At 32.8% G+C, this 72,089-nt stretch overlaps 3 protein-coding genes across 3 annotated transcripts; 2 read left to right on the top strand and 1 right to left on the bottom strand.

Moving 5' to 3' along the window:
• Window positions 1-5,221: 5,221 nt before the first annotated feature.
• Window positions 5,222-7,734, top strand: LOC132747980 (exosome complex component RRP40-like). Its single transcript, XM_060737516.1, has 3 exons — window positions 5,222-5,497; window positions 6,161-6,315; window positions 7,157-7,734. Exons 1-3 carry the CDS (start codon window positions 5,237-5,239, stop codon window positions 7,371-7,373), a joined length of 633 nt encoding a protein of 210 aa, XP_060593499.1. The 5' UTR covers window positions 5,222-5,236; the 3' UTR covers window positions 7,374-7,734.
• Window positions 7,735-32,290: 24,556 nt separating this feature from the next.
• LOC132747981 (ATP-dependent RNA helicase DDX24-like) lies at window positions 32,291-61,499 on the bottom strand. The gene is made up of 18 exons (XM_060737517.1): window positions 61,314-61,499; window positions 57,772-58,117; window positions 57,213-57,329; window positions 56,782-56,930; window positions 56,406-56,493; window positions 52,684-53,018; window positions 51,200-51,379; window positions 50,631-50,741; window positions 48,262-48,380; window positions 47,908-48,029; window positions 47,197-47,315; window positions 41,571-41,748; window positions 40,691-40,794; window positions 39,984-40,101; window positions 39,316-39,412; window positions 38,853-38,930; window positions 35,367-35,530; window positions 32,291-32,552 (listed from the first exon to the last, which is right to left on the bottom strand). The coding sequence occupies exons 1-18, from the start codon at window positions 61,464-61,466 to the stop codon at window positions 32,392-32,394; spliced, it is 2,739 nt and encodes a 912-aa protein (XP_060593500.1). The 5' UTR covers window positions 61,467-61,499; the 3' UTR covers window positions 32,291-32,391.
• Window positions 61,500-66,443: 4,944 nt separating this feature from the next.
• LOC132747982 (RB1-inducible coiled-coil protein 1-like) lies at window positions 66,444-71,432 on the top strand (the record flags this gene model as incomplete). Its single annotated transcript, XM_060737518.1, has 5 exons — window positions 66,444-66,680; window positions 69,263-69,409; window positions 69,904-70,030; window positions 70,831-70,912; window positions 71,347-71,432. Coding segments are annotated over exons 2-5 (363 nt in total), but the record flags the coding sequence as incomplete, so codon positions are not given.
• Window positions 71,433-72,089: the final 657 nt, after the last annotated feature.

Raw genomic sequence — 72,089 nt, 5'->3', positions numbered from 1 at the left:
TACTTTGCCTTTTGTTGGGTGTAGTTATATACGCCTTTTGATTCGGGTAATAAGGCCTTTATTCGCATTGCTACGCCTTTTTGCGTCATGCCTTTTGTTTTGCATGATTACGCCTTTTGATTCGGGTTAAAATGCGCCTTTATTTGTGCAATTGCGCCTTTTGTTTTGCGTAATTATGCCTTTTATATATACTCTTTATTTCCGCTTTTCAGCGATCACAACATATACAACATGAAATATATATACAAACATATGATACATGATTATGACAAATGTACATTTATATATTATTAAAGAGACATAATTAAGTTCAAGTTAAACGGTTTCATAAACATGTATAAGCTTCTATATGATTATATTTCTATATACATGTATAATTATATTAACATTATATCAGAGGTTATCTTAGAGCAATAAGTATTTAAGCGTTACAACAAAAAACACATTTATACCATTGTTTATTATAATTTATTCCCTTTACAGTGCCTTTTGGTTTGGGTTACTACACCTTTATTCGCAATACTACGCCTTTTGATTCACATAATTACAACTTTCGATTTGCATTATAACGCCTTTATAATAGTCATGTTACTTTGCCTTTATTCCCGTTGCTACACCTTTTAGGCATTATTATGCCTTTTGTTTCACGTAATTACGCCTTTTGATTCACGTAATAATGCTTTTATTCACGTTAAAATGCCTTTTAATTAATTTTTTTTTTTTGGTACTTTAAGGTTTTTGTATTCATTGCAATTTTAATGTTTATAAATTAAATACATTAGAAGATGATCATATTTAAAGATATTGTGGTATGAGCTTTTTTCGAAAAAATACCTCTATTATATAAGGTCTACATTTATAATAGGATATAATAAAAACAAGAAGGCCATGATGGCCCTGAAATCGCTCACCTGTATATAGGCCCCTGGGCCAAGGCCAATTTTAAACCAAGGGCTTTTATTTGAACAAACTTGGTAGACACTCACTAGAAGATATTTCATGCTTAGTATTTTAACTCAAGCTCTTTGAGTTTTTTTACTATACACATATAAGGAAAATCAATGACCCTGGGGCAGGGCCAATTTTAACCCAAGGGCCCTTATTTCAACAAACTTGGTAGACACCCATTAGAAGATGTTTCATGCTAAATATCTTAGCTCTAGCTCTTTGGGGATTTTAAAAGAAGACTTTTTAAGTTTTTACTATATACATACAGGGGGAAAAAAATGACCCACTTGGGCGGGGCCAATTTTGACCTCAGGGCTTTTATTTGACACCCACTAGAAGATGTTTCATGCTTTATATCTAAGCTCTAGCTATTTTGGTTTTTTAAAAGTTTTTACTATATACAAATATAGAAAATCAATGACCCCCTGGGGCGGGGCCAATTTTTACCCCAGGGCTTTTATTTGAACAAACTTAGTAGACACCCACTAGAAGAGGAACACACCCACAAGAAGATGTGTTTCATGCTAAATATCTAAGCTCTAGCTATTTGGGTTTTTTAAAACAAGATTTTTTAAGTTTTCACTGTATACAAATAAGGAAAGTCAATGACCCCCGGGGCGGGGCCAATTTTGACCCCAGGGCTTTTATTTGAACAAACTTGGTGACACCTATTAGAAGATGTTTCATGCTAAATATCTTAGCTCTAGCTCTTTGAGGTTTTTAAAAGAAGATTTTTTTAAAGTTTTTTACTATATACATAAAGGAAAAACAATGACATCCCTGGGGCGGGGCCAATTTTTACTCTAGGGCTTTTATTTGAACAAATTTGGTAGACACCCACTAGAAGATGTTTCATGCTTAATATCTAAGCTATAGCTGTTTGAGTTTTTTTAAAAGAAGATTTTTTAGGTTTTTACTATATACAAATAAGGAAAATCAATGACCCCCTGGGGCGGGCCAATTTTGACCCCAGGGCATTTATTTGAACAAACTTGGTAGACACTGACTGGATGATGTTTCATGCCAAATATTTATGCGGTTTTCTAAAAGAAGATATTTGAACAATTTTTAAAGTTGACTACCAAAGGAACATGAAATTGGCTAAGCGGTTTATGAGGAGATGCCGTTGAAAGTAAATGTTTACGGACGGAAGAGGACCAGACGCCGGACGAAAGGTGATAACAAAAGCTCACCATGTCACTTTGTGACAGGTGAGCTAAAAATATGTTAAAAATAGTGAATTTCAGACCAATTACTTAAATGATTTGACCTACAGTCATAAGATTTGATGATGAGTTATGTCATGACTTAAGTAGATGACCCCTATTAATTTTGGGTTTCATATGTCAATGTGCAATTTAAACACAATGAACTTGACAAAAGAAATCTTGCTTCTTATAGATTTGTTTAATTATAGAATTAAGAAGGCTTTTGCTTATATGTAAAATTAACTTAATTATTCTCATTATAAACCATTTATCAAGTTCACAGTGACAATGTTAGAAATAAGAAGTTTATGTGATGAGATGGGATATAATTATGTTTCACAATACAAATTACATAGTTTACATTCAACTTGAAATGTCCTTGGATATTGATGAATGGTTTTATGCACAAAAACTTTATTCATTAATTACCTACACAAACCTCAATAGCTTGATTAAATATTAAAGTTATATGTTGCAATCTAAGCAGTCAGACTAGGGCATATGGTTTACCTTGCTAAATTTTGTATCAATTAAACTGCAGTCTGAATGTCACGGGGGAGGAAGTGTTACACGAGGGATGGAGTTCTTATGATAACTTGTCAAAGAGTTCTTGTGATAACTGTCTCAGAGTTCGTCGGAAAACTTTTGTATATACTGCAAAACACACGTCAAAATGATAATTTTCATCGTTAAAAAGCAACAACCTTACTGAATAATAAAAAACGCTAAAACGTGCTGTGATTTAGCAGAAGAAACACATTGGCAGTAACAAAAGTTATCATAAGAACTCCAGGACATATTTTGAGTTATCACAAGAACTCCGGGACATTTGAAAAATCGGATATAAATTTGTTAGCCGGAGCTTTATGTTTGCAATTTTGCATTATAATTAGGTAATTATGTATGGCAAGGATGAAGACTTGAAATAAACAGGTCAATACTTGCGAATTGGCAAATAATTTGGAAATTTTACTCAAAACTACCAGATTTTAAGCAAGTGGCGATGAAAAATGGACTATGAATAAGTTTTTGACACATAACGCAATATGTAAGGCATGCTTAATCATTAAAGATTAATTTAGCACCTAAAACTCATTTTTGTGTCGCCTTGAAAGAGGCGACATATAGGGATTACTTTTGCCGGCGTTGTCGGTGTCCCCTTAAGCTTGTCCGGAGCATAAGTCAGTCATTATTAGTCGGATTGACTTCAAACTTGGTATGCATGCTTCTTACAATGACCCGAAGTGCAGTGCACAAGAACCGGTACTCTGCACTTCTTATTTTTTGAGTGATTGCCCTTTGTTAATTTTCATACTTTATTTTTGTCCGGGCCATTTCTCCTAAAGTATAAAATCTATGGACTTGAAACTTCATAGGATGATAGATTTCATTAAGAAGAGTGCAGTGCGCAAGAACTGGTACTCTGCGCTTGTTATTTTTTGAGTTATTGCCCTTTGTTAATTTTCATACTTAATTTTTGTCCGGGCCATTTCTCCTAAAGTATAAAAGCTATGGACATGAAACTTCATAGGATGATAGATCTCATTATAAAGAAGTGCAGTGCGCAAGAACTGGTACTCTGCGCTGCTTATTTTTTGAGTTATTGCCCTTTGTTAATTTTCATACTTTATTTTTGTCCAGGCCATTTTTCCTAAAGTATAAAAGCTATGGACATGAAACTTCATAGGATGATAGATCTCATTAAGAAGAAGTGCAGTGCGCAAGAACTGGTACTCTGCATTTCTTATTTTTTGAGTTATTGCCCTTGTTAATTTTCAAACTTTATTTTTGTCCAGGCCATTTCTCATAAATTATAAAAGCTTTAGACTTGAAACTTAATAGGATGATAGATCTTATTGATAAGAAGTGCAGTGTACAGAAACTGCTGCTCTGCATTTCTTATTTTTTGATTTATTGCCCTTTGTTGATTTTCAAATTTCATTTTTGTCCTGGCCATTTCTCCTAAACTATATTGTTCACAAGGCGCGACCGACTCGCGGAGTTCTAGTTTTAAGATGAAAATTATCATTTTTGACGAGTGTTTATGCAGTATATACAATATTTTTCCGACGAACTCCATGACAGTTATCACAAGAACTCCTTGACAAGTTATCATATTTAGAACTCCATCCCTCGTGTAACACTTCCTCCCCCGTGAATGTGAACCCTGCAATATTTGCAGACACTTAAGGTGTAGGTTAAGTTCTAGACCTCCACTTAACTGATAACATGTATTTAAAACTAAGTACCTAACATATTTGTAAATTACAATGGTTTCAACCCAAAACTATTTTAACTAGTTATTAATAACCTTATTTAATGTTGGTACAGGTATGTGGTGGTCAGTGCTGCTCTTTCAATTAAAATGTCTTTGATTCCCAGCAAGGATCATGATCAGAATGTTTTGCATGAAGAAGCTGTAAAAATTAAGCTTTAACCCATTACGCGATATACACGCCTTTAAATGCCTTTTTCACCCCCCCCCCTTTTTTTGTTGTCTCAAATGGTGAAAAAATGCCATATTTAGGCCCCAACACTTGTTTTTGTTTGAGAAATGTTGTTAAAAGGCTATAAATGACCCCAGATTGATGATCATAAGGTAATGTGTAACCAAGGCTGAAAAGCATTTGACTCTTTCTCAATCCATTGAGAAGTTGCAGCACTTTGAAATCAATTTTGATGGAAAAAATCAACGCAAAATAGTGATTTTTGGCAATTTTGAGATGTCCCTTCGTTGCTATGGTAACAGAAAATTTAAGCCTGAGCATGTTTTTGCAAGGGCAATGGTCCAGTCAACATTTGTGCCAAGTTTGATTAGTGTTGAAGCAGTTTTTATGGTATTATAGCAATTTGAACTTGAAATGGGAGACTTTTCAATGAAAACAGCCATTTTTCACAAAATGCTCATGAAGTAATGGGTTAAAATGATCAGTGGTTCTGTTTGGATATCAGCTTGTGACTCAATTATAACAGATTGAATCTGAGGTTTTTCCTTCATCAGCAAAACCTGGAAAGACACAATGTTGGTGTGACTCACACGAATAAATAAAAGAAACAACTGCGATAAAGTGTTGATATGTATGGAGATTGAAGAGTTTATTTTTCAAAACAAAATCATAGGAAAGTATTTCTTTTTCTTATTAAGTGTCTTGGGATTACATTATTTTCATTTGAATGACTTTTATTTACAGTATGTGCCTGTCCGAGGTGAGTCAGTGATTGGTATTGTAACAAACAAAGGTGGTGATGTGTTTCGTGTTGATATAGGTGGAAGTGAAATGGGATCCTTGTCGTATCTATCATTTGAAGGGGCAACAAAAAGAAATAGACCAGATGTTAAAGTAAGTAATTGTGATAATAGTATACAGTATTTACCAGATTATTTTATGTAGAACTTACTAATGTTGCAAAATAGTGAAAAAAGAAATTCCTGAATTATGTTCACAATGGCAAAATTGCAACGTTGCATATTGAGCCTGTTTTATGGAAGATACTGGAAAAAGCAAGCTAACATTTAATATAAAATGGTAAACTTTTTAATTTAGATGTGCTCATATGTTGGTTTTCACTGAACCTTGAATGTGACACGCTAGTGCCATTCCATGAAAAGCAGTGCATATTCCCCAAGAAAATGAATCTGTATACCCTGAACTAGAAAACAATGGTAAAACAAGATAAAATGGGACTTTGAAAGGGATCAGATGTTATGAAACATGCATATTACAGACAAGCTGACAGAAGACAAATTTAAAAAGCAGGCAACATATCCTATGGTTGATTATACAGTATTTTAAAGCCTGTTCAGTTTCATCTGATTCTTGAGAGTATTTCTGATTAACTTTACTGGTACTAACAAACATCTATAAGTTGAATTCGGAAAGCAAAAAAAACATGCGTGCATTAGCTTTATATTTTGCAACTTTACTTATGCTTATTGACATTCACAAATAATTTGGGATAGAATACAGCAAGTGGTAGTGTAATTCGGATGCTATTTTTTTTAGGTTGGAGACATTGTGTATTGTAAGATGCTAATGGCAATGAAAGATATGGAGCCCGAGTTGGTGTGTATAGATAGTACAGGTCGTAGTGCAGGGATGGGAGTCATTGGTCGTGATGGAGGGTTCTTACACTGTTGCTCCCTTAATCTCATCAGAAAGTAGGTTTTTCTGTTATCTATTGTTTGCCAATAAAGAGTATTGTTTATTCAAATAACTGTTTTTCAGTACCAACGGCATCAGTGACAAAGTGGTTAATACCTTTGACTTTGAATCCTCAATCCGTCATTGTAGTGGCTAAGAATTTCAGATATGAGGTACATGTTTCTATGCAGGTTGTTTATGAAAGGTTGATGGTTCTATCAAGGTACCTGCACATGTCTTTAATTATACATGGCCAATTAAGTTCACTAATTAGTAACACTGGGAATACTTGCTGAAAATACCTGACCAATGAAGGGTGTCCATGGCAGAGTGGTCTTTGACTTGACCCTTACCAATGTGGTTTAATTGAGTCCTGCAAGGGTCTTTAGATTGGTTCATGTGAGGAATCTTTCCAAAGCTTTCCAGCTTACGGGTGGATGGTGGTTCTACTTGGATGCCTGATTTTGCCTGAAATAATGCCCAAGTGGCACCTTAGTTCTTCCTTCACCAGTAAAGCTGGAAAGTCACCATATGACCTTTACAAACCCAGCCAAAAAATTCTGATCAGAAAATTTATGCTGATATCTGTATTTAATATTCTGTTGATTTATAATGTATAACAATTTCTGTGCATGATATCAGCTCTCATAATTAACTTTACAATTTATCAAACAGTACAAAGAGTATACTTACTTTTAACTGAAGTAGAACAGAGATTTTATCAGTTATTGAAATACCAGTTCCTGTACTGACACGAAACATATATAATATATGCTATGGAATCTTTGAGAACTTGCATCCTTGTACATCTCATATTAATATAAATGACTTTTTTTTATTAAATGTACTTATTTGCAGAATTTTATCATCTGATTGTCCCCTTTTAAAACTTCTTGGAAAGACCCTGCCTTTCGAGATCACAGTGGGTATGAATGGAAGGATCTGGGTACGAGCACGAACAAGTACACAAACAATAACTGTAATCAATGCAATATCTACAGCGGAATACATGGACAACACACAAATTTCTGCAATGTGCAAAAAACTTTCAGAAGCATTTATTGAGGTTGACTGATGTTGATTAAAATGTGGAAATTTTGTTGAATTCTTAAGGAGCTGTTTAAAGATTTAGAAAAGTACCAGTTACTGAAGCATTATTCATCATAACAAATGGTGCATTAAGGATGTACTTTGTCATTATTTTAAGTATTTGTTTTTCCAGTTTTGATGAAAAATGAATTTCTACATGGTAAAAATTTACTTGTTATATAGACATCTCAAGTAACTCCTAGATATAATTTAAACCTACATCCAGTCTTCCATCTTACATGTGACAAACTCAATTATTCGAAAATGGAAAAAGTAGTATGCACAAAGAACTTTACTATTTTCTTCTGTGTCAGGAATGAAACTGAACATCATTTTGAATTTCTGTTCAAATGAAGTTTTGGGTTTAAAGACAAAATATAAACTTATTTTTAATTGCAAAAAAAATTAGATGATATCATATTTAATGTTTGTTATTACGATGCTTTACAGTGGTTTATAGGGAAATATATCATGGGGAAAAAAAAGATATATTTCATGTTTGAAACAATGAAAATTATTCAATTTGATAATTTTTCACTGTTTTGAAATTTTAAGCCCGTTTATGTTGTTTCAGTGAAATACCTGCCTTCACAGTTCTGGAACCAAATTTATGATTTGACATCATCAAGTTGATTATTATTGGGGCGCTTTGACCCCAGGGCTGTAATTTGAAATTTTTTAGAGTTTCATGAGATGGTGACCCCAGGGCTGTAATTTGAAATTTTTTAGAGTTTCATGAGATGGTGCTACACACAAAATATCTTAAGCTCTTGGCCCCGCACTTAAGAGGATTAGATTTTTATGCTACCCGAAGGGTGAGCATATAGTCACTGCTTTGTCTGCCGTCCGCACTATAAAGTAGGGATAGGGGGCCAACTAAACTGTAAACAGAACAAAACGAGGACAATTGAGTTCGATTCTTTAACATTAGTGTCCAGCTTTTATTGTCATCCAATGCAAACGCTGTATTTCTTTATAAATTATGTGTGTTAATTTTCATAGAAGAAAAAAAAAAAAGTCGATACTATATATTGAAATCCGTTCATAGTCGCCTTCTTATTTACATACAATAAGATGCTTATAGTACCGCGTAGTGACGTAATCAAGGGCCAAATAAAGCTTGACACTAAATATGTTAGTGTTCATCCTTAGCTGTTCTACAGAAATTAGAAACATCTCTGTCGCTATCGCTCCCATCGAAGTTTCTAATTTCTGTAGAACAGCACGGATGAACACTAACATATACATAGAGTAAGGGGTCATTGCTCCTCTGTTAAACAAAAGAAAACAAGAGCTGTCACCCAAGTGACGAATGCCCCCGAAAAGGTTTTTAAGCATGCAGGTATTATGAAAAGAAAAGAGAATGAAAGTAACTAATTGCTGAATATTGTTCTTTGTATTTAGGGGTGTGGATCGTCGGATAAGTGACGATCCGATCCGAACCACGATTCAGCACTTACGATTCACAAATCGAACCACAAATCTTTTGTTATCAAGATACCAATAAAAACATGTACATAATTATTAGTTATAAAAAACATGTTTATTGAAAAACAAAACAACGATACTAAACATTAAACTTATAAAATATAAAGTAGGTTTTATGTTTTTATTCTCTGGAAGAGTATTTTTGTTTTGTTTTATGAAATCAATTACTTCCTAGCTCAGGATTATGGTACGGCACCTTGTATTTAGGTAAACTTCCCATAATTTATACTCAAATCGTATTTTTCGCGATTTTAAGAGTGTAAGAAACAGTGAATGTATATAAAAAAATTAGATCGCGATACACGATCTTTGGGCTTACGAATATTCAAACTCGATTTTTCGCTTTGATTCGTGATTATTCGAGTACTCGGATACTCGCCCCAGCCCTATTTGTATTATTATTCGAGTACTCGGATACTCGCCCCAGCCCTATTTGTATTATTGTACCTGTAATCTCTAATTGTGATAGCATGAACCTTCAAAATATAAGTGTGACCTTGACCTTTGAAGAAGGGACGTGGTTCCTGGACGCAACAAAATGTTATGAGATAGACATTTTGTTGCCAAAAATTATTTCAAAAAATCCTCAATGTATGACAAAGTTATCGTGTCTGGACAGGATTGTTGTGTAAGTGGGACACACTTGAATGAGCCTTAGCCCCTACACATTGTCTTGATGTTTGGTAGACATTTTCTGCCAAGTTTTTTAAAATCCTTCCATGCATGACAAAGTTACGTCCATACAATGAACGTGCATCTTTCAAAACTCTTCTTGAGAGAATGAGTACCTTCAAACTATAAGTGTGACCTTGACCTTGCTAATATTGTACACCACTTATTACTATATGTACTTACCTGCCAAACTTTTGTTCATCTGTCCCATTCTGAGATCATACCTTTTGTGAGTGGGTATAACCAGTAACTAACACAAGTCTTTTTTTCAACACTTATCTTTATTAAGTGATTAGCAGAATAAAATATGTCAGTTTTTTACATAAATATATCAACAATATTCAAAGTTATATTAGCTTCATCTTTTAAAATAGTTGTTTGTGAGACCTCCAATTCTCTTAAAAAATGTTTGCAATTTTTTTAAAATCGAATCTGTACACAAGATGTGCAGTCCCTAAATATTCTTACGACAGAATGATAAGGAATGGTTTAATATTTATTCTATCAAATAATCCTTTTTCTATATTTTGAGGAAATAATCCACTGGTCATTATATTTCAAAATTGATTTGAAGTGTTTCACAAAACTATACTCTGCTAGTTTTAATAAACTTCATGTTTGTGTGCTGTGCAAGGGTAAGGTTTTCAAATCCAACATGATTTTCAAAAAGTTTTTTTTCTGTTTGTTTCAAAATATAAAAGCTAAAAGATGCTAGCACTAAATCCTGGTGCAGAGGTAAGTTCATATTCAAGTCTAATATATAGATGACGAACATTGTCATTTGATCTGCATCATTCAACTGTCCGTAGCTTTATACATGATCATCATCTATTGTTGAAATCATCATGCTGCCCTTCACTCTGCTCACAAAACTCAATGCATCCCTGAAATTTATTATATAACAATGTTTTACAGGTAATCTGATATTTAATAACATACCTGAACTGAATACAAAATTTAATTAAAATTTTCCATTTTCAGACTTATTGTATACGTATAACAAGCAGCTGTCGGTAGGACACACGCTCGACTTATTCCTAAGTGCTATAGTAAAAGAGCCTTGATATTGTTTAAATTTTTCTTAAGGTTCACAAGACCAGGCTGAATTTTTCTTTTTATAAATTCATGTTATAGGCCTTAGAGAGAGTCAATTACTGTTACAGCGTATTGGGTGGACTATTTCGGAAGGTAATGTCCACAAGGGTGTGTTTTATTGGAGCTATAAATAATACTAAATTACTCTATGAATACATAAATTTTGACATGAAACAGCGTACACAAGGGCTTGTTACTAAGATAACATGTTATATTAAGATGTATTTTAAGTCAAGTAAATCACTGCTTTATTATTATTAATGCATAAAATATGTCCCAAAAAACCACAAACCATTAACAAGATACTAAGTAGAAAAGGGATGATGAATCCAGCCTTAATGCAAGGTAGAGTTATGGAACTTTAGTCAGTGACACTACAATTATGACCCTCCAATTATGACCCCTAAGTGCATGTGTAAAAGTTTCAAGTAAATTTCTTTGAATGACCTTTACCTTTAACCACAAAATTTCAAAGGGGCCAAATAATTCATGCAAATATTGGCAGGCAGAGTTATGCTAATTTTTGCATACTGTATGTTCACATTCGTTACTTATTAAAAAAGATATTTTAAATTTCCAAGTTGCAACGTATTCTCAAGCCAATAATTGAGATATTTGACTTTACAAAAAAAACTTTTACCAAAATTTCTAAGTTCCAATAGGGGCATAATCTCTGTCCAATATCTGTGACGCAGGAGCTTCAATCTCCAACTTGTCAAGTCCTGATGTATACCTTGTTACTTTATAAATAAGTATTGTAAATTTCAATGAACGCTGATCTCAAGCAATATATTGAGATATACTGAACTTTACAAAAAAACTTTTACCCAAAAATTTATCTAAAGTTCCAATAGGGCGACCATTTTAATTCTGTCGAAATTATTGTAGGCAGATTTATCCAAAACTTGTCAATCTGCACGCGTAAACCTTGTTACTATAAATAAGTAATTGTAAGTTGTTTCAATTTGAATATCTCAAGCACATAAATTGAGATATCTTGACCTTACAAAAAAACTTTAAACCAAAATTTCTAAGTTAAAAAGGGGCATTAATTCTGTCAATATTGTAGGCAGAGTTATCCAACTTGTCAATCTGATGTACCTTTGTTACTATAAATCAAGTTGTAAGTTTCAATTGAATATCTCCAAGCATTAAATTGAGATATTTGACTTTACAAAAAAACTTTAACCAAAATGTTCTAAGTTCCAAAGGCGGCACTAATTCTGTCAATATTGTAGGCAGAGTTAATCCAAACTTGTCAAATCTGATGTTACCTTGTTACTATAAATAAGTATTGTAAGTTTCCAATTGAATTTCTCAAGTAATAATTGAGATATTTGACTTTACAAAAAACTTTAACCAACGCAGACGCGGGACGCTGACGCCGGACGCGGACGCGACTACACATAGCTCTCATATTCTTCGAATAGTCGAGCTAAAAATTACGTCTTTTTTACCCTAAGAAAAATTGTACACTTTAATCCATGTACATTTTGCAAAGCCTATAAATAATTATTCACATATCTTTTTAATATGAATTTTTTTCTTTTGAGAACATATTTCATTCATGGACATACATGTATTTCGATTACTTAGCAAGATTGTTTGTTCAGGCAATCTATGTAATAATTACTGTGAAACCCTCAAACATTCTTACTTACACACATATCATGATATAGAAATTGCATCTTTTTATATGTCCCCTGCTAGAGATAATTATAATTCTACCAACAATACTGTTTTGAGCCTTTTCTGTATTACCTTGGCATAAATATTAAATCAATTAAAATGAAGAAAATATCTCACATCTTTCATAACAGATGTTCAGCCAGAACACTCCTACTAGCATGATTGTAAGTATTTATACATATAATTTTGAAACCTTAAGCCTTGATGGCTTTTTCTGGACTCCTCGTACTTTGCTTACAAACAGATTCCACGACTTGCCACCTTCAGCCAGACAAGTTGTTCGCGATGCACATACTGTACCTATATTATATATAACGTTTTAAATTTGTCATTGATTAGCCTTATCTAATTTTATTAGAAAATTACAGGTATATGTCACTGTCTGATTTACTGATTATACTGAGAATATGTTGACAGAATATAAGTTTCTTTCTTTACCTAAAATCCATTTCCTTCTTTGGCAAAACTGTTTCAGGTATCTTTCAGTGTAGATTATTTCTGTTTTTAAATTTCTTTAAGAATTTGAAACTTCTGCACTATTTTAAAAATGGTATCGTATAACTCTCTGTCAAGTAGCTATTTTACACTGACCTGAGTTTTGTATAGAACTTAGTCACCACTGACCATACCATCTCCTGCATTCCCCCATATCCTTGTGTTAGTCGATTGCGCCCCGCTGACCTACTGTTATCCATTCACTTTCCCCCCTAACAAATAAAAATCTTATGTTCGTACATATTAGTCTAAACAGTCACAGCACACTTTTACAGCCTCACAGAGCTGCTACGAAATTAACCAGAAATAGCATTTTTAGTAACAAGAGGTGTAGGAGCAAAGCGCAAACTCAATTTTTCTACAGATGCGTGCGACAGCTCAAAACTACATATGCACAATTTTAAATGAAGAGATAATTTTCGAAGTAAAACATCAAACAGACCATGATTTTTTATTCAAAAGCTTGAGATGTGGGCAGGCAGAACTCATTTCAAGATGCATCCACATATTTACAACAGCTTAATTGGCATTGAGGGTAATGACCATACAACACAAAACTTTATCAAAAAGGTCAAGTTAACCAACACCCAAAACAACGAAGGTAGGTCATGACAACTTTCTTTGAAAAAAATGAAGCTAAAAAATAATTTCAAATTGCAGTTAACATGTTGGTTAAATATACTTACATTAGTCTGGTAATGATGCCAGGGAAAGCAGCATGGCTGGTGTATTACCTTTCTCAATATATGGTACGTCAACTCATTCATTGTCAGTTACTGGAGAAATCTTGAAGCTACAATACTTTTCTTCCCCCCGCAAATGATCGTACTGTACCTCGTACAACGGACATATGTGTTCTTATCTCGCATAGTCCTGTACCCTCTCTTCATCTGGAACCGATTCCTTATTTGTTTTTTAATAAATATATTATGAAAGTAATATCAACAAATTTTTTTGGGGCGTAAATATTCTTTTTGAAATGGCAATGACCCTCCAGATGAGCTAAAATATTTTTAAAGATGGTAAATGAAAAACTTGAGAAAAAATGTACCAAAGGTTCTAAAGAAAAAGTCAAAGAGAGATTCAAGTTACATTATTTACATGTTCTGTGTGACAAACATGACTGATTCAAGCAGTATATTATATCACCAATACTCTCTACTGTCGTGGACCTAATTGCCAGTCAAGCGTCTATTTTGGCCTATCTTTTCTGACCTACCCTTTTTTGGTAAAGTTACATGAAATTGTAAGTGCCGTTTACAATATTTGTATCCCCTCTAAGAACCATATATCTTATCTCTTTAAATAACTATTCTGGTAAAACTTCTTGATCATGAATATGGAGGCATGATGCTTTAATAAAATGCACAAGAGCGAATATTTTCTACACTGTCAAATCTGGTTTTCACGCTTAACAATCCTCCAACCAGACTTATTTCCTTCCAATATATGCGCCCGGTCCCCACCTTTATCATTCGTAATATATCCCGTATCTAACACCAAATAAATATATTCTATTGAAGTACAGCATCGCATCACAATGGTTACTTTAGATACAGACGTATGTATACCCAAAATAAGAATAATAATATAATCTTATGTCGATAAGTCAACTAAGATGAAAATAATATATTAATGTATATATACAATTATTAATGAAGCACTCTACATAATTGTCTACACAACTTGTTTCTAACACCTTCTAGAAGGTATGGACCGCTATCCAGTGGCACTCATCACTCTATCTCATCAGTCTAGACCGGGTGTTGGTCGATTTCCTCTATAACTCAATATCTCGTGTACTAGTACCGACTCAACATGTGCACGCTCTAAGATTGAAAGTAAGCAGCAATCATTACAGATTAACACGATATAATTACATTGTTCATCAGATGAACAAGAGCTGACTGTCAACGGATGCGCCATCCCCCGCCGAACTGTAAGCGTCCGCACTTGCACGGGCTAAGCACACCAGGTATGCCGTGTGCTTCATGGAAGCAGAGTGTGATATCGTATCTAGGAGCGGAAATAATTTCCATCTTTAAGAGGTCTTTTGTAATGAAAACTAGATGGCATATAGTGATTACAGCATTTGAAACCTATGTGAATTACTGATGGCTGAAAATAACAAAGGGGCAATTACTGAAAAATTAATGCCAGGGAGCCTAGGTTATCATTTCTTGCTGTGCTGCATCCCTCCTCAGGTAAAATCTATCCACCTATGAAGTTTCAAGTTGATACCTCAAATACTTTTGAGAAAAAAAAATTGAATTGAAAAATTAAGTTATGAAAAAGAAAAAAAAAAAGGGCAATAACTCAAAAATTGATAAAAGGTAGAGTTATCATTCTTTGTGCAGTGCACACCTCCTGAGTGAGAAGATCTATTGCACCCTATTGAAGTTTCATTATTGTGATACTCTCAAAAGGGGCTTTTTTTGAGTTATGCCTCTGGAACAAAAATTAATTTTGAAAAATTAACAAAGGGCAATAACTCAAAAAACTAATGCAGGGTAGAGTTTATCATTCTTAAGCACTGCACTCCTCCTAATGAGATCCATCCACCTTTGAAGTTTCAAGTGATACCTCAAATACTTTTTGAAGATATAAGCTCTGGACAAAGAATAGCATGAAAAAAACAAGCCTAATTTATCAAAGTATTGCAGAGCAATCCATAAGTCCCCTACCCGGTAAGAGCCCAAGCAACATTCTGAAGGGCCATTGGCCATTCACTTATGTTCCTATTTTAAGTAAAATTTTATGTTAAAAAAGTTATTTAAAAGTAATACACAGGGGAAACAGTTTTATGTACAGACAGACAGGAGGCTGAAGGACACTCTAAAAGTTATTTATTTTAAACAGCGCCATGTTATCAAAAACCTACTAACATTTTTTAAAATGCCTATCTATGATTGAAGAAGTTGGAGCTAAAAATTACCAATTTCTCAAACAAAAAGTCTAAGTTCAAAAGGGATAATTCTTGGAAATAGTCTTGGCTAGAGTATTGAAACACTCACCAAATGTTTGAGTGATAATAAGAAACATTTATATGAAATGTTTGAAGTAGATACATTCAAAAAAAATAAGTTATTAAAAAAAACAATGCTTTTTTTCAATGAAAAATTTTAAGATTCAAAGGCGAGGTAATTCTTGATTAAATTTTTTGTGCTTAGAGTTGTAAACCTTGTCACAATATGATTTGGTTGATCGACAGAGGCAAACTTATATTTAAAGTTTGAAGAAAATACCTTAAGAATATAAAGAACTTTATAGTGAAAAAAACTTAAAAACTTGGCAATCAGAAAATCTTGAAATATCAGTCTATTTGTTGCCATCAGCAACCAGAATTTTCAACATAGGAAGATAAGAAAAGGAATGTGCATAATTTCCATACTGCCATCTACCATATGTCAAGTTTATTAAACATATTTTCAGTACTTTTTGTTCGTGTTATCACTGGATCCAGGTTATGTGTAAAATTTGCCATATTTTCAGTCTATTTGTTGCCCATAGCAACCAGAATTTGTCAAAAAATAGGAGGAAAAGAAAAAGATGTGGCATAATCTTTCATACTGCCCATCTTATCCACTATGTCAAGTTTCATAAAAATATTTTCAGTACTTTTTGCGTTATCGCGGCGGATCCAGGCTATGTGGTAAATTTGCCATATTTCAGGCTCTATTTGTTGCCATAGCAACCAGAATTGTCAACATAGGAAGAAAAGAAAAAGAGCGTGCATTTAATCTCCATACTGCCATCTATCCATATATCAAGTTTCATTAATATATTTTCAGTACTTTTTGCGTTATCGCCCGAGATCCAGTTTTGGTGGCACGGAGACGGTAACGGACCGCTACCAAAGATTTGATGTTTATGAGCAAATGAGCTCATAACCCCACCCTGGAACCAAACGTTCTCATAACGCCAACAATAGAGCTCATAAAAAACAAACAAAAAAACTTCTTAATTTTTTAAATTTATTGAAGTTTTACATGTTCTTTATCATTACACTACGGAATTGCAAGCTCATAAATAATCACAATGGCTTTGGCGTCGGACAGCCACGCGATACGGCCACGGAGCCACACAAGAAAACAAGAAACAGCACGGAGCGGAGGGTTAAACCTATAGAAGTCCCCTCCGGTAAAGCCCCGGTAGGGGTACTTCACAAAAGGGCAATAACTCAAAAAATATGTATAGGGAAGAGTTATCATTCATTCTTGCGCACAACATTCCCTCCTGCAATACAGAATCTGACTCCACCGTAGTGACATTTCATGTTGATATCTCAAACACTTTTTGAGTTATGCTCCCACTCAGGTGAAAAATTAGGTATGAAAAATAACAAAGGGCAATAAAACTCAAAAATTATGAAAAGGTAGAGTTATCATTCTTGTGCACTGCACACCTCCTGAGTGAGAATCTATGCACCTATTGAAGTTTCATGTTAATATCTCATAGGCTTTTGGAGTTATTACTCTGGACAAAAAATTCAATTTTTGAAAATAACAAAGGGCAATAACTCAAAAAATCAATGCAAGGTAGAGTTATCATTCTTGTGCACTGCACTCCTCCTCAATGAGGTCTATCCACCTATGAGTTTCAAGTTGATTAACTCAAATACTTTTAGAGATATGCTCCGGACAAAAATGTCGGACGGAAGGTCGGCCGGACGGAGACTTATTTTCTATATCCTCCGCCGAAATTTTTCGGCGGGGATAATTAGCTTATAACACCATCAGACATACAATTAAAATCCATGTACATGAAAACCTGTTTGTTGCTAGGTGACCTTCATCATGAAACCTCAATGACTGTTACATCCTGGGAAAATTTCACAAAACCTTTATCATATCTTTCACACAATTACTCGAATTTTTATTCAGCTTAAAATTGATTAACAAGTTAAAACTTAAGTACTTAATTCTGAAGCTATTTTCAATAATCATTTCACTTTTTTTTTTGGTTGGCTTCAAATTATTTTCTCTACTTCTATTTTTCTGACACCAAGCATTTCTTTATTTAAACAAAACTGAAATGAAAATAAAATGGCAACATTTCCCATTTCTACCACTTTAACCATATTCATAAATTTTCAAATTATAATAAAAGCCCAACATTCTGTGTTAACACTCGTTTTGTTAATAATTTTAAGTTAAAAAATTTGGCATAACTTCAAAAAAATAATGCTTTTCAAAAAATTATGCCCCATTGTCTAACAAATTGCACCTGGTCATGATCAAGCAAGTATTCCAAGTGGACTTTTTGAAATGTTTGAAAAATGGGCTACATAGTTTTTGCACAACAACAATTGACAAGACAGTGACAACACTGATCATAATAGCTTTCAGTTTTTCTTTGACACTGGATGAGCTAAAAAAGGCTTGTTAATGTTTTTTTTAATATATCCTGGCTTATAGAAACATGAATTTTTAAGTAGCAGTCTACATTTAATTTAAAGCAGTTTTTACCTGAAATATCTCGTATATCACCAGAAAAAGAATTTTTATCATCAAGTTGTGTTGAAGTTAATTCTTTCTGCACAGTCACAGGAACAATAATTCTGAGCCTCTTTTGTCGTGATCTTTTCTCTTCTGACTGTTGTGGTGTACCAAATCCTCCCAGGTGACATGTAACCTTGACCTCCACCTTGACCCTGGTCATATCCCTGAAATCCTGATAAACCAACAATATATATATCAATGTTCCTGCCTCTGACAATGTGCAAAATAAGCCAAAATTGTAAAACGTTGTATTTTATTATCTCAATCATACAGAAATCACCATTTCTTAAATTTTTAAATTAAAAAAAAGTTAAAGGAACGTGGCAATTTCACTGTTCTCCCAGATTAACCCATATTACAGGTTGATCTCTTAATCACATGGTCAAACATTTTTACAAGATAGGAGTAAAAGTGCTGAATTTGATATTAGGTATTTTAGGCTTCGAAATTAAGTGTTTTTCCATTTAGATACTTGGCTTATTGAAAGATAGATTAGGAAAAGCTAAACTGACTCCATGGAATGGTTTGAAAAAATAAATATGAGCACAAACAAGATCCTGAAACATTATCATGGGTGGGCTTCCCCTTTGGGTCTGTCTTCTGCATACCCATATTTTAAATAGTTTAAAACACCGTATTTTTTACATGAGGACCTTAATCTATTTCCTACTAGAGATAACAAGACAAACTACCTATCAGATAAGCCCCGACAGCGATAAATTACTGGTTTCATAGCAGTTCCTGCTCCAATTGCACTTTTTTTTTTACAAATAAAATATGAATTTGTCAATGGACAAGTACTGAAACACTGACAGGTCTACCTGTCCAGCATTTTTAACATGTTTTCGATGTTGCTTTTATACTTTACTTTTTAATTTGAATATGAGCCAGAAATTTAACACCTTTTCTCGCTTTTATTCAAAATTTCATTTCAGTATGCCAGACCTTATTCATTATGAAATATAATTCAGTACCAGTAAGAAATGTTACTACTGTATGATTTTATCGAAGACATTGAATTTTACAACCTTTACCGCATTTTCATGTCTGCAGCAATATTGTTCTCATTAATCTGGAATGGGGACTCAATTGCTGCGTGTGATAATTCAAACTTGAATTCCCCAGGTGTTCCAAAATTATTCTTAAATGTATCAAGTTCGCTTAGGTCATATTAAATAAAGGCCAAATCGTCAATTTTAATATATATAAACGGCTGTACATTTTGAATTGCTACAATGTGTTTTTGATTTTATTTACTTTTGTCCGAAAAGTTTTCTGAAGGGCAGGTAAATTTATATGGTGGCTATCAAAATTATTCGAGGCCTGGAAAAGACCACAAAAAATGCTGAACTTATCGGACCTCTTTGCACTAGATCAACTGTAAACAAGCAGATAATCTACTGGTTTCCTAGCAGTTTCCGTCCCCTGGCAGTTTTCTGGCCGTTTATCAATTTCGTCCAGTACAGTCTATTTTTACCATTAAGGCATCCACATTACTTCGTCAATCAGAGAGACATTTGCTTTCTGTGCTAAACAGCATTTAAAATAGTACAACGATTTATGTTTTGAAGTTTTGCCTGTTTTCTAAAGTTAGATAAGAGAACTTGCGACTTTCAAAAATAAGCAACACCTGGGGAATTCTAGTTTGAATATCCATGCGCAATAACTATGACCCCATTTTAGGTAAATCAATACTTCGGAATATTTTTGCAGACGACACGGAAAAAGGTTGGGAAGTTCTGTTTGTCTGATAAAACCATCTTACCATTGCTTTATGGTCTTGATTTATATTCAAAATAAAAAAGGTCCGGAAAACTGCTATGAATTTTTGAATAAAGGTGAAAAAAGGTTTTATGTTTCAGGCCTATATTCAAATTAAAAAGTAAAATGAAGTGCAACATTAAACACATGGCAATGCCGGACAGGTACCTAACTTTCTCCTGTCAAAAGTTTTGTACCCCTCTGTAGACTGATTTTTATTAAATTTGTTAAAAAGTGCGATTTGTGGCCGGAAACTGCTAGGAAAACCAGTATCCACATACTGCCAGTTTTCAATCACAACCACTTTTCAATCATCCCTTGAAATTCTTTACTTTTGACATTATTTGTTATGCAAACCAACTTTTAGCACATCTTGTGTTTACATTGACTACATTTATCAGCAACAATGTCAATTATTACCAGTAATTTAGTTCAAAATATGTAAAATATGTGTTTTCCACTAATCCTCAATTTACCCAGTTACAAATCGCAATAATTTTCTAAAAATATTTGATTTACCGACTCAGTTTTTTGTCAGTCTGCAGAAATGGATATTAAGTTAGACCACTGCTTCACTATCATTAAGTCATAATGTATACTGAACTAAAAAGCTATAATCTTGATATGTATATATTTTACCGTACAATTCTTATTTGGAACATAATATGTCAGTAAAGAAACAGTCAATTAACCAAAGATAAACATTGTCTCTGATAACTTTTCAGTAAGCTTTTACTAGAAGGGGGTCATGTCGACCATGTGTCGACCATAAGATCCAAAAAGTTTCACAAGAACATGCTTTTTCTGTTATTCAAATTGAGATGTATCCCTGTTTCTCGTATTCTCGGGGTTTCTCGTATTCTCGGGGAACAATTAAAACGGATGGAAGCGACGCTCGCGACTTCTGTCGATATCCGAAAACATGTCTATTTAGCAGGGCATTTTCATTTCCATTAAAAAAAATAAAGAAATGCGACAAAAGTAGGTAAAAAACAACAAGATTGCATTTGAGAAAAATGCTATGCCACCGCATTAATACAACACTAAATAGTAGTGTAGGAACAGATTTTTTTTTGTTTCTATACAATTTTGAAGATTGTCATAATGCATAGATCCCTGACCTATCTTATTCTTATTATCAGATTATTGGTTAAATCTGTTGTTAACTCAATAAAAGATCAGAGTAGGAATATATCAATGCACTCGAGTCGAGTGAATATGGTGGTGAAGGTCATATTTCACACAGCCTAAATTTCATGACTACATCAAAAGGACAACACAGTAAGACACTTTGTCAAAATCTAGGTCAGCTGAAATCAAAGTTCACTTTACATCTTAATCTGTGCACATGGTTCAAATTTCATAGCTGTACATCAAAGGACAAGAAAGTAGGTCACATCATCAAAATCTAGGTCACCTGATATCAAAGTTCAATTTTACAACTAAAACTGTGCACATGTTCAAAATTTCATTGCTGTACATCAAAGGACAAGAAGGACCCAAGGGTTTAATTCAAAACAATCTTGATACAGGTCCACCAAACAACATTTCAAGTCAAATATCTAAGCTGTAGCTTTCTCCCATTCAGAAAACATTTGTTTTATTTTCTGTTTTTACTATGTGTACATACTGAGAATCACTGCCCCCCCCCCCCCAGGCCAATTTTGACACCAGGGGAAAAATTTGAACAACTTTGGTAGAGGGCCTATAGATGATATTATATAGCAAACATCAAAGCTCTATGCCATGTACCTTCAGACAAAAATATTTTTTATTTTTTTACTATATGTAAATCAATCAATCAATGACCCCCTGGGCGGAACCAATTTTGACCCCAGGGCTATAATTTGAACAATCTTGGTAAAGGTTCACTTCGCAAAGTCTCATGCTATATATTTAACCTCTAGCCTTTGTCAATTCAGAGAAGAAGATTTTTCAATTCAGAGAAGAAGATTTTTCAAGTTTTTACTTTATACATATAAGGAAAAATATTGCCTCTGGGGCAGGGCAATTTTAACACTAGGGGCATAATTAAAACAACTTTAGTAGAGGACCCATAGATGATATTATATACCAAATATCAAAGCTCTAAGCCTTGTACCGTCAGAAAAGAGGATTTTTTATTTTTTTACTATATGTTCATAGTAACAATCAATGACCCCTGGGGGTAGGGCCAATTTTAACCCCAGGGCTATAATTTGTACAATCTTGCTACATAATGTTTCATGCAAAATACATTTGTATCTTAACTCTAGTCTTTGTAAATTTAAAGAAGATGATTTTTTAAGTTTTTACTATATACATATAAGGAAAACCTATGGCCCCTGGGGCGGGGCTAATTTTGACACTAGAGGAAAAATTTGAACAACTTTGGTAGAGTTCCTATAGATGATATCATTTAACAAATATTAAAGCTCTAAGCCTTGTACCTTCAGACAAGATTTTTTACTATATATATATATATATATATATATATATATATATATATATATGTGTTGAAAATCAATGACCCCGGGGCGGGGCAATTTTGACCCCAGGGCTAAAATTTTAACAATCTTGCTAGAAGATCACTTCACAATGTTTTCATGAAAAATATCTAACCTCTAGCATTTGCCAATTGCTAGAAGATTTTTTTTTAAAGTTTTAACTATATACATATAGGGAAAACCAATGACCCCCGGGGCGGGGCCGATTTTGACCCAAGGGCTATAATTTGAACAATCTGGATAGAGGTCTACCAGACAATGCCTTATGCAAAATATCTAAGCTCTAGGCCTTTTGGTTCTTTACAAGAAGGTATTTTTAAGTTTTAACTATATGTACATATAGTGAAATCAATGACCCCCGGGGCGGGCCGATTTTAACCCCAGGGCTAAAATTTTAACAATCTTGGTAGAGGTCTACCAGACAATGCCTTATGCAAAATATCTAAGCTCTAGGCCTTTTCAGTCTTTACAAGAAGGTATCTTAAGTTTTTACTATATGTACATATAGTGAAAATCAATGACCCCCGGGGCGGGACCGATTTTGACCCCAGGGCTATAATTTGAACAATCTTGGTAGAGGTCTACCACACAATGCCTTATGCAAAATATCTAAGCTCTAGGCCTTTTGGTTCTTTACAAGAAGGTATTTTAAGTTTTTACTATATGAACATATAGTGAAATCAATGACCCCCGGGGCAGGGCCGATTTTGACCCAAGGGCTGTAATTTTAACAATCTTGGAAGAGGTCTACCAGACAATGCCTTATGCAAAATATCTAAGCTCTAGGCCTTTTCAGTCTTTACAAGAAGGTATTTTAAGTTTTTACTATATGTACATATAGTGAAAATCAATGACCCCCGGGGCGGGGCCGATTTTGACCCCAGGGCTATAATTTGAACAATCTTGGTAGAGGTCTACCAGACAATGCCTTATGCAAAATATCTAAGCTCTACGCCTTTTGGGTCTTTACAAGAAGATTTTTAAAATTTATTCTTATAATTCCTTTTGGTTGCCATGGCAACCAGATTTCTGCATGGAATGAAATTCTTTCAACAACTTTGGAAGCCCTTCACCCAAGGAACAGTTCTGCCAAGTTTGGTTGAAATTGGACAAGTGGTTTTTCACAAGAAGATTTTTTAAGTTCACTATATAATCTATATAACACACACACACACAAACAAACAAACAAACACACACACACACACACATACACACAGGTGAATCGCTATATGCCACCGCATCGCAGATGCTGCGGTGGCATAAAAATAACTGGAAATAATCGTAAAATCCAGAGAATGAACATTAAATTTATCTATTTTTTCCCCAAAAATAATCAATTTTCTAGTTTTTTCCCTGTGTTAGAAACCTGTAGCGGGTCTCTGACGCAAGGCGCTTCAAATGACGGTCTCACACTACTATTTATACAATACAGCTCAAAATATTTGTTCCACGAATAGCTAGTATAATAAAGATATGAACTCCAATTAAAAACCAATAATGAAACATTGTGTATCCTAAACACATTTCATCTTTGAGAACTGCAATGAAAAACAGTAGTATTCGTTGCTTAATGCTCATATAACTAATAAGTAACTAATAAATAAACGTAAACTTAATTATATATTAAAGAGATTATGTAAATAACAGCACTAAATTGAGTTCAAACTATTTTTGGAACAATCAAAATCATTTGGTACCAAAGTTGCCTCAATATGATCCTAAAAGTTTGATATGGCATGCCAAGCTGTTATTAAAACACAATCAAATTACAGATTTAAGCCATTTAACACTTAATTAGGAGTGGCACTAATGATTTGAACTGGTATGTAGAATAAAATCATCACATAGCGACCAGCCTTAACAACCAATCAAATTCCACGAGAATACGAGAAAGCACCTGCTTCACATAGAGGGTGAAGGTCAGTATACACAAGCAGAAATATCTTTTGTTTTGCTTACAGTTACGATCTTTCTTTCTTTATATTTTGTTAATAAGGTATTTCTCTGTGTATCAGGCTAAAAATACTGTAACATAATGTTTTATAAATATCATGCAACCCCCCCCCCCCCCCCCCCCCCCCCCCCCCCCGAGAATACGAGAAAACAGGATACATCCATACCCCAATACACCCATAAACACTTTCAATATGATCTACGTAAAAAACCGAGGTATATCGAGTGAAAAAATACGAGTTGCTTCCCTTATCTTCGAGAAAAGTCGATAACGCTTATGCTAAAACAATACAAAATAAGCCGTTTTTAAACCGCTGGTTTGTTGTGATTAAATGTCCGATTTTAAAATGTATTACACCAATAGGAAGCTTGGGATTTTAGCTTTGTCCCAGTATATAATTTTACATATCTTTTGACATCAAAGTATTTACAGTGTTAGCGATTTTCCCTAACTTTACTGAGTACCTGGGACTCAGTGCTAATAGATCTGTTACGTCCCAATTCAAATGGAACGAGTCCTCAATTACAAAAATGTCAATGTTTGCATAACTTCATAATACAATCAAATTTGTGACTGTTGATGTTCGCGGATACCATTGATAGGTTGGCCCAAAACGAGGCCGAGCACTTGCTCCTAGTCTACGTTTGGGATATAAATCTGCATTGCTAATGAGAAAGGAACAAATGAAAATGAGGTGAAAGTCAAGTTCTTATAATACAATTTATTTAAAGTGAATAGAAAATCATTTTCAAGCAGAGCAAAAAAACTTAAGAGAGAATTGACCAATTATCGGGGAAAAAGTGTTTCGTCCCAGGGACTCAACAGCCCTTTTTTTCTTTCCTCCCTGGCAATTTTAGCGAGTAAATTGATATGTTTACTCAGTAAACGCGAACACTGTATTTATATTAACTGTTAAACCTACCATATGTCACTGTCAGCCCATTTTACATACGATTTATACAGCGAGATACGCAAACCAGTTATCTTTACTCGAAAACCTACTGATAAGAATAGATTGTCGTCTGATAGTTGGGGAAAGTGTTTATTGGTGTATTCACAGTATTGTGACAGCTTTACTACTGTAAATGGATATCAAAATTGAAAAATGGCATTATAAATAGGTTAGAATTGTTTATTACCATTTATTTGAAGTTGTGTAATTCAAAATTTCTTCATAATACATAACTGGTTATATTTTCACATTGAATGACCAGTGTTTTTTTTCACCAAAATATTCGGCGAAATTCGGCCCCATTCCCCCCTCAAAATAGTATGTTTTTTTCCCCTCTCAAAGCCAAATTTTCCCCCCATATGGCAGCCAAAATTTGCCTGCAATGAATACCATTTTTTTTGCATATAACTGCCGAATAATGTTTTATTTTAAGCCTGTAAGACTTACTGTTAAGTAGTGGTGCAACGATATACCGGTATATTGCAATACAGTCTCGGGTCGATACGTACCGCGGTGCAGCTGCCCTGTATTGCGGTTTTTTCTTTAATATTTATGCCGAAATAACATGAATGTAGAAACTTCAATTTTGAATCAGTAAGCAACGATTTACGACATCAAAAACAAAACATCAATGAAACATGAAAAGATTGCCGACACTAGTCGATCCCTGTGATGTATAAAGAAACGCCGCCGCGAACTTTTCCTGACGAAGCTCTTTGATCTTACCGCGCGAGTAGCAGAATCGTGTGACGTCATTTTCAGAGTGCGGCTTTGATCACGCTTTATTAAATTACACACAGTTACGCAATTTAAGTTAGGACTGATTAAAATTGTTGATTAACTGAAATAAAAAAATGGAAAAAGAAGATTTTGAACTAATTGAAAATGAGAAAGCTAAAAGTAAAATATGGGTGGAATTCAACTTAAAAAAAAAGAAAATCTACAGGAAAAATTGAGGACGGCATAGCCGTTTGTAAAAAATGTAAGATGGATATTCGCTACAGCGGAGGGACCACAAATCTAAATACACATTTGACTCGACACCACAAAATCAATCTGCAACAAGGTGCATGCAAGTCTGGTACTAGTTTGATCGCGGCAACAGCGTCAACCGTAAAGCAGCCGACAATTATGAGTTCTTTTGGGCAGACTTCCAAATACAAGCCTACAAGTCAGCGGTATAAGGACATTACGTAAGTCGTCGGAAAATTCATTGTTAATGATCTTCGACCGTTTAGTGTTGTCTCAAATGATGGATTTAAGGATATGATTCGTGTTTTAGACCCTAGATACGACCTAACGTCACGTACGTACTTTTCTGAAACTGTTATACCGAACATGTACAATGAAATATAGCTTACGTTTTACTGTTTTCTTTAATTATTTTAGTATACACTGTACCACAATACGTATCGCAATACAGGCTGTCTATATCGCAATATATCGCAATACGGGTTTGGCTGTATCGTTGCACCCCTACTGTTAAGCAAAGTTGTTTACAAATTGTTCCCAGGTATATAAGGGGAGCTACTCACGACTTCCCAACAAGTTTAACATGCGACACTTTAAATTCTGCTGTCAATATTTTAGATCCGTATATTAAGAAAAAGCAACGTATTTTAAACTTGTGTTGCAAGAGTTGCTCCCCTTTTCTACTCACCGTAAAGAAAACAATGTCAAACAAAAGTAAATCTTACAGTCATTGTATACACACTGGTCTCTTAAATATCGGTGTTCACAATGATCTTACAGTGTTAAGTGGTGTATTAAAATATGCATTGGATTCGTTTTTGTTTCTCCTCATTTGTGAAGATATAAAATTCCCCCTCCTATTGCATTTTTCCCCCTCCAAATGGCACCGACCCCCTTCCCCCAAAAGTGAAAAAAAAACACTGATGACAATTTTTATGTCGCACTGTATACAATTTGTTAACTGATTGAAAAGTGGTTGTGAAATTTTGAAGAATAGGAAAATGGGTCAGTAATGGTTTGTCTACCATACATACTAATAATTCAGGTAAAAATTCAAAAAGTTGTTGCATTTATTAGCTGAAATGATGATATTTGCAGAATTGTAAAAGAAAAAAATGTTTTATAATTCTACCGTCAGTTATTGTAGAAAAATATGTTAGCTGATCGGAAAGTGGCAGTACGGGGATATACCAAGAATTTTAAAGACGGATATTTCTGAATGTGATATGTAAACCATAAACTTTTTAATTAATTTGAAATATACTTTAGAAGTTACCTTGATTACCCCACATTTTCTGAATTCTATAAAAATGCTGAACCGATTTTCCTTTTCTTTTTTCTAAGATGGCGGGAAATGTTTAGCCTGGATATGTTCCGATTAAACACGTATTTTACCGTAAAAATAGATGGATACGCAGTACTAATAAAGTTTTTATATGGTTGAACACAACTAAATATTTTTCTTATCACATCAGCTGCAGTAGATTAATTAGATTTGAAAACATTAAGATGGAATTAAAGCCGTGATCTAAAGCTTCAGGAAAAAAAACTTATAATACCTTGTTGTGTAGATGTATTGATAAAGGGACTCAATAAACTTAATATAAAAAAAACTTTTGAAAACCAAGTATTAATTTTACATCCTACATTTATATATTACTCTGTACTGCTCACACCATTAACCAGTTTTCTTTTATGTTGAACCTTCATTAGTGTTTGAAATTATTTTTTGTCCAACAGGATAGCGGTATTTCAAATGAATCGTAACACATTTACTTTGGTAAATTGGTAAACTCTTTAGTCTAGTAAATCAAATGTTTATAAAAATAATTAAAAACACTAAGCCTGTTAAAATTTATTATCACGTATTTACAAAAATAAATTGGTCGCGAGGCTGCACCGTGCCTGACCAATTTATTTTTCTAAATACGTACTCTACATCTACATCATATGTCGGCGCAATCACACTTGATTATAATGTGACGGGTGGTGCAAGGTCAAGAAAAAAAAATATACAAGAAATGATAGAAAGTTAGAAGAGGTTGGAAAGGTCAAAAGAAAGAGATATATTAGAAAAAAAGTCTGGCCAGCTAGATTTTGCTTCTTCAACCCAAACCTCTCCGGTTACTGTGGCCGCGGCCGGCACAGCCTTCGATATCACTAGTGGGTACTTGTAGCTGGGCCCCTAATGGTGGATTAGAATGTGAGGGATGATAGCCCCTGCTTGAAGGATCAAGTCGGGGGCCTCTGCAATGGAGGCAGGTAGGCTGTTCCAGGTTGTGGCTGTACAAGGGAAGAAGGAGTTCTTGTAGTACGATGTAGGTGTGGATGGTAGATGGAACTTTTTGGAGTGGTCACTTCTAGTGCGGCTCGGGGCAGGGGTGAGATAATTGCTGACTGGTATGTCCACAAGGTCATTGGTGATCTTGAACATCATGGTCAGCTGGGCTTTGGTTCGCCGTGACTCTAATGTCTCCCACCCCAAGTGTTGGATCATGGAGGATACGCTGCTGGTGTTGTGGTAACGGTTCGTCACATCCTCTAAACCATCTTGAGCTTGCGTGTAAGGTCCTTGGTAGAAGGGTTCCAGACGGTGGAGCAATATTCAAGGCCTGGTTGCACGAGTGACATGTAGGTTGTGCTCTTGACCTGATTGTTGCTGCTGCGCAGGTTGCGTCGAAGAAAGCCAAGTGTTCTGTTGCCCTTCTTCACAATCTTGTCAACATGTTGGTTCCAGGAGAGGTTTCCAGACATATGGACTCCGAGGTACTTGCTTGTCGAGTCTATCTTGAGTGTGTGGGCTTTCAAGGAGTACGGGTATATGATGGGGTTCCTCTTCCTGTGGACCCTGATTATGCTGCACTTCTCTGGGTGGAAACTCATGCCCCAGCGTTTCTCCCACAATGGCAGCTTCTTCAGGTCATCCTGTAAAATGTGGCAGTCCTCTTCAGTGGTGATTTCCCTTCAGTGGCGATTTCCCCGGTATACCACACAGTCGTCAGCAAAGAGCCTGGCCTTGGACGTGACATGAAGTGGCAGGTCGTTGATGAAGACCAGGAAGAGTATGGGTCCGAGCACGCTTCCCTGGGGGACTCCGCTGATAACAGGTGCTGGGTCGGACGTTGCTCCATCAACAACTACGCGCTGAGTGTGGCTTGTGAGAAATGCCTCAATCTACTTCAGGGTATGGTTTCTGATGCCATAATGATGAAGCTTGGCTAGCAAGCGGCTGTGTGGGACGCGGTCAAGCGCTTTAACTTTAACCTATACTAAAAGAGCATATTGGATTTGATGAATGTAATAGTCTCTCTAAAATCAAAGGTTATGTGTATAACACATAGTTATACCCTTTATAATGTTCAGTTAATGGGTAAGAAGTGTGCAATATACAATATTCTAACATTAGCTGAACATAGAAGGACCAAAAGTGTGTGTAAATATGCAATAAAATCACTGTTGAAAATCTATCTTTAAATATTTGACGGAACCATTAAAAATATGATGCGCTAAAAATAATACGGAAACAAATCAGGAATTTTTTTTGGATGCACAGCATCATATTCACAAAGGCATAGCATTTGATATAGAATTCCTCACATCCTAACTCCAAACAGTGAACATTTAGTGTAAAAACACTGTAGGGGATATATTATTTCTTAAATTATAAATCAGGTAGGCCTATAGATTTGTAAAAATATTTACATCTACAAAATGCCTTTCAAGAAAACTATATTAAGAACATATGAATTGTTTACAATAGTATGTGATAATATAACCATTACATACAGTACACATACATAATTATAATAATGCCAAAGAACTTGGGCTTATTTTATCCTTTTAGGAAAAAGTTATTTTTATTATAATCAGATATGTAACTAGGGAGATCTATTACGCAAGTGATTATCTATTTTATGATAGATGTACGATATGTAGACAGTGGAACCCTGCATGAAGCTAAATATCAGAATAGATTTGCCTTGCTTTCAATTTAGTACTGACCATGGATATGTCAATATCAAGATGCTAGAATTATCACAAAGACATCAGTACAGAGCTAGATAGGACATCATGAATGTGTAAAAAGATTGTTGGCTAGTAATTTGCATACATGTATTAAAATTACCAGTACCAAGTTTTAGGATAAAGGTATAATTGATATTTTAAGAACTTATACTTCCAATTTGAACATGTCATTGGAAATGCCTTTTAGACAAGTCCACTATAAGTTCACTTAATTTCTTTACTTTCATTTAGACAGATAAGGCAGCACAGCTCAAGTCTTCTAAAGTGTAAACACCAGAGGGACAAACAAAAATAATCATAGGTGGTTTAGATAAATAGGCTATAATATTTGGCAAAACATGTTGCTAATGTACACTGACAGTAGTGTACATAAATTCAGAGAAAGCTGTAACACCATTTTTGACTGGTCTCCACGGGCCTAATATAATTTTCCTAGATATTTTGAGGCCATGTTGTGCTTTCATTTAAACAGAATATAAGGATCATAATAATAATGCAAAATAATTTCTTGAATTTCGCATGGCTTAAATACTTTGTATACTATGCTGCATATACCGTGAAAAACCAGACCACGTTCAAATAACAATGTATTTCTACATCATAGATGGCTAATTTACAATGTACGTGTTTTGTTATGCATTTTGTTTTTATGAAATATTTTATTCAAATGTCATTACTTCAATAAATAGTTAAAAGTACCCTGCAATGTTACTTTATACTTAAATTACTTCTTACTATGCAGCTTTAGTGTAGCCTGGTTTCTTTGGTGGTTAAGTATTTTACATGCTCTAAATGCATTATTTAGACATTCTAACACAGGTTTACCTTTTCTAAAGGAAACATGTTTTTCATTTCCAAGTCATATTGTGTCTTTAAGTATGTTCAGTCTAAAATTGCTGGGTTTTCTTATGAACTTGTCCTCAATAACATTTTGTGTGATTATAAATTCATTATACAAGTTGCTGACAGGACATACAAAAAAATATGGCCTTCCTGGCATTAAAATAACCCTCAACTAGCACCTAGGGTCATACTTATCTCATTCAGGCTATTTTCCCCCATATATCTTGTCAGTAACTTGTATAATATTGCTAGTCTTGCATTGCCCTTTCAGACTTGAACCCAATTGAACATCTTTGGGACAAGCTTGGGAGGCATGTCTGTGCTCTTTTGCTTGCCGTTACTAGCCTGGCTGAGCTCTGGCATGCTCTTATAGTGAAAAATGGATCAAATCTCAGCATTTCAGTAAAGCATTAGGTAAAACAATGCCAAATGTATTTGACAGTACATTGGACTTAACTGTTATTGGGACTTCTTGGTCAAGATATACTGTATGCAGTTGAAATCTTTACCAAAGTAACTATTTTATATTTCCCGAAAGTTTCAGCTGAAAATGTCAATTATTAAATGAAACAATAACTTTTTTCTATTGTGATTATAAATATTTACTAGCCTATGATTTAATGATAATTTAAGTCATCTCTCTTGCTATTGAACACAATATTCTCTTATGTCAAGTTAAAGATTTGTTTGTATTACATGTATTATGTTTCCATTAATTTCAACACATGTGTATAAAGTAAAAGTATGTTTACCATAAAGTACAGTATATCAAATATGCTTAACTTTTACCCATAGGTATACTGCAAAACCCAATTTTGATGCCTTTCAAAAATCATGTCCAATGGTCATAGCTGCTAAAGGGCATTCTAATGGCACAGAAATTTTCAAAGGGGGGGGGGGAATAAGAATATACCAAAGTGCTATGCCTCCACCAGTTAAATCTTGACTATTCAATAACAAATCAATCAATTCATTACATTTTTATTGCCAAGAACAAAACATATATTCAATAACAATGTATTTTCATACCCCAACCACAACTTCTTGCATATAAATTAATTAATAATCTATTATTTTTCAGACTTTACACTGTTCTTTTTTGATTTCTTTTTACTTTGTCTTCTTTCCCGCCTCCTCTCTGTTTTAGATTTAGATCTGTTTGTATTTGGTGGCTTCTCTTCTGGTAACTTCTTGTTCTTTTTTGCATGTGTAAGTGCATCTCCTTTTGCTTCTGCAATATGCAATAGAATGTGTATAAAAATAAGCACACTAGCCATTATAATTCTATCCTTTTCTATCCTTTACTTTAAATCAAACAAGAAAGAAAAGTTAAAGAAACAAGCAAATTCGTTGAATTTATATCCCCCGCCGAGTACTGGTTATTAATACACTTGTTACTATATATAGTAACAAAATTGCCTATGATTTCAACTGATTATGAGTGTCACGTGACCTATTATGTGTTTGCGGCCCGGGGCCGAGAACTAGTTATCAGCCCGCAGAACATGTGCACGTGCACAAACTGAAACAATGACGTCATATTTTACGTCATCAAACAGTTAACTGTGAAAGTGAAAGTAGGTTGTCAGCACGAATCGCTTTATTTTATTGTGAGAGCTTAAGCGTATTTAGTACAAACACATATTTGTTACTATTGAATTTGAAGAAATAATACGACAAATTCATTCCGAAAAAAAAAATGAAAATAAAACTTGCTTCTAGATTCTACTGCTTTGAACACACAAACAGTAAACATTCTTGTATAGAACAGTAGAAGAGTACAGTAGACAAGAAATTTCAAAAGTAGATCCTATTTGTTTGTTGTTGTTTTTTTTATTTTTGTTTTTTTTTGTTTTTTTTTTAAAATGCTACTAGATCTATTAGATTTACCAAGTGTATTAAAGACATTAATACACGTCAGAGTAGGGCCAGAAGGTGATAATCGGCCCTGAATGAATAATGGCCCTCGGGTCCATTATTCATTTTGCGGGGCGATTATCACCTTCCGGCCCTCTCCTGCCGTGTATTAACCTCTTATTATTAACACAACAACTGAAGACATAAGGCTTTATTTATATATTAATCATGGCATAAACAGTAATATTCTTTGAACTTGATAAATATTCAGGGCAATAACAGAGCCATAACTTTGTGTTAAATAGTAATATCTGGAAATGCCAATGAGATGAATGCATACTACATAACTAATCAAGGGCCATAAATCTGAGTTACAAGTATCTGACCGGAACAAGGCGACTATATGCACATCTCCTCTTAGTATCCCATAAAGTTTCATTGAATTCCAGCCAGTAGTTACAGAGAAGTAGCACGGAAACGGTTATTGCTCTGGTTGTATACTGCCTAAGTTATCAAGGGTCATAACTCTAAGTTAAAATGTCTGACCCGAACAAGGCGACAACATGCGCATCTCCTCTTGGTATTGAAGGTTCCAATAAAGTTTCATTGAATTCCGGCCAGTAGTTGCAGAGAAGTAGCGAGGAAATTATATTTTTCTATATGGATACTGCATAACTAATCAAGGGACATTACTCTGAGATAAAGTGTCTGACCCCAACAAGGCAATGATATGCGCATCTTCTCTTGGTATTGAAGTTTCCCATAAAGTTTAATTTATTCCAGCCAGTAGTTGCAGAGAAGTAGAGATTTTTGCTCTATATGCATACTGCATAACTAATCAAGGGCCATAACTCTGAGTTTAAGTATCTGACCAGAACAAGGCGACAATATGCGCATCTCCTCTTGGTATTGAAGGTTCCCATAAAGTTTCGTTGAATTCCAGCCAGTAGTTGCAGAGAAGTAGCGCGGAAACATTTTTCCTCTATATGCATACTGCATAACTAATCAAGGGCCATAACTCTGAGTTAAAGTGTCTGACAGGAACAAGGCAACGATATGCGCATCTCCTCTTGGTATTGATGATTCCCATAAAGTTTCGTTGAATTCCAGCCAGTAGTTGCAGAGAAGTAGCGCGTAAACGATTTTTACTCCATATGCATACTGCATAACTAATCAAGGGCCATAACTCTGCGTTAAAGTGTCTGACCGGAACAAGCTGACGATATGCGCATCTCCTCTTGGTATTGAATGTTTCCATAAAGTTTCGTTGAATTCCAGCCAGTAGTTGCAGAGAACTACTCCGGAAACGAAATTCGGACGGATGTTCTTACCAGAGCTACATTATGGGGTTTTCATTTGTTATTTCTTTTGTTCTTTTTAACCCCACAATGCAGAAAATAACCCCACAAGAGAAACGGAATGAATGACATCAAAGACATCTATTGTTATGAGAACAATAGACCAAACCCCATAATGTAGCTCTGGTTTGTACGGACGGACGGACAGACGGAAGGACGGACGGACAACGCCAAAACTATATCCCCCTCCCGATTCCATCGGCGGGGGATAACAATAAAAATGTTATTTATTTATAACCTATATTTTACGGTCATATATCTTTGACAAATGTAATATGTTTAAAGAACAAGTCTTCTTTCATGTGTTAAACAATTGTTAGTGATTTCAACAGGCTTTAACATTAATGTCTTCATTTATAGTTATAAAACATGCATAAACAAGACCACCTCAAAGGCAGCGCAATATACACCCTAGTGTAAATTTGTTTGAGAAATAAATAAATAAATAATCTTTCAGTTAGGAAAAAGACCCAATCAAGAAACTTGTTTGACAAATTGTTTCATTTTAATCATCCTTATAATACTAAATGACTTCCAGGGTGGGGACATTTTTACCCTTGGTGCACGATTCATAAAACCAGGTCTACTGGGCAATGCTATTTGCCAAATATAGAAACTCTGAGCAAAGTCAAAATATGCAGACCAGACAAGAAATTGCTACGTGCGGATGGACAACCAGGTGGGTAACAAGATACGTGTAATAATTGATATGTGAAAAGCATCTTTATAAGACTAGCTTTGGATTGTGTTTTTTTTCATTTTCCCTAGGGAATGTACATGTATGTGTACAAGTATAAACAATACAACAAGATATGCACACATCAACTTACCTTTAGCTGGAGGTGTAATCAATTTACCAGACATTGTTGGATACTTGGTAAAAGATGAGCCAATAAGAAGTGGTTGCTTCAACAAAACTGCAAGTTCAGACTTCATCTGTTTTATGTATCTGTTCTGACGTTGCTGGGCAACATCATCACCAAGGTCATCTAGACTAAACATGGTCAAGGTCAAACAGAAAAATACTGCATCACAAACTTGATAGCATGGGACTCCGTATTATGGGCATACTTAACGTTTTCTGTATGTTTGTATTCTATTTAATTGATGTTTTTAATAATAAATATTTTGTGTGAAGCAGAACAAACTCAACTGATTATTACATTTTTTATTGAATGAGGTCAATTATCTTTAATTGGTTGTGAAAGAGCTGTTTTAGTATATTTAAGAAAAGTATTGACAGATATGCTCATTTTCATCTTACAGGAACAGTTAATTTATATAAGAAATTTGAATGAATCAATATGTTAACATCTACAGGAGATTTTCCATACATATACTACATCAAAGAGTCACTATGGCTTGTGATCATATAAAACATGTTAAATATGTTTATGCTTTCTTAAATATGTGTAAGCTTTGACTGTTAGTGAGTATAATAATGTGTATAATGATAGAGTTAGTGAGTATAATAATGTGTATAATGATAGTAAGTGAGTATAATAATGTTTATAATGATAGAGTTAGTCAGTATAATAATGTGTATAATGATAGAGTTAGTGAGTATAACAATGTGTATAAGGATAGTTAGTATAATAATGTGTATAATGATAGAGTTAGTCAGTATAATAATGTGTATAATGATAGAGTTAGTGAGTATAATAATGTGTATAATGATAGAGTTAGTCAGTATAATAATGTGTATAATGATAGAGTAAGTCAGTATAATAATGTGTATAATGATAGTTAGTATAATAATGTGTATAATGATAGAGTTAGTCAGTATAATAATGTGTATAATGATAAAGTTAGTCAGTATAATAATGTGTATAATGATAGTTAGTATAATAATGTGTATAATGATAGAGTTAGTCAGTATAATAATGTGTATAATGATAGAGTTAGTCAGTATAATAATGTGTATAAGGATAGAGTTAGTGAGTATAACAATGTGTATAATGATAAGAGTTAGTGAGTATAACAATGTGTATAATGATAGAGTTAGTGAGTATAACAATGTGTATAATGATAGAGTTAGTGAGTATAATAATGTGTATAATGATAGAGTTAGTGAGTATAACAATGTGTATAATGATAGAGTTAGTCAGTATAATAATGTGTATAATGATAGAGTTAGTGAGTATAATAATGTGTATAATGATAGAGTTAGTGAGTATAACAATGTGTATAATGATAGAGTTAGTCAGTATAACAATGTGTATAATGATAGAGTTAGTCAGTATAATAATGTGTATAATGATAGAGTTAGTAAGTATAATAATGTGTATAATGATAGAGTTAGTGAGTATAATAATGTGTATAATGATAGAGTTAGTGAGTATAACAATGTGTATAATGATAGTTAGTGAGTATAATAATGTGTATAATGATAGAGTTAGTCAGTATAACAATGTGTATAATGATAGAGTTAGTGAGTATAATAATGTGTATAATGATAGAGTTAGTCAGTATAACAATGTGTATAATGATAGAGTTAGTGAGTATAACAATGTGTTTAATGATAGAGTTAGTCAGTATAATAATGTGTATAATGATAGAGTTAGTGAGTATAACAATGTGTATAATGATAGAGTAAGTGAGTATAACAATGTGTATAATGATAGAGTTAGTGAGTATAACAATGTGTATAATGATAGCGTCAGTCAGTATAACAATGTGTATAATGATAGAGTTAGTGAGTATAATAATGTGTATAATGATAGAGTAAGTGAGTATAACAATGTGTATAATGATAGAGTTAGTGAGTATAACAATGTGTATAATGATAAGAGTTAGTGAGTATAATAATGTGTATAATGATAGAGTTAGTCAGTATAATAATGTGTATAATGATAGAGTTAGTCAGTATAATAATGTGTATAATGATAGAGTTAGTGAGTATAACAATGTGTATAATGATAGAGTTAGTGAGTATAATAATGTGTATAATGATAGAGTTAGTGAGTATAATAATGTGTATAATGATAGAGTTAGTGAGTATAATAATGTGTATAATGATAGAGTTAGTCAGTATAATAATGTGTATAATGATAGAGTTAGTCAGTATAATAATGTGTATAAGGATAGAGTTAGTGAGTATAACAATGTGTATAATGATAAGAGTTAGTGAGTATAACAATGTGTATAATGATAGAGTTAGTGAGTATAATAATGTGTATAATGATAGAGTTAGTGAGTATAACAATGTGTATAATGATAGAGTTAGTGAGTATAACAATGTGTATAATGATAGAGTTAGTCAGTATAATAATGTGTATAATGATAGAGTTAGTGAGTATAACAATGTGTAAAAGGATAGTTAGTATAACAATGTGTATAATGATAGAGTTAGTAAGTATAATAATGTGTATAACGATAGAGTTAGTGAGTATAACAATGTGTATAATGATAGAGTTAGTGAGTGTAATAATGTGTATAAGGATAGTTAGTATAACAATGTGTATAATGATAGAGTTAGTGAGTATATTAATGTGTATAAGGATAGAGTTAGTGAGTATATTAATGTGTATAAGGATAGTTAGTATAACAATGTGTATAATGATAGAGTTAGTGAGTATATTAATGTGTATAAGGATAGAGTTAGTGAGTACATTAATGTGTATAAGGATAGTTAGTATAACAATGTGTATAATGATAGAGTTAGTGAGTATAATAATGTGTATAAGGATAGTTAGTATAACAATGTGTATAATGATAGAGTTAGTGAGTATAACAATGTGTATAAGGATAGAGTTAGTGAGTATATTAATGTGTATAAGGATAGTTAGTATAATAATGTGTATAATGATAGAGTTAGTGAGTATAACAATGTGTATAAGGATAGAGTTAGTGAGTATAATAATGTGTATAATGATAGAGTTAGTGAGTATAATAATGTGTATAAGGATAGTTAGTATAATAATGTGTATAATGATAGAGTTAGTGAGTATAACAATGTGTATAAGGATAGTTAGTATAACAATGTGTATAATGATAGAGTTAGTGAGTATAATAATGTGTATAAGGATAGTTAGTATATCAATGTGTATAATGATAGAGTTAGTGAGTATAATAATGTGTATAAGGATAGTTAGTATAACAATGTGTATAATGATAGAGTTAGTGAGTATAATAATGTGTATAAGGATAGTTAGTATATCAATGTGTATAATGATAGAGTTAGTGAGTATAATAATGTGTATAAGGATAGTTAGTATAACAATGTGTATAATGATAGAGTTAGTGAGTATAACAATGTGTATAAGGATAGAGTTAGTATAACAATATGTATAATGAAAGAGTTTATAATAGGATACAGTTCCTCCTCAACATCCACACCAATCTCATCAGCTGCCTTTCTGAACCAATCATTGTGTCTCTTTGATTTCTTAAACCTTAAATAAACCATTTCAATGTCATATTTGGAGCAAAAACAAAACCCAAAACAATAAGAATAAAATAATAAGGACAAAAAGACAACACCTTCATTTTATATATATATAAAATTAAAACGATAATTAGGATTGAAATTATGACTGAAGATCTGATAAGATAGTTCTAGGTGATAATTTGTAAAAATGACAGAATATGTAACCTCTCACACCTGACATTAATGCATCTGAACAGATGAAAATCAATACACTTAAAGAAAACAGCAATATTATCTTGTATGTCAACAAAAGAATAACTGTGCATTTTCCAATTTTCCATGACAAACCCTTACTATGAAACAAGGTAGGAAAATCTATATAATAAAGAAGATTGCTGTGTAAATATTACCTGTATTCCTGTGTTTCTATTTGGCGTACCATGTTAACACGTCTTTTTATCTCAGTTACAACATTTTGTTCTACAGGAAATAGAGGCAGGTCTTCATCTACAATAAAGAAAATATATGTGAACCATTGAAGTGAGTTACATCAAAGAATCTAGTTATTTTAAACAGTGGTACATGTACATCACTTTAATTTGTTAGTTTTTTGGTTGAAAATAATCTGTTTTATAAATACTTAAATAACATTTTGTGTTTGAAATTATTTTTTGTCCAATAGGATTGCTGTATTTCAACTGAATCATAACACACTTACTTTGGTAAATCGGCAAACTGTTAATTAGTCTAGTGATTTGACTGTTTATAAAAAATAATTTAAAACACGAAGTTGGTTAAAATTTATTAGTACATATTTACAAAATTAAAATCGGTCTTGCGCAGCTGTGTATAATTTAATTATGTAAACTTGAACCTATACTAAATGTTAAAACTATGAAACTCAAGCCATTAAAATTGACCTTTCATCTGTTTTAAGCATCAAAACATCTCTATGTGAGATATAAGAAATTACCAAATTTGTTGAAATAAAACAAATGTAAGAAACATAGAATACCATAAATGAAAATAATTCTAAGGCACAAAGAATAAACAATAATGTGACAGATATTAATATTACCTTTATTGAGAGTTTTAATAATTTTTCTGTAGTTTTTCACATCATCAGGCCCAATTATCATGATACTAAGACCTTCTTTACTGGCTCTAGCAGTGCGTCCACTTCTATGTACATAATTCTAAAACATTCACAAACAATAGATGACCAAGTCTCACAAAATTGTCAAACTGGTGCCAATGAAATTACATAACATTTTAGCATGAGGCATGACTTTGACAAAGTTAAGACAAAAGTGTTAAAAATAAGTATTCAAAATGTTCAAGGGAAATAGGTAAAAGTAACTCTTTATCACAAAAGAAGTACCAATAATATTATAAACAAATAATGAAGTCTCAGGCACATTTGAAAACAGAAAAATATAAGCTTAACAGTCATATTTTAATACTAAATACCTACAGAAATGAAATATTTAGTACCCACTCATAAAACTATGTAAGCATTAACTTATTCTTAGACAACTTGCTTATGCAAAAATACAAAACCTTTAACAATAAAGAAAACAACAACAGTGAGTAGTTTAAGTCTACTTTAAATTATTAAATGTGAGGCAAACATCCAGCTAGAATACTGGCAATCAGTGATTTTACACAAGTGAATAATATGCAATGAAGGGCTATAAAACTCTTTTTATATCGCTTAAGCTAGAAAATTGCTGTATGACATAAAACCTAATCCATAACATTAATGGCAAAAGCGTGTTCACATACCTCGACTGTATGAGGAACTTGGTAATGTATGACATGTTGAACATTTGGGATATCTAAACCTCTGGCAGCAACATCAGATGCTATTAATAATGATGAAGGATTACCTAAAAACATAAACAAAGCTTAATTATAACGTACTGTGATACAATAAATATAAGAATACACACAGAAATCAGTTGTCATATATTTTACATTTTACCATGTCATCTCCTACCAAGCATTGGTATTGTATGAAACACATCAGCTTAATCTGCCAACATTTGTAGTTATTTTAAAATTCATTCATGAATAACAAAGTCATGGACCAGACACAACCAATCAATTCACAAGCATATTATGACTTTATAACTTATGACATAAAAGTGTGGCATTTCCCTTTAAACAGGAGACCTGATTATTGCATATGACACATTGTCATCATGTTCAACAGATTATGCCAAGTAATCATAAAATCCATCCAGGAGTGACAGATTTGTTGACCAGACATGACCATCTATGCACGTTTACAAAGAATTCACAGCACAACTTCAGACAAGCAAGCATGGCACAGATCTCCAATCTAAAGACTTGATTCTTGAGTGTGACACATCGTCATCATGTCCAACCAATTACATGTAATACTAATGCTGACTGGATACAACCATCAAAGTACTTTTATGAAAGTGTGACCCTGACTTTTTATCTACAAGAATCTTGGATGTGACACATCTTCTCAATGAGCTACACATTTATGCATATTCATCAAAATAAGAAACTATACAATGGTAAAGAAATGCAAAATATTGAAAAAAAATATAACAAATATTCATTTTGAAAAAATAAAACAAGCATTCAATAATGAAAATTTACATATATCAAGGTATATTTATACAATACTCACTTGTAAATTTATCTAGATTTTTTAATCTCTGTCTCTGGTGCATATCAGCATGTAATGGTAGAGGATGACACTGTAGTAGTGAAAATATAGACACCAATCGCCGTATACAATCTTTACTGTTTGTAAATACCAGGGTCCTGCCCGGGTAATGTTTCAAGAAATAATACAAGTAGACATCCTGTAAAATAAAACAATAACTTTCAGTAAAGTAGATAAAAACTTATTACATGTATAAGTAACTTATTCAAAGACTACTGGTTTCCTAGCAGATTCCATCCCCTAGCAGTTTTCCGGCCGTTTATCATTTTCGTTCAGTACAGTCTATTTTTACCGGTAAGACATCCACATTACTTCATCAATCACAGAGACATTTGTTTTCTATGCTAAACATCATTCAAAATAGTACAACGATTTACATGTTTTGAAGTTTTGCCTGTTATCTAAAGTTACATAAGAGAATATGCCACTTTCAAAAATAAGCAACACCTGGGGAATTCTAGTTTGAATATCCATGCACAATAACTAAGACCCCATTTTAGGAAAATCAATTCTTCAGAAAATATTTTTGCAGACAACATGAATAAGGTTGGGAAGTTCTGTTTGTCTGATAAAACCATCTTAACAGTGCTTTAGGGTACTGAATTATATTCAAAATAAAAAAAGGTCCGGAAAACTACTATGAATTTTTGAATAAAGGTGAAAAAAGGTGTTACATTTCAGGCATATATTCAAATTAAAAAGTAAAATGAAAGTGCAACATTAAAGACATGGCAATGCTGGACAGGTACCTAACTTTGTCCTGTCAAAGTTTTGTACCACTCCCTAGACTGATTTTTATTTTATTTGTTAAAAAGTGCGATTTGTGGCCGGAAACTGCTAGGAAACCAGTAGACATTAGTGTTGTATTAATGACATTCAACAGTCCTAACTCCCTTAAACAACACAGATGAACACTTGTATCAGCAGCTTATTCTTCAAAACATATTTCAGAAAACTGTAGAATAACAAGCATTGTTTTAAATATTTTTAATACCCAATGATAAAATGATTATCAGGAAATAATGTTGAAAGCTGTTAAAATTGTATCTATCAACTTTTCTCTATTTAAGTAAACTTGTTGGAAAAAATCTTTAAAAGTGATCTCAGGAAACAGTTTTTATGAACATACAGACAGACTGAAGGAGAATCTTAAGTTATTTTTTTAAACATCCCTGTTACCAAAATATAACATATTTTAATGCAAAATTCTTAAAGACGATATAACTCTTGAAATAAAGATGCTAGATTTATGAACAATGTCATATATGATATGAGTTTTACTTTAAGTTTAAAGATACCATTTATAGTCACAACGGAGAAAAGTAAAAAAAACAATTTTCAAATATAGCATTAACTATAATGCATAGTAAGAAACAAAGATGAAAATTAAAAAAAATATATAATGTAGGTGTTCATAATGAATGTTTATTTGAAGAAAATCCATGAAGAAAAAATTACAATGTTAAAGAATGAATAACAAAAATTCAAAGTTTAAGGAGGAGATAATTCTGGAAATATGGATTCTAGATTTATAAACCTTGTCATATTATTACGACGTGGGATTTTAAAGTAAATCCTATAAGGAATGAAGAAGTTGGAGTAAAAAATACCAATTTCTCGAAAAAAATCTAAGTTCAAGGGGAAAATAGTTCTTGAAATAGTCTTGCTAGAGTATTTAACCTTCTCACAAATGTTGAGTGATAATAAGAAACATATATATGAAGTTTGAAGTACGTACATTAAGAAATAAAGTTATTTAAAAAAAGACAACATTTTTTTCATAAAAATTCTAAGTTCAAGGGAGGTAATTCTGATAAGTTTTGTGCTAGAGTTGTAAACCTTGTCACCTATGATGTGGTTGATGACCAGAAACTTATATTTAAAGTTTGAAGTAAACACCTTAAGAAATAAAGAACTTATAGTGAAAAAGCGTAAAAATTCAAATCAGAAATCTAGAAATTCAGTCTATTTGTTGCCATAGCAACCAGAATTGTCAACATAGAAAGAAAAGAAAATGATTTGCATAATCTCCATACTGCCATCTACCCATATTTGAAGTTTCATAAAAATATTTTCAGTATTTTTTGAGTTATCACTGGATCCAGTTTATGTGTTAAATTTGCCATATTTTCAGACTATTTGTTGCCATAGCAACCAGAATTTTCAACATAGGAAGAAAAGAACAAGATTGCATTTGTGAAAAATGCTATGCCACCGCATTAATACAACACTAAATAGTAGTGTAGGAACAGATTTTTTTTTGTTTCTATACAATTTTGAAGATTGTCATAATGCATAGATCCCTAACCTATCTAATTCTTATTATCAGATAAGTGGTTAAATCTGTTGTTAACTCAATAAAAGATCAGAGTAGGAATATATCAATGCACTCTACTCTAGTGAATTTGGTGGCGAAGGTCATATTTCACACAGCCTAAATTTCATGACTACATCAAAGGACAACACAGTAAGACACTTTGTCAAAATCTAGGTCAGCTGAAATCAAAGTTCACTTTAAATCTTAATCTGTGCACATGGTTCAAATTTCAAAGCTGTACATCAAATGACAAGAAAGTAGGTCACATCATCAAAATCTAGGTCACCTGATATCACAGTTCAATTTTACAACTAAAACTGTGCACATGGTCAAAATTTCATTGCTGTACATTAAAAGACAAGAAAGTAGGTCACTTTCCCCTTGGGCAAGGCAAAATTTTGGACCCAAGGGTTTAATTCAAACCAATCTTGATACAGGTCCACCAAATAACATTTCAAGTCAAATATCTAAGCTGTAGCTTTCTCCCATTCAGAAAACATTTGTTTTATTTTTACTATGTGTACATAATCACTGACCCCGGGCAGGGCCAATTTTGAAACCAGGGGAAAATTTGAACAACTTTGGAATAGGACCTATAGATGATATTATATAGCAAACATCAAAGCTGTTTGCCTTGTACCTTCAGGCAAAAATATTTTTTATTTTTTTACTATATGTACATAATGAAAATCAATGACCCCCTGGGCGGAACCAATTTTGACCCAAGGGCTATAATTTGAACAATCTTGGTAAAGGTTCACTTCGCAAAGTCTCATGCCATATATTTAACCTCTAGCCTTTGTCAATTTAGAGAAGAAGATTTTTCAATTCAGAGAAGAAGATTTTTCAAGTCTTTACTTTATACATATAAGGAAAACTATCGCCTCTGGGGCAGCTGGGCAAATTTAACACTAGGGGCATAATTAAAACAACTTTAGTAGAGGACCCATAGATGATATTATATACCAAATATCAAAGCTCTAAGCCTTGTACCTTCAGACAATAAGATTTTAAAATTTTTTACTATATGTACATACTGAAAATCAATGAACCCTGGGGGTGGGGCAAATTTTGACCCCAGGGCTATAATTTGAACAATCTTGCTAAAGGTTCACTACAAAATGTTTCATTCAAAATATCTTAACTCTAGCTTTTGTAAATTTAGAGAAGATGATTTTTTAAGTTTTTACTACATATAAGGAAAACTATCGCCTCTGGAGCAGCTGGGCTAATTTTGACACTAGAGGCAAAATTTGAACAACTTTGGTAGAGTACCTATAGATGTTATCATTAAACAAAAATTAAAGCTCTAAGCCTTGTACCTTCAGACAATTAGATTTTTTACTATATGTATATATTGAAAATCAATGACCCCCGGGGCGGGGGCAATTTTTAACCCCACGGCTATAATTTGAACAATCTTGCTAGAAGTTCACTTCACAATTTTTTATGCAAAATATCAAACCTCTAGCATTTGTCAATTGCTACAAGAAATTTTTTTAAGTTTTTACTATAAGTTTTTACTATATACATATAAAGAAAACCAATGACCCCCGGGGCGGGGCCGATTTTGGCCCCAGGGCTATAATTTTATCAATCTTGGTAGAGGTGTTCCAGACAATGCCTTATGCAAAATATCTAAGCTCTAGGCCTTTTGGGTCTTTACAAGAAGGTATTTTAAGTTTTTACTATATGTACATATATAGTGAAAACCAATGACCCCCCGGGGTGGGGCCGATTTTTGCCCCAGGGCTATAATTTGATCAATCTTGGTAGAGGTGTTCCAGACAATGCCTTATGCAAAATAACCAAACTCTATGCCTTTTGGGTCTTTACAAGAAGGTATTATATGTACATATATAGTAAAAAACCAATGACCCCCGGGGCGGGGCGATTTTGACCCAAGGGCTATAATTTGAACAATCTTGGTAAGGATCTACCAGACAATGCCTTATGCAAAATATCTAAGCTCTAGGCCTTTTGGGTCTTTACAAGAAGGTATTTTAAGTTTTTACTATATGTATATATAGTGAAAATCAATGACCCCCGGGGCGGGGCCAATTTTGACCCCAGGGCTATAATTTGAACAATCTTGGTAGAGGTCTACCATACAATGCCTTATGCAAAATATCTAAGCTCTAGGCCTTTTGGGTCTTTACAAGAAGATTTTTTAAATTTATTCTTATAATTCCTTTTGGTTGCCATGGCAACCAGATTTCTGCATGGAATTAAATTCTTTGAACAACTTTGGAAGCCCTTCACCCAAGGATCAATCCTGCCAAGTTTGGTTGAAATTGGACTGGTGATTTTTCATAAGAAGATTTTTTAAGTTCACTATATAATCTATATAACACACACAAACAAACACACACACACACACACACAGGTGAATCGCTATATGCCACCGCATCGCAGATGCTGCGGTGGCATAAAAAGACGTGCATAATCTCCATACTGCCATTTATCCATATATCAAGTTTCATAAAAATATTTTCAGTACTTTTTGCGTTATCGCGGGATCCAGTTTTGTGGTCGGACGGACTGACAGACAGACGGACGGAGGGTAAACCTATAGTCGCCCCCCCCCTCCATTTAAACCGGTAGGGGACTAATAACTGTTATTAGATACAAAATTGTAACTTCGATCAGGAAAACTGACATCAGAAACATTCTCAGTTATCTTATTTTTTTCTAAAAACTAATATAGCAATGACAAGACATAGAGGATATTTGTTGGTTTTGCATGGAAGATTGAAATATAATTTCACTGAGTGAACACCAGATGCAATATTTTCACGAGTGGCGTAGCCACGAGTGAAAATATAATAGCTGGTGTTCACGAATGAAATCTATAGAAATCTTATATGTAAAACAAATAAATTTTCTTTTTATTTCATGCGTTTTAAGTAATTTAAGTAATTTTTATTGATTTTGCCGCGTAACGTCGCGCATTCTCCTTTGTGACGTCATTACATTTTGACGTCACATCAACAAGTTTGAAATATAGTTCTGTTAAATTTCTCTAATGTTGTTACATTTTTAACATAATGTATGGTGACATCGACTTTCTTTTCCGAAAGAAGTAAAATTTACGCATGACGGCATTTATTTTTGCCTGTTATTCCATTCAGTTTTGATTTTCTTTTCATCCGCATTCAGATATAGTCCGGCTACAGTGAAAATTATATTTTATAAATTTCACTAGTGGTTTATCAGAATATAATCATCTGATATATTACAATAAAACACTGGAAAGCATGAAATAAATACCTTTTCCTCTTTAGTACAATTGATTCTTGCCTCAGTTAATGTTTCTACTGTACCAACTTTTCTTGTTATATCAACAACCTTAGGTTTGAACTTTAAACCTGTTTTCCTCATCAAATATGCTGTAAAACAACAAACACAAGATATGAAAAATAATACACAAGTTATAAACTAACTTACCTATTAATTAAACCAGTAGAAAGAAATAATTACATAATTTTGTAGATTTTTATTATTTTTTATGATTGATTTGTGGAAAATATCTCAGGAAAGTTGAATAAATCATTATGTCTTTTTTACAATTCTTACTAATCTTTTAGAATTGCAACAGAAAAATACAAATCTAAAAAAATCCTGACCTGTTTGGAATTTGAACTCATAAAAACATCTTACAAACAAACAAAAAACACAATGCTCACAATCACTGAGTCAAAGAAATAATTCTGAGACAGAGTTGTCAGTATGTGTAGTTGTATTTATAGTAATTGAAGTATGCCCAATACTCCTACAAAACACCTCAAATTGGTTAGAACTGTTTAGACTGCATCAATTACAAATGCTATCACTTGAAAGTAACTTAATACTTGAAAGAAAAGCCATGATCATGATTATAAAACTATTAACATGCTTTTAAGATCCTAACAATAAAACAATTAAACAAGAAAAAGAATGTATGAAATATTAGTGTGACATGAAAATAACGTATTGACTTACTAAGTTTCTGTTTTTCATCCCACTTTTTCTTCTTTTTCTTCACTATTCTTTGTGGCCCTGAGTGAATTAAAGTGAGTGTGGCTGAGAATACATATGTATGTCGGTTATGCCTGTTTGGATCTCTGAAATTCATGAATTTTTAAAATTACAAGTATGTTATTTTAACAAACTTGAATTGCAAAATTATAAGGGAAAACATCAATTATTCAAAGGGACATCTTGGAAGATTTTTTGGCAATTTTTTTAAAATAGACTGGAAAAGAAACATACTGAATATTATTTTACATTAAACTACAAAATTAAGAAATTTATCATTTTTATCAGAAGATATAAATTGTAAAATACAATGCAAACCTCTTCATTTTCTCAAGAAGTTTGGCCAGCTCCTCATAGTGACCTTTCTCTGTCATTCTATCTGCCTCATCAACCACCAGGTGGCAGGTCTTCTCTATCTCTGACAGGTAAACTTCACCCTATATAATATACAGTGTTATCAATAACAATAATTCACCCTATATGATAATTATACAATGTTATCAATAACAATCATCACATTATTTGACCCAGTTATCCATTAAATTTACACCTGGGTAATTCAAATTTGACCATTTCTTACTTCAGTCTTCAGTTTTAGGTTGACCCTATACCTATAAAAAAAGGCTGAAGCAAATTTTGCTTCATTGATGTTGGAGCTGTTAAAATGTTTAACATAGTACAATTCAGTATCTTAAACTGAAGTGCCAAGTTCTACACTGAAAATGGGTTTCTGAAGAACATACAAAATTAATTATTTAAAGTGGATTGGTCTGCAATGGGCACATTTTCCATAAGTATTTAAAATATTGATAAAATAAGAGAAACATACTGTTTGGATATTCTAATAAAATATTTCTTGACAAAATAATGTTGATAAAGTTCTAAGTGATGTGGTACAAAATATTTATATGATGAATGATTTTATTTTGTACTAGAATAATTTATTATCTGCTATATGCAGAAGTTGTATTGGATGATGTATGCACAACATCCATATATAATTATATCATGGTTTGCTGTCTCATATGATACTAAATACTTTCTATGTAACTAGTATGCCTTATTCTCATCGATTTGTGACCTAAATAAATGTCTGGTATAAATACTTCTGCAAGGACATACACCATCCAAAAACTACACAAATTTTATTAGACACTAGATTTGACAATTCTATCCAATCAAAATGCGTTATTGAACAGATGTAATTGTGCTTACCCTACAATCAGCTGATGACCTAATTACTTTAAAATATTCGATATTGATGTTATAATTTATCAAACACACTTACAATTAAGCCAAAAAAAAAAATCATTATGCTGTAAGAATTTACTTAAGACTTTGAAACATATATTGATCAGATCGGACTGAAAATAACCATGCGAACATTTAGTGGTGTGAGTACCTATATTTTGATGACGTTACAGGGTGAATCGGATTTCACGAATCGATGGGTAAGCGTCCAGCTGAGCAAGACAGTCATGGTTGACATGTTCAGATGCTCTTATCTTTGAGTGGTTGTTTTTAGAAGTAATTTAAAGTTTTGAACTTTTAGATAATGAATTTATTTAACAGATGCACTAATTGCACTGTATGTATGTCTGATATTTGTTGTGCAAGTGCAATTTTTCAAAATAAATGTTATGAATCGACGAGAGAAAAGCAGAATGGTTCTGCAGACCCTCCACATACATGTGAACTTTTTTTGATGATCAAGTGGGAGATTTTTTTTCAAAAAGAGGGAGATTTTAGAATTTGCAATAAAGAAAGAAGTTCTGATACCAAAAAGAGGGAGATTTCTTTAATTTGTGAAAATACCCCTAAAATATGGCTGCAGAAAGTGGGAGTCTCCAGCTAAAGATGGGAGAGTTCACATGTATGCCTCCATTATAAAGCAATTCACTTCAATTATAAAATCATAGATCTTTGTATTAAAAACTTGTCTTATCTTCTTATACATTATATCAATGATTCTCATCATCAATACTCATTTGAAATATACAAATATTTCATAGAGCCCCACATTACCAACACCCTGTTTTATGACCAATCTGTTATTACGACAAGTTTCGAAGAACAAAATTACTTCTTCTCATTTCAATGGTCTTTTTATGTCAAACCGACATCACATCACTATTACATACATCAAATCACAATGCTACATGTTAATGGACCCATCATTCAGACCTCCCCTGGATAGTCAAATTACACATGCCAATACTGATTGTCTATCAACTTGTTGTAAGGTCTTTTATCATTTACCTGTGTTTTCATGACATCAAAACACTATATCAAAAAGTGAGCTTGTCCGAGTATCTATGTAAAAGCCCTTTCTTTACTGATTGTTAACAAAAGATTATTTGTTGATTATTTAAGATATGCTGTTTGAAAATTATGTTGTTTGTAATTTTTTTTCTGTAATAAAGAATAATTACATTTCACTTTATCATATGTTAACACTATGCCTCACACTAACATTAATTGACAATCAGAATTTAAGACCACCTCACTACTATGATCATTTTTCTTCAGACAGAACCACATGTATTATTTTGGGATACTAATGTACATGAAATCTAATGGAACTAACATGTCTTAATTTAACAAATGAAAGTGAATTTACACATATGGTCAATACAACATACCTGACTTGGTGATAAAATTAATATAAATTTATGATTCAATAGTACCTGTTGAATAAGCTCCCAGAGTCGACCAGGTGTTGCTACTAGGATATCAGGACATTTCTCCAAAATTCTCTGCTGCCTTGGCATAGCTAGTCCCCCTACAATAGCTTCTACCTTAAAATATATATTATCCATTTATTATAAATGTCATTAAACCAAACGAAAACTTCTTATTTTAACAATGATTTAAGCATTCAAAATATTCTTTACAGTCATATAAAGTTTTGGGAGATTTACAGAAGTTCACATCTTCCTTTATATTCAATTAATATTTAGTCTTTTGGTGCACATAAAATCTCTGAATAAAATTAATTTTCTAAATTAATTGACCTAAAGAAGATATGTGTCAATTTACTAAAATTTAACAGCATTAATGACAGTTTAACACTACATGGATGCAGTCAGGCCAAGCTTGTCCGTGTCAATAACTTCTAAAGTTCTATACAGAAATTACAGTATCTCAGCATTTTTATTTTTGTATACCCTAGACAAGCAATGAACACTTAAAAAAAATCAAGCAGGGCCTTTCTAACAACTTTTCAATGTAAACGTTAAATAATCTTTACTCTTACTGTTATATCAGTGTATTTGGCTGCTGCTCGGAGATGATTTTTCACTTGTATAGCCAGTTCTCTGGTAGGTTCTAGTATCAGTGCCCGTGGGTGTGTTGCCTGGTATTTAATTACCTCTGGTTCCTCTAGCCAGCTGAAATCTACATCCTTTATTACCTTCACACAACCAATACCATCTTCCTGTAAGATAATCATTTATTATCAAATAGCCTGGCAAAATTCTTACAACATAAATCTGGATTTATAAATAAGTTTTTTCTTTCCATTCTTGTTTCCTTTCTATACAAGCGAAAAAACACAAGATTTTTTTCCATTTCAATTAGCATATATGACAAAACAAAACTTGAAAAGGTAAACCTTCATGACATTTTTATCCTATCACTATTCACAAGCATTTCTTTTTTATTTTTCTTTTGACCTCTGACCTTTTCACCTTAAATAAGTATCAGAGTTGAACTTTATGTAATTACAGGTTACAGTGACCGTTACCTAAAAATGGCTGTGACTGGTCAAAATAATCAAAGAGCATCCACATATAAATAATACTGTAAAGGATTTCAGATATCAACTAGACTCGAGTATGCACTTCTATACAGTATATATCTTTTATTTTCACACATCAGCATAAAACAAAGTGATTCTCTGAAACAAATGATAAAGTAATAAACTAATACATTCATTTCTGATATAAACTTAACAAATAAATAATAGAATAGAATAATTAAATAATTATTTCCTATGATGAAGAATCTTAATAAACAGAAGTACAGTTAAAATCCATAAAATAAATAATCGTAACAATTGATTAAAATTAATAAATACTTCATTAGAAAATTCTTCGTCATAGGAAATAATTATTTAATTATTCTATTCTATTATTTATTTGTTAAGTTTATATCAGAAATGAATGTATTAGTTAATTACTTTATCATTTGTTTCAGAGAATCGCTTTGTTTTATGCTGATGTGTGAAAATAAAAGATATATACTGTATAGAAGCGCATACTCGAGTCTAGTTGATATCCGAAATCCTTTACAATTCTCGACTATAATGTCTTTCACATCGAAACCTTTAAAATACAGTTTCAGCTTTAACGTTTAACGCCGCTACATATAACGTAAGTTACCTTTTAAATTCATAACAAACAATTACGTCAAAATGACGCGCTAAACTATTCAGCGCGTAACGTTAAATAAGTTGGCGCCAAACAACGCTTAACGTAAGATATATATTATATATTTTAATTAGAATCGGTAATAAACGATTCTTACAAATACATTTAACTTTATAACTTGAGGTTAATGACCATAAACAAAAACTTAACCAAAAAGTTTTATGAATACAGATGTCAATGCCAATGCTGACAAGTGGGGTCATGACAACAGCTCCACCTTTTCTTTGAAAAGTGCAACAAATAAGCAAATGGATGAAAAGAAACTGAAGTGCCATTGATGTTCATGTTTTGTACTCAAAGTATGTGTTACCTTTACACCTTCCATTTCTTCCTCTGATGATTCTCCTTCAACTTTTTCAGAAGTTTGTTGTTCATTACTATCACATTCATTTTCACTATCATCGTCACCCTTTTCCTCATCATCAACATCATCTATTTCAGAATCATCGTCATCACTACTTTCATCCTCTTCCTCACAATTACCACTGTCTTCCATATTTTCTTCATCATCACTAATGACTACATCAGCACCATCATCATCACTATCATCATTATCTTTATTGTCCTCGTTATCATCAATGTCATCATCACCATCATTATCACTATTTTCAGTCCCTGTTTCTGAATCCCCAATACCTCCATTTTCTATGTAACAAACAAAACGCAATCAAGTTATAATATGCAGAGTTAAGATACAAGTAAGTTCATACTATTCATACTTTTAATTAGGGTTAGGATAATTCACATAGATTTTAACTAGATTCAGCTCAGTTTTATAACTTTTATATCCAGAAATATTGAATAAAACTAGAAATGTGTCCATAGGACACGAATGCCCCCACACGCCACTGTTCTGTCAATCTTATGACTCTAGGTCAAATATTTTTTGGACTACATGTGCCACAAGTTGAAAACTAAAAATCAACAAAGGGCCATAATTCTGTTAAATTTGGTCGCAGCGAAAATTCCTTCCTTAACTACCATCTACACATTAAGGTTGTTCATCCCTGGAAGTTTAAGCAAAATCTGCCATCCGGTTTAAGAGGAGTTGCGTTCACAAAATTTCTACATAGTATATAATGAAAAAATCAACAAAGGGCCATAATTCTGTTAAATTTGGTCGCAGCGAAAATTCCTTCCATTACTACCATCTACACATTAAGGTTGTTCATCCCTGGAAGTTTAAGCAAAATCTGCCATCCGGTTTAAGAGGAGTTGCGTTCACAAGATTTCGGGACGGACGGACAAGTGCAACGCTATATGCTCCCACTTTGTGGGGGCATAATAAAAAAAGCTGGTTTTTGAATCATCATGAATCGATTCATAGTGAAAACATCACCTAAACTAGGAATGTGTCCTCACGCGACTGATGCCCCGCATGCAGCCAAAATTTTAGATGTTATTATATTTAGTTTCAAATTTGTTTGCACAAACTTTTTTTCGTTTTAAGCTCAAAGCCCTTAAAACTATCCAATGTTAACACAAACTATTAACATGCAATGTTCAAGAACTGAAACTTTTCAGTGTTAACCTATTATAAATTGCATAATACCTATTTGTAGCCAAAAATGCCTACATACATGTCCACAAAAGTATGAGTGCTGAAACTGAAAATTCAAAATTTTTCCAACATTCAAGGGAGATTACTTTGTCCAAAATCATTGAACCACGCCCAAATTCAAACTTGAACTGCTTATTCCTAAGATGTATCTATATGCCAAATTTTAGTTGAATGTGAGATAATGAACGGAAACTTAAATATCTGATTTTTTTTTCAAAGTTCAAGAGGGATAACACTGTCAGCTATCATCAAACCATGACCAAATTCGAAATTGACCAATGCATTCTTATGACATATCCATATCTTTAATTTGAGTTGAATATGTACAACTGTTGGGGAGGTTATGAATGGAAACTGAAAATTTCCTCTTTTTTTTCAAAGTTAAAGGGTCATAACTCTGCCAAAAATCATCGAACCATGACCAAATTCGAACTTGACCTGTGCATTGATTTGACCTATCCATATGTCAAATTTGAGTTGAATGTGTAATACCTTTGGGGAGATAATGAATGGAAACTGAAAATTTCATATTATTTTTCAAAGTAAAAAGGGCATAACTCTGCCAAAAATCATCGAACCATGACCAAATTCGAACTTGACCTGTATTTTCTCATGACATATCCATATGTCAAGTTTGAGTTGAATGTGTAATACCCTTGGGTAGATAATGAACGGAAACTGAAAATTTCATATTATTTTCAAAGTAAAAGGGGCATAACTCTGCTTAAAACCATCGAACCATAACCAAATTCATACTTGACCTGTATTTTCTCCTGACATATCCATATGTCAAGTTGAGTTGAATGTGCATTACCTTTGGGTAGATTATGAACGGAAACTGAAAATTTAATATTATTTTCAAAGTAAAAGGGGCATAACTCTGCCAAAAATCATCGAACCATGACAAAATTCGAACTTGACCTGTATTTTCTCAAGACATATCCATATGTTAAGTTTGAGTTGAAAGTGTAATACCATATGAGAGATAATGAATGGAAACTGAAAATTTCATTTTATTTTCAAAGTAAAAGGGGCATTACTCTGCCTAAAATCATCGAACAATGACAAAATTCGAACTTGACCTGTATTTTCTCATGACATATCCAGACCTGGGGTAATCATTAATCGTAATCATTGATTTTTTAATTGATTACATGATTACACTGTAATCATCATGTAATTGATTACCTTGTCCAAAATTGATTACATTAATTGTAATTAATCAATTACAGCTTAAATTCAGTCAGTAATTATGATTACTTTTTGATTGACATTGATTACTTCCAGATTTAACAGGAAACTATTTAAATTCAAAGGATTTCTTTATTTTACAGTTCAACTTTTGTTTTATAGTTATACAGTAAAAATCCTCAATTAAGACCACCATTTAGATAGGAACAAAGTGAATATTCTTATCATTGCTTACATACTTTAAGACCATGGTCTATTTTAGTCATTTTGTATGAACAATATTTGAATATGTATATTTACATGTACCTATAAAATTAAATACATTATAAAAGACGCTATAAAAGAATGCTTTGATATTTAATCTGATGAAAGGAAAACATAATATCTGAAGAAATTGAACATTAATTTTACGGTATCACTTATAATATGATGTACATAAATCAAATAAAAATTTAATTTTTCAAAAAATATATATGTTGAAAGCAACAATGTAGCACTCTTAAATTTACCTTCTCACCTTATTTCATACAATAACCCAATAATAATAGTTTTTCACACCTTGTGAAATCAAGTGTCATGATAAAGAGCATTCAAGCAGATCATAGCAACAAATTTAAGATCTAGATAGGTGTTGACTTTAATATCAGTGGTCTCAATAGTTGGGTCACATTAAAATTAAACAAAAATTTGGACTGAATATGGTGGTCTTAGAGGTGAATAAGCAGGTGGTGAAATCTAGATCATGAAACCATTGACTTGAGAACCTTTTTAAAAACGGTCTTAATAGCAGGGTGCTCTTAATTCTGGGGTGGTCTAATGTACATTCAATGTAATCAATTATCAATCAATTACTCTGTTAAAGTAATTGTAATTCAATTGATTACAGAGACAAGTGTGAGTAATCAATCTTAATCAATTACAATAAAATCTGAAAGTAATTGTAATTAAATCAATTACTGATCAATGTAATCATCCCCAGGTCTGGATATATCCATATGGCAAATTTGAGTTGAATGTGTGCAACCGTTACTAAGATAATGAACGGGGTAACACTATATGCCCCTGCCATTATATGGCGGGGGCATAAAAATAACAATACATAATTTATGAGGGTAAATATTTATCCAACAAACTTATTTGAAGGGATAATAGGTAAAAAACTGCAGTCATATATGCACATAAGGTAACTGTTGGTATGTAGCTTGATAAACCTCAATACATATAATCTAAACTTTAAATTTCTGTAGAAAAAGAAAGAAGGACCTAACACATGCACTTACTATTTAAACTATCGTCTGCCTCTCTTTTTTTCTGTTCTAAAATGAAGTGAAGAACTGGTATACCAAATGCTAATGTTTTACCACTTCCCTAAAAAGTAGAAAAATAAACTGATGTTAGACTTCTTGCTAAAACATAAAGTTAAATCCAAATGCAGCACATAATTTCCTTGATAATTTGGTTGACAACAATACATGTGTGCCTAAAGCACTTTATTCTTTGCCATGGATAAGAAATTAATGTGAAATAATTGCCTGTATCTTTGAAAGAAAAAGGCAGAACTTTTACATAATCTGATCCTAAATGAAACCCATACATTTGTAGCAATAAGCTTGTTACAATCTTATGCTACAATACAAGAAACGAAATGCCACTTACTGTTTCCGCAGCTCCTACAATGTCCATTTTATCTCTGATAGCAGACGGCAGGATCTGACTCTGTATTGGTGTTGGCTCTCTAAATCCCTGACTCTTTAGGGCCCATAATACCTCTTTTGGTACAAAAAGATCATTCCAAGCGTCCATTCCTATAGGATAAGAAATTAAAAACACTGTATAAAATTTAGAAGTAAAAAAAAAATGCTGCTAGTGGCTTTTGTCCGACATAAAGAATCATATTTAGATGATTTTAGATTCCATTTTAGTGGATCATACTTAAAACATTTTTTTAATATTCAAGATCAAACAACACAAAAATATTGCTCTAAAGACAATAAAGAAAATAGAACTTTTAGTAACAGACAATCGCAAATATTTAATCAATGATATCGATTGCTCTGGTTAAGAGATTATAATGAACAGACTCTAACCTTTCAATGTTTTATCAACTGGTTCACCATGCTTGTCTTGTTTATTTTCTTCATTGTCATTCACTTTGTCCAATGGTTCCAACTTAATTTTCTTCACAGGATTATCTTTTTCTGTATCTAGAACATAAAAACCAATCATGTAGTCAGAGAACTGGCGTCTGGCATATTATATACATCAAGCTTAACCTAATTTACACTCAACTGTGATATAAAATTCATAGTACTTTCATTAATGAGTCTTTCAGGCAATATCTCTTAATTACAAGGAATGCTGCACTTTTACTCAGCAGTGATTTCTTATAAAGAAATATATATTATCTTCTTGTGTGATATAAATGGAATGATTAAAACAATCTGTACTGGCATGCAAGCAGTTCCCATACAAAAATCGTAGTTACTTAAAAAAAATATTTTTTATTAAGCCCACTCACCAAAAAATTGAATGTTACACACTTGCACTTAGAATAAGACTGATTCAGATAGCCTGTACATTAGTATTTAAATCATAAGGCAATACAACTTTTTTGTAAATAAATCTCTAGCTAAAGAACAAACTTACTATCAGTATTTTTCCTTTTTGCTCCTTGTGTTTTTGTTTTCTGATTTTTTTCTTGATTATCATTTAAATTTTCAGATAACATTATTTCATTAACATCTTCCACAGTCTGATGTTTTCCTTCTACCAAAGATTTTTTCTCATGTTTCTTTTTCTGTTTTTGCTTTTTACTTTGCACCTTTTTGTCTTTGGTTTGAAGTGTTTTATCTTTGCTGTTACTTGTGTCATTATTTTTTCCTTTACTTTTCTTCTTCTTTTGGTTACCATCTTTCTTTTTTGTTTTTAAGGTTTCTGGTGATTCAGTATCTGCATCATGACCTTGCCCTGTCTCAACAAAGGTCTTTCCTTTCTGAAATAATAATATATGAAACAAAACATGATTATGCATTGTGAAAAAAATATGCTATACCAACCCCATTATACAACACAAATAGTAGGAACACAAGTGGTTTAGTTTTTGTTTGTTGTCAATACAATAAAACTTATAGCTGTATATCAAATAACAAACAACTTTTTACTATATACATATAAGAAAAAACCATGACTCATGACCCATTAAAATACAAATGTATATTAGAACATTTACACATAATGAGAAAGACAATTTAATGAAGAAAAAAAAATTCTTTATAATTCTGACTAATAAATATTATGTCTTCCCAGATTTGACTTTCAATCTAAACAATCAAGGTACTGCCATTTAAAGAACAAAGGAATTGTGAATGTGAAAGTGATTACAATATCATAATGTGTTTTAAGATAAATTGATACAATTGTTCACACACTAAGTGATCTGACTTCAAAAGATTGGATATAATAAAATAGCTTATTTTCTGTCAAATTTTCAATTGAAATTTCAAGATTAGAATGATATTTTCAAAATATTTATATACTAGATGCCCAAGCGCAACATGTAAAGCCCGCTGTCACTTCTGACCTTGAGGTATGACCTTGAGCTTTGACCTAGTCAAACGGTTCAAATGATATGCCATCTCATTATGTTGAACATTTGAGCCAGGTTATTTGAAATTCCATCATCTAGTGATAGAATAATGGTGAAGACAAGCTGCTTGAGACCATTTTTTAGCATTTGACCCTGAAGTAAGACCTTAACCTTTGACCAAGCCACATGGTTCTTGTGCGCATGCCATCTCATAATGTTGAACATTTATGCCAGGTTATTTGAAATTCCTCCCAGAGTTATGGTGCGAAAAGCTGTTCGAGACCATTTTTTGGCATTTGACCTTAAGATATGACCTTCACCTTGCCAATGGTTCTTTCACATGACATGCCATTCCATTATTGTGAACATTTGTGCTTAGTTATTTGAAATTCTGCCTTCTAATGACAGACTTACTTCCCGGACAAGCATTGGACAGACGGACATGATCAAAGTTTGGTATTTAAGTGACTAAACTTTTCTTCTCTCCATAGTTCTTTTAGCCACGTAAGAGACAAAGTAGCATGAATTTGGAATCAATCTGTACAGTACTTCATTTAACCAATATAGCAGACAGGCAAAAATAGATTGTTGTTTCTATTTTACATTAAATTTATAATTACATTGTTTGAAAGTTTTTGTTAAAGACTGAGCATGAAATTGATAGAAAGTTCGGTAAACTTTTGACTAAAGCTTGAAAGACAAGACAATAGACATCAGGGATTTATTTTTTGGGGCTCATTTTATAGCCGTTATTGGGTCATATTCCCAATTGAAAATAGTATGTTATTTTCCCAATCCACAGGAAAAAATTCCCAATTGAAAGTTACAAATTAAAAAATTGAATAAAAATTCTAAAATCTTTGCAAATAAGGGCTTCTTCACTGTAATAGTGCTTAAATCTTTGAAGATGCCATCATAGACAGTAATTGTTTGCATCAATTTAATCACTGCAAAATTTCAGTCATGCACTTTTCCCCAATGTTTAACAAAACACCGCCGAAATTCCCAATTCCATGGGTATGGGTCGTGTTCCCAAAATCCTGGAAAAAATCCCTTGACATTTTTTGAAATTTATGCTTTATGAGCTGCATTTAATGAAAACAATGTCAAAAAATAACGTCAAGATATTAGGTAAAACTTCAATTTTGTATTAGAGCACAGGCAAGCCCCGACTTTAATCCAATATAACTAGAAGCCTTTGATACTCTACAATGCAAATGTGTAAATCTTTTTTGGGGGCTGGACTGTGCTGATACTTTAATTTTCTTTTTGAACCCAAAAAATCTTGAATTTTCATAATTTTGCTTGAAATAGGGGTATTTCAATTGACCATAAATCATACTAAATGTAAACATATGACTGAAAATTTATATGTTTTAAAACAGGTTAAGGATTGAACTTATAAATAAAACCGGAAAACAAAACATATGCATAACTCTTTACATAAACTTTTGGTGCAGCATAATTTTTTTTTATCTTTATGGAAATGCAATGCTCATATTATTCTCTCTTGTACAGAGAATCATTTCCTGTTTACTTTATATGTAACATTGATTTAAAGAATAAATTTTTTATGCATTCTTACTAGAACCCTGGCCTCGTGTGTTCATACGCAGAAAGTCCAAGCGGGGCCTCTCGCGAGGGCTGTAGCGCTCTTAGATAACATGTATGACGCTTATCAATTCAAATGATATCAAATTAAAAGTAAATGAAAAATTCAAAAATATATATCCTATACCTAATGAACAGTGAAAAAATCCTTAGTTAACTGGGCGCCGCCATTTCAAAATCCTTTTGAGCTAAATATAGATATCAGAGCGCTTTTAATGAGCGTCTTCATAATTCAGGCTAGTGCTAAATAACACTTCCTGTGAAAAAATGATGTACAAAATCAGAAAATAAACATGCATTTCATTGATAAGAACTATATAGTAACGATTATACATATAAAAAGTTACTTAAACATATCCTTTTTGATAAATTAGCACAGAAAAAAATAACGTTAAAATAATAACTGTGATAAGAGATAAACAGGCGGACAGGATTTTCCAAACACAGATGCATGCGCAGTGGTCCCCCTTAACGTTCGGAGATTTTCGGAATATTCCGAGCGCTCCGATAATAGGTTGAACACCACCAATTTATTTGTTTTGTTTACGGTACATATGTTTACATGCATTTACTAATGAAGTGTAAGAAAGATCTGGTTTACATGTACACTAAACATGTTTATATGCTAAAATCATAATTCATAAGAGCTCTCCGCGCAATAGGCAGCACCTAATTTCATATTACAGGGTATTCCGATAATAGAACAATCACAACTTTTTTGCTAAATACTAATTGTGGAGGTGCTCTGAGTTAAAACAGAAACGGTGCATGAAATACAAAATGACACTTTTTAGTTCTAAGACTGAAAATGCAGCTGAATTTACAGCAATGTCATTCAAAGCATGTAAACCATAACATCTAACTTCAAATTTTTCAAACTTCTGCTGTTAACTTAGAAAGATTTTAAACATTAACAAATGACAAACTGTAAACTCAAAAATTATTAATCTCGATAGTCGCGAAAACTAACGTTAATATCTCGTATACTAACTTCTCTTCCTTTCTTTTTCTTGGAACCTATTATTTCGTAATCTGTCAATTCTTGAAAACTAATCAAGCCCTCTAGATCTTCTTGGGAAAATCCAGAGGAGTCTAAATCTACAGTTTTCCAAGGTTTCTTTGCTTTCACGTGAAAAGTAGCCATTTTGATCTGAATCAATCAAGCGCATGGTCGGGTTCTATGGTACTAAAAACAATTTTTTCCGTCCGCGTTCCATGCGGGTTGCTCTCCTTTGAGGTCAGTATTTGAATTGATATTCAAATAAATCCTACACTAAAATATTTCATGACCCAGATCTCTGCCAGTGCTCCGTGACACCATTTCCTATTTCTGTTATATGTATCGATACATTGTTTCTTTTTTGTGGTGCGATTATGACGTAATTGCATAGTTCTGTGGATAGTCAGGTGGATGCCAGTGACCAAGCACCTCTGCCTTCAACCTTCTAGGTTTGCTGTAGGGGCTGAACCAAGATCCCGCTTTTAAACACAAGATTACTTTGCCCATAGCTTGGGTCCTGTTCACTGGTGGGCCATGGAAGCCACATGCTTTAGACCAGACCCCTCTCTGGACCGAGACTCTCTACATCTACATCTTACTGCTTCAAAATCGTTTATGATTACACTAAGTAGAGGTGTTTGTCCGAAAATAGCTGTTAAAACAAGTATGTTAAGTACAAACTTATAGGTAGAAGATAAAAGCAAGTTTGAAGAAGAATACCAAGACTGAGATAAAAAAATAAAATAAAAACAAAGTTAACTTAAAACTGGTGCTGTAGAAAGGATGATGCCCGGTAAAGAGATCTCGTACATAATGTAGAGAGAAAGAACGCCCATAATGGCAACATTGAAACATGTTGCATGGTCGGTTTGTTGGAGCCTGACAAAGTTGTTTATCTTGGAAATAACAACAGTTATTTTTATTACAATTACGTCGCACAGGGGCAACAAAGATAGTATCTGCGCCCAAATAATTTGCCAGATACGGCACTGAAAAAGTAAAAATATCTTATTCTGAACAAAAAATAACAATAAGAATGGATCATCAACACAAAATCAGCTTACTTTCCCGATTTCTAAGTCAGATATAAAATTAATTAAATCATACGTGCAGCTACCTCCTATAGACTCGATTAGGTTTTAATAGAGAAAATCACCAAAGGCAATTACCATTAATTTACAATGTAGGTTGATAACATATACTGCCGCAAATTGCGCCGAGAATATTAAAATTTTATTTTCCAATTATTCTTAAGACTAAGACATTAGTTTGTTTTGAAGTATTATATATTATATTATCTATATACTTGATTTTACCGAGGAAAAAAAGTACGTACTACATGTATGTTTACATGACATTTGACTTTAACTTCCTATGGCTGGTTTGCAGTTTTAGTAATTAAGAAAATGTAAAAACAAAGATCTACGAAGAAGGGGTTCAATGAACGCATCCGAACACAACCCAGCGACACAGGACCACAGGTAAGAAGTCCAGGAGGACACCAAACGATAAAGAAGAGAAAACACAATGGCAAAACACGGATCGGGTGTTATAAAAAGGGAAATGATTAGGTCTCCGAATTTTCGATCAGTTGTGTTGATAGTAGGATGAAATGATTGAAAATTTGATGATAAAAAAACCTTGTTGCAACTTGATGGCGTTAATTAAAGTTACATTAAATAAATTCCATAAAAACAGAAATAGCAACATTTCATTAATAAATTGGGTTTCATATCGACTCCAAATCTTATTTTGGTGTCCACACAACCATAATGAGTTTCATAAGCATAAAAAATGGACAACCTCATTGTGGCGAAATCGGAAGTACAATATCTGTTTGCATGAGAAACTCCGCCTTCAGATCATCCGTACATCAATATTAAATCAACAAACATGACTATAGGTAGCAGTCCTAATTTAACGGTATATTTCTGCATTGTAACAGATGTTTTCATACAAATTTAATCTTTTTTATGAGATGATTACTTTTTACTGAACCTCAGGCCTAGTGCACCGTGTAGTTAAACGGTTAAAATGTGTTTGCACAAGAAAATCTCATATTTGTTGTGTTCCGGATAACAGCTATAACACTGTGACGTAGCGCATACACAAGCTGATTATAATCTTCATTTGCATGTTAAAATTCGTATACGAACATTAGTGTTACCGTGGGGTTTTCCCTTTAAAATCCTTATTTATGAACAATATTCGATGAGATTTACAACAATACTGTTAAACAGGTTAATGAAAATGTAGAATGTTTGATTTTTAGGCCGACGGCAAAATATTTTTACATATTTATTTAATGTAACTTTAAATATCAACAAAATATAACGTGGTTAATACAAATATATTATAAAAACAGTAGTAAGTCTGGAAAATTACACCATTTCTTATCTCATTTTCCCCCATTCTTTTGGAAGAGATACCCTTCCAAACCCATCCCTCCATAATCAAGAGGCGCAACTTGTTGCTCCAATATCAAGAACCACGAGACGCACCTGATTTCTTATTATTTATAAGATTTTACAGATGATAGCTGATTGGATTTTGTGGTATTGCCCACGAAATTAAAAATTTTCTAAGAAGATCACAAACACGGTCTAAAACTTATGATGGAAAACTGGACTAGAAATCAGAAAATACATGAAATTTAGTGGAGGTAACCTCACCAATTGAAACATACAAATCAAAACTATTTCTTAACAAGACTTTAGTTACTTGTCGATTAAAACCTTCAGAAAGTCACGCCGGAAAGTTAAATGTTATACACCCTATGAGGAGGATACCATGTAAAGGTTCAATAGTAGATAAATATGTCCGTGCAGAAGAAATCGTTATCGAAGAACCCATGAATCTGTCCAGCACAAAAATAGAGAAAGCAAGAATCCCTAAAGAAAGTCCAACACAACATAATTGAAAATGTTGCAGGTTCGGTTTGATTGAGCCTGTTCATGGACGGTACTGTAAAGTGCAAACTACCATCCACGCCCCCTAGCACCGGCTTAAGCAGAATTCAACATTTATGTGTTCATATGGCGATTATCATAGAACCTTCAATGTGACACTAAGTGCCATTCCATGAAAAGAGGCATATGGTCCCCAAGTAAAAAAATGCGTGTGCCCTAAACGAGAAAACAATGGGCGGAACTAAATAAAATGGAATTTTGAAAGGGGATCAGAGGTTATGAAGCCTGCATATCACAGATAATACGTCAAAAGACAAATTTAAAAAGCAGGCCACATATCCTAAGGGTGATTCAACAGTATTCAAGTGAGGAATACTGGAACCACCCAACAAGAAAAAAAGCCAAATAGAAATAACTAAATTACCACAAGCACAACAATTATGTCGTGCTGAACGATCTTTAAGGATCGGAAATATAACATCTCTGATTGAATGTACGGGGCTTATTCAATAAGAAAATGATAGGAAATAGAGCAAACGGAATCCCAAAAGAACGCTGAAAACAGCAAAAAAAAATGTTATGCGATTTAATTGAAGGTCAAATGGCAATATAACCTGTATTGAAGAATTGAAGATGAAGATACTATGAAGAAACGAACATTTGAATGTTTCTGTGATAGCATACCTTTGGCTTTTAAATGAAAACTGAAAACTGTGAACCGTTGATGTCGATTAATTAAGACATTCAAATAAGTTTTGCATTCTATTACCAGCTTTAGCAGTATTGAACAAATACATGTGAAAATGATGGATTTAGAATTAAAAAAAAATCGCAGATATTTTCATAGGTAGGTATTACAAAACCTTGACTGTAGCACTGTCGTACCAATTCCTAAATCGTGTGTGATTCTAAGAAAATGTATGCCCTTGATGAAAAATAAACAAAACAAAACAAAGAAAAAAATCAAGTTTATGAGAAGATCAAAGGTAATAAAGTCTGCATGCTTATCACTACTTATGTCAGTAAGAAATAAAAAAAAAGAAGCAGGCAATAAATCCTAAGTGTGATTATTCATGTAGAAATAATGAACTCCTAAAATATAACTGTGAAATTGAAAGAACTTCGAGAACCAGGCACACAACAATTAAGACACGCTGAACGTTTTTCAAAGTTCAGAAATATGACAGCGCTGAATGTACGGTGGAGTTGACTATTACTTCCACAACGCTGATATGTCAATAAAATAGTGAAAATATTCATACATAATCATTATATACATTGGGACATAAGATGATTAACCGAATAAAAATGTGATTTTGTTGTCCTAAATCATTCCCAGCTCTACTAGATATTGTGGTGTCTGCGTTCCTTGTTGATCATTACACTCATATTCATGAAAAGGCAGATAACTATTTTTTAACAATGAAATATCAAAGAAAGAAAAAAAAATATATATTTCTGATTATTTGGTTTCTTTGGTCAAAGTTGATAACCAAAATAATATTTATGCAATATGAATAATATTTTAATTGAAAATAACTAAAGCGTATTTTTTTCAAATTAAAGTATTGTTTTGATTTATGAAACAAAAGTGAGATCTTTTACAGCACTATTTTCATTTCATCATCTTTCTTGTTTCGGCGCCATATGACTTAAACCACAAAACCAAACAAAACAAGAAAAAAATTCCCTTGCAGTACATTTTAAGCAAAAGGCATTTGTGAGGTATTGTTCTGTATGAACAGATTTCCACATTCGTTTTACACATTTATGAACACGTGCTGCAAATATAAAACGTCTGTCTCTTAGAATTTTTCATCTCATGTCATTTTTCTGTCTTTGTTGATGTAGTATAATGATTAATATATAGACTAATCTTATGTTTCCATTCTCGTCCACTTATTGAGTGACCAAATCTGTCAGCATTTTCTTTCACAATAGCAGAGATCTACTTTCGGATTCATCAAACCATACAAACTGCCCCTTGGCGCGGTTCGATTAACCGGTTTAAGATTTTTCAGAACAAACAGCTAAACTTTTTTAAAGCTTCAACTGGTTTTTAAAGAACAAACGGACAGTTTACCAAACCAGTTGGAAACCAAAATCATGTTTGTGCCCTAAGCCTCCGTAATAGTTTTAGTGGTGTTCACGCACAAAAAAGTGGATTTAGTCGTAAAATTACTCCCCTTGCTTACGATACTCTTTACTTGTGGAGTTACTTTGAAGATTTTATTTTTTTAGAAAATGTAGCTCGAAGAAGTCAATAAATACCTGATTTAATGCGCAGATATTAGTTATTTAACATAACTAAAATAAAGTATCGAATGCCATTGAAATAATTCTTCATTCCGATGAAAATAAGGCCCACAACGGCATGAAAAAGTTGAAACGAAATATTCTTTTCCACAGCTGTTCTTTTATTTGTTGACAAATACATTTGAGGTCAGAGGTAAATATAGAATTTCTTCTTGTAATTGTAAACGTCATTTACTATGACGAAATGAATGGCAGGTATTTAAATATTTAGTTCTTTTTTAAAAATAGATTCATCAGTGAGTTATTTAGTATCAATTTTCAATTTTTGACAAACTTACTTCATTTGCTTCAGACTAACATGTTAAACTTAAAATTTTGACATATCCCATTTTCTTGGATTGTCAGGGTTTCTCTTATTGACCTTTTAGAAAACCTAGCTAAACACTGTTTTTCGATACATTCCGGATTTAGTTCTGGGGAATTACACCCAATGAAGTACATAACACGGTAATGTAACGATTTGTCACATAACGATTCGCCACAGTTAAATAACGATTCGCCAAATGTTGAAAATACAAACCTTTTCACTCCTATATTAAAACTGTCTATGAAACCTTCTTTCCATTTTATATTTCATTTGTTATTAGTAAACATTTGTTAATAATATAACCTGGAAAATTATACTTAATACAGCTTTTATTGAATAAAAACACATGAAAACGAATATATTTTATAATTTATTACCAAAATTACAAAACTCATTGTTAAAAAGACAAAAATTAAATGACAAAAAACTAGAAGACTTGTCCTGTTTAAGCTGTGTATGCTGGTGTATTAAAATCTTCTAAATTGGCTCAATTTAAATTGTAGAGATATTGTCAGAAAATAAAATTAATATGTCTGCGTCAATTAAATATTCCTACAACAATCCTAAAATGATTGGCTTGTTACAAATAAAGGTGTGACAAATGTTTTATGCGTTCCTTAATCAATAATCGATTATTAATTTTCGTAATGAACACGAGTATTTTGCAATACCCATTTTTTAAAAATATTTGACATAAAAATATTAATTGACATATATCACTGTGCATATCCAGTAACACAAGCAAATGCAAATAACGTAAAAGTACCGCCGCATTTGTGCAACACTATTCCCCAAACTAATAACACCCGAATATTAGATTCTAAATCAAATTTAAAGAAATGAATTAGCGCATACGGCTGCTACCACATTATAGTTTAACCAACATTACATTTATTTTCAGGAATATGTTTACTTCTTTTAATCATTCGCGAGGAAGACAGCCTGATTGCCGTTTTGAAGGTGACTTTTGTGTTTTCGTCAAATAAATATGTACATTTAAACATTTAAAACATGTTTTCATATTCAATCTGTATACAGGTCTAAGACATTTGTCAAACTACAAGTGTCGTATAACTATAGAAGGAAGCTGGTAAAATAAAATTTTAGCTACTTTTAATGAGATAACCCCATTGCTTCAGTGCTTCAACCACGAATTCGGCATAACCTTTGTAAAAATGGCATCAATTACGTCTTATCTGCTAAATTAAGTGTAATATGCAGGGATCATGCTAGACCTAAAATTTAGGGAGAAGTGACTTCTCCCTCGAGTAAAAATAGGGAGAAGTTTTTAGGGACAAGGAGAAGTGCATACGGACTGCATTTTTTTTTAAGTGTTGATGTTCCATTTCATACTAAGTTTTAAGATTGATTAACATTATGTGGAGTACATAACAGTTTATTAAGTAACTCATAACAATAAACAGCAAAATTACAAATGTGGCAGTTTTTTTTCTTCTATATCATCTTTATCATAGGTTTTGTGTAGCTTGTTTTGATTTTAATGCTGCAGCCATGTGATGTTGTGCTGAAATAAAAAAAAAAATATTTTAGTAAATCAGTAGTAGGCCCCTAGGCCCTATACATGTATTTCATCATATCATATGATAGGAATATATAATTATATATTGGAAAATGTCTCAGGTGCCCAAATATAAAAAAACATAATTAAAAGATTGAATTGTTGACAAAATACTTCAAATTGAAAATCTGCGCTGGGGGCCATAACTTCATGTAACTGTACTTATATTAAGAAATGTTCTTATTGTCCTTGTCGAATTATTTAAAAAAAAAATGTTGATATAATTGAACTAGGACTAGTCTAAGGAAGAAAATTATTGTTATAATCATACTGTGGCGAATCGTTATTTGACTGAGGCGAATCGTTATTTGACCGAGGGAAATCGTTATGTAGCGAATTGTTATTGTGGCAAATCGTTACTAATTCCATAACACTATTATGTGATATTTTCATTTTTCTATCATTATTTTATCGTTTATGGTGGAAAAACTGATGTGTTTGAAAATTATTAATGTTCCTGTACTATCTATCGCAGATTTTCTAAAAAACAGTTATTTGTACTAAAAATCTGTAAAATTAAAACAGTCATTGTTGCATCTGCCATAATAGATAGAGATATTTTCTGCAGAAACTTATGTATTTACTTTATTCTTTTTGTATTGAATTATTCATACAGTAATCTTTAATTATTTTCTTACAAAGAAATAATTGTTTCATTACACTTTGATCCAAAAAAATACCAAAAACATACAGATCGTTACTACATGCCCTTAAGGTGAATTCCAGAGCTGTGTACAGAAAGTACCGGAAAACGGCGTTTAGCTAGGTTTTTAAATTTGTGAATTGTTGGGCATGCATGCTTTAAACAGATGTAATCTTCATATTTTAGTACAAGAGACATCAAATGCTGGCAATCAGGGACAGTAACTCTTAGTTTGTGCACTGACTGAGTAGCAGATACAGGAATCATGTTGTACATTTTTCATGTTGATACTGGTACCATGATGACCTTTGACATGAACCTTGCAATGGAAAAGTATGTTTAACATTTTTTTTGTGATTGCTGTGAGGTCATTTATCTTATGTTTAATAGATATATCATTTAGAATATGTAGCACATTCACATGCATTGAAACACTTGTATGCATAATATTATTACACATGAAAGCAAAAAAAAATTACTTATAATCTGATTATATATGACAAATTTTGGTTATTGATTTGAGATTTCATTGTATCCTCTGACGTCTGTTAATCTGTACCTAGGCTATTGCAGAACCTTTTTCTTCTTGTATCTGCAGACTGCTTAATTGTAATTTGTATACAAGTTCAAAGTTTGGCAACACGAAAGTGAAAGTGATTTGAAATGAGAACTTTACCTGCCAAACTGAAAGGAATATTAAATTTTGTTTAATGTTCATGTTCTTATTGATGCAGACAACTTTTAGCTATTTACAAAAAGATTGATGATTAAGTGTTGTCCTATCGAAAAAAATATGTAATGCAAATGAATATTGATGGTTGTTACAGGGTCATTAATTTGCAAGGAGTGATAGCAAGGGGTTGTCGAATATCAGAGGATAAACAGGTGCTTCTTATAAGTGGTGGAGAAAGTCTCGACCCTAATGCTGTTGTTGGAAAATACCATGCAGGAACGGTATCTTGCTCTTATATTCACATTTATTACTTTATTTATTAATGGAAGATGAATTCTATTCATCCAGGTTAAATACATGTACATTACCAGACAGAAATTCAAACACAGAATAATGAATTTAGAGAGACTTGAGCCAATTAATGAGAAATTGTTCTAAAAGTACTTTCCCATTTAAGTGTATATAAAGCTATATAGTTGCTGTCTGTGGATATTAAAATTATTCTTTATATTGTGGTTAAGATGATTAATAGAATACCTAAAATAAAAAAAACAAATTGTATATTTTATAAGTAAGTGGTGCATGTCTAAAATCATCATCAAACCTCAAATAGCTATATTTTGTTTCAGAACATTTTATTCTGTTTACATTCTATATTCGTTGATATTAAATAACATAGACATTCTATGTAACAAATTTTTCAAGAAACAAACAATCTAATATTACTGTTTTTTAACTTTTAAAAAAATCATCAGGTAAAGCTTTATACTATAATGTATACACTTAAAACTTTAATGGTAAAAATGGTGTTATTTTTGAGCTTTACATGTATTTACTTGACATGTTGGTCTGTTGTTTTAAGATATTGTTTGTCTTATGACTGCTTCAAAGGGCATCAATGCTTTCATTTTGTTATCAAAATAACAAATATATTTACCTTTTGACTTAATCTGTATCATTTATTTTATATCATTTTAAATTCTCTCATGAACAATATCATTTTTCTGCTAATTTTGTTGAGTATTAAAAGTTCAACATCTAATACATCTTATTTTTATTTTCATTACATGCCTTGTTGCAGGACACCAACCCAATATTTTTGTTTAGCAAAAGTACCATCGAAAGTGCTATACCTCCATCACCAAGTGTTAATTATGGATCAGGTAAATGATTTGTCTTTGAGTAACTTACAATATGATTATTTCGAAGTGGTATACATGTACTAATGGTCATTGTGGTACTGATAAACTTGTTCTAGTCCTTCTTTGCACCTTTTTTTCCCCTGTATTTTTTTGAACCTATAATCTGCTAAAGTCTTGTCTTGCTTTGAAATTTGGAATAGTCAAATGAAAGTTTAAGGATATAAATATTAAAATACAAAAATGAAGATACCAACAGTATAGAGCCTGGTCAAGTCAGACTGCACAGATGTGCATGCTGGCCTGGCTCTATACTGATTAAAAATGCTGATCACTTTTCATTCTAGCAGGTCAAGGGTTAAGTGCTTTGTTATCCTACAATGCTTTGAAATTAAGTTGCATAATACAGCCTTATATTAAGAGTTTGATTTACCTAACATAACATATCAAAATTTCAGACATAGATCTACAAGGTCAAGTTGAAGGTTCACTTTTGATGCCACCAGCTTATGAGACAGTTGTATCAAGGGCTCAGCTTGCTTTGGTAGGTTTTAAATGTTTTATGATATAGATAAAGCATTAGTCTTAATTTGTTTTTATTGTCAATTTGAATGAACATGTAAAGTTGACTCTCGGTAACTCGAATTTCAAGGGACTGGGCATTTTACTTCGAGAGAAACGGAATTTGAGTAACGTGGATCTGCCGTTTCGTTGACATTTGTACATGTATATACATGTGCCTGATCGAATGCGCAAAGTAGGTTTGTTATTGTTGATAGCGCCAACGTTGCAATATTTAACCGTTGAAATGACGGTAAATCACTTACAACTACAAATTATAAATGAACAAAAATATATATTATTCAAATTTTAATACATGTACATGTATATTAATAGTGGAACATAAACACAAACATTCGTAGCAATGATATAAATGCAAGTTTGTCAGTATTCATCAGTATTCATCAGTAAAGCACTCATGACAATTCATTACAATAAAAACACAATGACACATTTATTTCAACAACAGTTTATCTAAAATTTAAAGTGAATTGATGATTAAATCTTAATTTAGTTATCTAACTGTTAAAACAAATTAAGTTCTGAAACCGATTAAAGTCGCTTTAACGACGTGTTAATAATGCATGATGACCGGTAATTAAATTTACTATGCAACGTGTGAATCACTGGTGACAACATC

The sequence above is a fragment of the Ruditapes philippinarum genome, unplaced genomic scaffold (assembly GCF_026571515.1).
Source record: "Ruditapes philippinarum isolate M1 unplaced genomic scaffold, ASM2657151v2 ctg5880_1_1_1_1, whole genome shotgun sequence".
NCBI classification, from domain to species: domain Eukaryota; kingdom Metazoa; phylum Mollusca; class Bivalvia; order Venerida; family Veneridae; genus Ruditapes; species Ruditapes philippinarum.
The sequence above is the reverse complement of the archived record's forward strand: the minus strand, read 5'-3'. Positions and strand labels throughout refer to the sequence as shown.

What these genes read in the sequence shown, in the direction of transcription:
- LOC132747981 (XM_060737517.1), bottom strand. Translation starts at nt 61,466, where the DNA reads ATGGCTACTTTTCACGTGAAAGCAAAGAAACCTTGGAAAACTGTAGAT. An exon ending in GGCAGACGATAGTTTAAATA is followed by an intron (nt 53,019 to 56,405) that starts GTAAGTGCATGT and finishes TTTGTTACATAG; the next exon opens with AAAATGGAGGTATTGGGGAT. An exon ending in TCTGGGAGCTTATTCAACAG is followed by an intron (nt 48,381 to 50,630) that starts GTACTATTGAAT and finishes TATATTATATAG; the next exon opens with GGTGAAGTTTACCTGTCAGA.
- LOC132747980 (XM_060737516.1), top strand. Translation starts at nt 5,237, where the DNA reads ATGGAGATTGAAGAGTTTATTTTTCAAAACAAAATCATAGGAAAGTAT. An exon ending in GAAATAGACCAGATGTTAAA is followed by an intron (nt 5,498 to 6,160) that starts GTAAGTAATTGT and finishes TATTTTTTTTAG; the next exon opens with GTTGGAGACATTGTGTATTG. An exon ending in TCCCTTAATCTCATCAGAAA is followed by an intron (nt 6,316 to 7,156) that starts GTAGGTTTTTCT and finishes ACTTATTTGCAG; the next exon opens with AATTTTATCATCTGATTGTC.